Raw genomic sequence first — 72,089 nt, 5'->3', positions numbered from 1 at the left:
TAATTTATCTGCATAGCTATTTCAAAGTTTTGCGCAAATCGTTTTTCACTAACTTTTCAAAAGTAATTGGTGCTCACTCAAGCGGATTTTTTTTTAGATAATCATATCGTCATTTGCTTAAATGGATTTGTACCAAGGTTAAAATGTGGAAAAAAAACCATCAGGATACTACAAATGTAAAATTTTACAGGATTTTTTCAAAGTGTAAACTTTTTTTTGATACGCACTGTATTTTTTTATATGATCGAATTCAGAGAGAAGAGAGACAAAAAATCACGAATGCTCTACAAATATTTTCAATACGTATTGAAAATCAAACAGGGGTCTCCGAAAGAGGAATATAATCTTCAAAAGAAATCCCTTCATGAAATAATATTTAATCAGCCCCTTTCATTTCATATTCAGGTAAAATAAATATAGAATTGACTACGTGTGATTGTAAAAAGGTTTGTAGTATACAAATATGACCTAAAAGAGAGCAATCACGAAGTAAGAATTCATCAACCCCTCTCATTTAAGTTTCAGGTAGGTGAAGAAGAGTCAAAGTATCCATCATAGTCCATCAATTTCATTTTTGTTGTTTATTTGTTTTCTCACTGTCCTACCATCTGTTGCTTTCAGAGAAATAAGAATGCATACGTCAGATAACCATGCTGCCAAAATCTTACTGTTTTGATGTTTACTGGCCATGTAAGCACTGTTCAGACGATTGCAATTTGTTCTTGTAAGATCCTCACTTATACTGATTCCACTATCCTTTAGTTTCCTTCTATTTAGAATGAGTGACTGTCGATATGGGAAGGAAGTCAGCTTCATGATGATCGGTCTAGGTTTGACGTCTTTTGATGCATCTTGGTTGGTAGATGTTAATCGACGTCTTACCCCATGACATCTGTCGATTTGCCCAGATTTCAAATCATAGCCCAATCTATCCCTTGCTAACTGACGAACGGAAGCCGAACACATAGCTGTAGTTTCACTTGGGGGTTCTTTAACCCCCAAAATCCTGTCACAGTTGCTTCTCGAGTACTTTTCCTGGTCATTTAGGGCCATTTGCAACTTTTTTTTTACCACAAGCTTGTTGATGCGGATGGAGAGGTCAAATGTCATTTAGGGGACCAAATTGAAAAAAAAATGCCCGCTCTGCGTGACACTATGCTGCCTCGTACAGTTGCAATTATTTTAGAATATTTTTTAAAATGTTGGGAGGTCTGGACTATCACTAAATTTCAGTTTCTTAGCTAATGGTGAAGATTTTTTTCATTCCATCTTGAGGTTAACTGTCTGGTGAGGTAATTATTAGATGAAAGTAATCTACAGCAAATGAAAAGTCCATGTTAGTCCACCTATAAACAGTCACCTTGCCAGAAGGGCGATTATTAAACCCAAAGCACCGAAAATACACGTTTTCACAGCAACATCACGTGAACCGCCCTCTGGCATTCTTGAAAATCTAAACGAAAATTGCTTTATTTTATGACCATTATCGTGCTTGCGTTTTCGTCATTTCAGAAAACAACGTTCATCGTATATCTATGGAAATTGATAAGCCGTTGGTTTTGGATCCAGTGGCTTACACGGGGTTCTCGTTCCCATATCATACCGCGTCTTGGTACATACAGAGCGTGGACGGATACGATATTGGTGTAAATTTTCCTAAGAATCTTGATCCTCTCCGAGATTGCCACCTAGCTTTGAAAGTCGAGCCCACCGAGGGGACCTTTCGATATTCATGGAGATACAGTCAGTTTGTGTTAGTCCAGCATCCATCTTTATGGCTGTTCACTGATACCGTCTACCAGCGTTCTTTGACTGCTGAGATAAGCATACAGCCCTCTCAAGGTATGATTATATATGACATGCTCTGTCAACCCAATGTTATACCCTAATGCACATGCTCTGTATATACGTTATTCTGTCTCAAAATTTGTGTTCTTAATACTTATCAGTCGCTGATGATCCTTCGGGTGAAACTGTCTGTACGACCAGCTTAGTTAAGCAATCCAACCAATAACAATTATATATATATATATATATATATATATATATATATATATATATATATATATATATATATATATATATATATTTATATATATATATATATATATATACATATATATATGTATATTTACATGTATATAATATATATATATATACATAATATATTTAAATGTTGCAGTCACGCCAACTACATATCTACCGATATTTAGACATTGGGCATTAGGTATAAGCTTTAGTCGAACTTGAGCGGTCTCGTTGGTGTCACTGGAGCATAAATATTCAGTTTGATTTGTTGAGTTTATTTCTGCATTCACACCAGAGATAAGTATCGAAATAACATATAAAAAAGGAATTTTAACATATCAGTTATCAATACTAGTATTATTAATCAATGAAAATTGATATAACTAAAATCATATTTTAAAGGAAAGCAGGTGACCGCCATCGTGAGCAATAAGGCTTAATAATGATGGCGAACTCATTGTGTAATAAATGATTACCAAAATCACAGGTGGATTTTGGGGTAGGAGCATGCTTTTACTCGTGGTGCACTAAGGTTATTATAACGACCCATTTTCTGATGATGTATTTTATGATATTAAATGCCCCTCCCCGTCATCAATAGGAACTCTTTTTGATCGACCTTGAATTCTATAAGACCACTTCCTTAGACAACTAACCTTTATCCTGTTCATTTAGAGCAAAATTATCAGATATCCGAGCGCCCTCTATTTCGATGAATCTCGAAGTACCCCGGATGATGAGAATGATGTTCGCATTGTTTATTTGCTCCTGGGAAGATTTTCAACATTTTCAGCTGATAATAAAATCTATAAAAATTTCTTGTTCGTCGAATCCACTATCAGGTCGACTCATTGCTTAAAGGTTTAATATTTGGTCTATGCCCTTGCGAATGGATGCCAATTATGAGCTGAAAGCCATACTTTGTCTTTTTTTTATTATGAACATCAAAATTGGACGTTTCCGTAATTTAATCATCTTATGCCATATAAATTTATCAATCAAAATTCTTTTAAAAATGTTGGACTATGATTGAAATGTCTGTCATTCTTATAATGTAGCGCTTTTCTCACATTTTTAATACATTGTTTATCACAGAATACTCTGACATAATTTGGGTCAAATCTGGGGAGTGATTGAAAGGATTTGTCCTGTTTTATCCAATAGTTACTATAGTAACGGCAAAGCGAAACCAAGGAAAGATGTCAGATCTGAGTTCTCGCATAGCTTTTTTTTGTCTGAAACACTCCCCAGGTCAGGTCGGGGCTTACGGATTAAAATATGAGTAGATTTGGAGGTAATTGTCAAGAAGCATATCAATGTTCTCTTACGTGTTGAATGCTGGTATTTTGCATTAGTTCTTGATATTAATGACAATAAAGGATATGAATGCAGATATAAATTTTTGACCAAAAACATAGAACTTTGGCATAAATTCTAATACATTTTAAACAATATTTACCGGGCTGTCCAGAAAAAGAATGCAATCAATTTATTTATCTAAATCGTTGTGAAATGCGTATTTATTTAATATTTTCCCATTGTCTGTGCAAAAATATGAAAATACTTATTTTCATGAAAAATCCAAGATGGCCGACAAAAATGTGGTCCTCTGGGCCTTCGGTACAAGATATGACCCGGCAGCAACACATTTTCTTGACGTCTGATATCATGCTAACATGATGGAACCATCAAACTTTATGAACCCGTTCAGCTGAATAAACTCTCCCGGCCCCCGGTCTTAACGAACAGCTTCCCCGCGTCTCTATTGACATAATCTTTGCTACATTGTCATGGTCTTGAACTGAAGAACATGCTATACTCACGGAATTGTTGGACTTCGCGTGATAACATTTATTTAAGCCATGTTTTTTTTCTCGGAATCGGGGTACACACACCTCTTGGTTAGACACGTCGTGCAAATTAGACATTTAATTTTATTAATTTTCTTTCAATCATTTCTTTACAGAACTTTCCCTAGATGATCCGTGCAGCAAAGTAGATTGTGGGTTTAGCGATTGTACATCACTTGATATACACCTTGGTTATGTTTGTAGCTGTAAGCCTGGATTCCAAGGGGTCAACTGTAAAAATGGTTAGAAAACAGTTCAATGTTAATACTTCATAATTTACATTATTACTTGTTATCTTAAATAGATGCCCAAGGCGCTTCAGAACAGGTTAGTAAAGGAAAAAAAAACATTTAAGGTTCGATTGGTTCGATCATAGGACTACTATTTACATTGTATGGTTCTCTGCAAAAAAAATCGTCATTATATAAATTATGTATTTCGGTTAGTGAAGATGGTCACTGATGTCTGCATTTTATTATTATTATTATTATTTGTTTGGCGTTACCTGTGCTTGGGAGGCGAAAAAGCGAACTGAATCACTATGACCCGCAGGTCTCTCCTCCCGATATAACTGATTGGGGGGAATGCAGGTGGACCACTACGCCGGGGTTACCCCCTACTCTTATACGAATAGTACTATGTGGAAAAGAAAATTCCAAGTGGTCGACCTTACACGAGCAAAGGCCCATTTCATAAAGATTCCTTTCGAACCGGAACTTGGAATGTAAAAGTTTATACTTTGTAAGAGATTAAAAGCTGTAGACCTTGATTTCGCTAGGAGAAGTTCCATTTACAATATGGAATAACAAAATAAGTATTTTTAAGACAATGCATTGCCTCAGGGGCTACCACTGATGACTTTATGTCTTTTTTTTATTAAATGACAATGTTTGACCGAACAAAAAAAATGTAAAAATCAATCAAATCCCTTCATTAATTAGAATTTACCAGAATTCTGGTTGACATTAACAATCAGTCCCCTATTTTCGCTTTGCAACGTTGACGGACTTCGCGACGGTATATTGATTTTGGAAGAGACTTTTAGGCCCGTCGCAAAACACTGTCCTGCAATGTAAGTTGTGTGACAGAAATTCGTTTACGTTTCGCAACTGCAACGGAAACATTCAGTTTACGTTTCGTGTGCAAGATTCTGGTTCTTACTATGGTAACAGCGATATATCCGATCTAGGACAAGCTTCCAGAGCCAAATTTGGTTCCTCCAAGAGCTCGAGGGGCCGCCTGCGAATTTTTTTTCCCACCGCAGTTGTGGACATCAATATAAATGTTAACAATTTCGTCTTCAGAATGAGACTACACATGCGCGTGAACTTTCTTTTTAAAATTGTGGCCGTTGCGTTCGCGTTGCATGCATGCATGCCATGAATCAGCACCATCAATTTGCCGGTACCCAACGGCCTATAGGCCTTCGGCTTAGATCTATCTCTACAAACAATGTTTAAACACTTGCCATAAATGAAAGAAAAAATGCTAGGCTATGGCTATAGCATATGCTTAGGGAATTGCTACATGTACTATTGTTTGCTTTTATCGTTTGATGGATATTTATGCCACATAAACTTTCACAACTGAAAGAATGGCCGATCGTTTTCTTGCAATTTTCGTTTACTGACATTACTATTGTTTAATGCCTGTAACCAGCCATGCACTGACTGGTCCATCTCTTGCAATTTTTTTTTACTGACATTGCTATTGTTTAAAGCATTTAACCACCCATGCATGACTGTTCACATGAACATTTTATGTCATACTGGAAGAGGAATATTGTCTGGTCATGTTGACATACAATAATTTGCCTTTAATCAAATATCTATATGGAATATTTTAACTTTTATAAGTGTCCAAGAACTTTTTATATGAAGTCTTTGCTTACTCCCTAAGACCATGACTTTTGTTTTCTCTGTATTCAGATATAATCTTTTATCTGAAATCCATTTGCATACAGATTAAATTCAAGTTGTAATTTATATTGAATTTTTTGAATGGAACTACCGGTGACATACAGAGTGGTATCATCTGCGTACATGATTACATTACCATCTTTATGGACACGGACCACATCGTCAATGAATATCAACGAAAGAAGGGGTCCTAGGATCGAGCCTTGGGGAACTCTAATGGAAATGGAAAGTTTTGAGCGGTTTAGATTTTCCTGTACAAAAACGCCATAGGGAATACAACACCCCTGACCATGATTTCAACGCGCGTGGTCAGTCAAAACGTCGTATCACTTTCTACGTGCAAATTTAGTGCAGTTCCCAGTGCCGATACGACGGTTTGGCTGACTGTGCGCATTGAAATCGCGGTCAGTCAAAATGTCGTATCGCTCTGTTAAGTACACGTTGTCAATGGGATTTGCGCGTTTTATTAAAAACAAAATGTATGGCATCGCCGTGAAAATCCTCTCATATCCCAGAAAATAAAAAAAATTCTGCCTAGAAATTGAGTTTTGAATAGAGTAGGACTTATCCTTTCATTTTATGAAAACATCTCACTTTTTTTTACCGAAATTGACTGATACGACGGTTCTGATGACCGCCGACGATATGTACTCAATTTTTTTTTAAAACACTTTCTTAGCCATGTCAAAATTTACCATGTAGGCCTAGCGTTTCGCGTATCTCCAGCCAGCTGCCACAGTAGAGGCTCGCCGCAAACTCAGGCGGGCATACGCTGATGACCAGTCATACATACATGAATGCGGGATTTAATCTCACATGTTGGAAAGGCATACATGGTGTCGCATGAAATAATTTTGCCTATGAAAAGCAGATCTATAGGGCCTGTAACACAAAGCTGAACAATGATTTTAGAACAGTTTTCAACGTTTGATTCTTTTGACTATAATGTATATTCAATCCTAAAAATCGAGTGTATGATTAATCATTAACTTTTGTGTTACCGGACTCTAATGGCGCGTCCCCGAGGTTTGCGAAAAGTCGCTATTATCGATCAGACACCTTTCACCAACAGATTCGTATACGTGTAATTTGACCAATTCTGTTAAGAGTGTAGGCAATATCAAAATAATATCATGTGTTCTAAGGCATTATACACGTTCACCTTAGGCTTACTGTAAGGTTGATGTCACGTTCCACATGATGGAAGAGTATGCAATAATAATAATATGCAACATTTATATAGCGCTTAATACCAATCTTTCTAAGCGCGGCATACTATTACCCGGCTTTAGCACGGCTACCCTGATTGCGTGCTCAAGCATTCAAGTAATTCCTCTCTACTGAGTACCCATTTACTACACCTGGGTGAAGAGTGGCCAATGTAGATAAACATCTTGCTAAAGGACGTGAGTGCTGCGGTGGGATTTGAACCCCGGACCTTTTGGGTGCACAGACCGGAGACTTTGAGCTACAAAATCAAAGATGGGAGGGGGTACAAAAAGAGTTGAATGTGACTTGAGTTGCCTGCGCTAAAATTCATGACTAAACTGATCAAATCAGGATCTTACTCCCACTTCCCTGGTCAATTCATGCCAACACAAAAAATAGCACGTTGTTTGAGCATGTCACTCTAACACCAAGTTGTTTAAACGTTTTTTGTAATTGTTGATAAACCTTTTCAACAACTTGCTTACAAATTTGAAAGAGTTGTTTAAAATGTTTAAACAGTTGTTTACAAATTTAAACAATAGTTATTAGAGTGATGTGTTTAAAAGATGCGCTTAAAATTTTAAACAGCGTTTTAACGGTGCAAAGTGACTCGCGTTAGGCCCTTTATATTGCAAATGAATTCGATAAGATTTTTTGCATTACATATATTATGTGTGCGACAGCATTTAAGCTTGACTCGAAATCATTTTTAACTCTTTGTAAAATGCCACTCCCCTCCCTCGCAAAACCCGTGTCAGTTCCATAGGATCTTACCTCGCATATAACGCTTGGGTATATTTGAATAGTACAGAAAATCAAGTGTACTCAAAAACTTATATTTTTTTCCGATTTTCTACCTTAGATTCAAAAGTCCACAAATTCTTCGTAAATAGTAGCGAATCGGTCGATATTCCCGTCCCTCAGCGGCTATCCTATATAAGAATGGAAGTCACCTTATCAATACAAACCGTGCCTGGGTGTGGAATAGGTATCGTGGAAAAAGTCTCTCTGCCTAGGAAGGGGATACGCCTATTCTATAATGAATTCATGAACGATGTTCTCAGAACTGAATCTTTTGTAGACATTTGGATGTACGAAACTTATTTTTTCCTCGACCATGCGGAGTTGTTTATAGAGATTCACCCGGAAGTAAGCACTTCAGCTGACGAAGGACATTATCTACAAGTGACGTCTCAATGCGATGAAGGTAAGTCTAAGATAGAGGCGTGAATGAAATACTGGATGCTCAGCCTGTTTCTATGCCCTAATGGTAAAGTTATTATAGCTGTTATTGTTCATGGAACTCCCACGATCAAATTTCTAAGTTAACTCTTCAAACCTGATTTAAGTGGGTTTATCCAGCCATCTCACTTTTGATTTTTATTATGTACATACATTTACATTGTATTGTTTTTTAACATTGTGATATGGAAAATAAATACCGATACCAAAAAGTCATATCATATGCGCCTTAAAATTTACGAAATAATTACATTCGATGTGCCTTTTCAAGTATCATTTTGCAGTCTTACCAATACCTGTCACTGTTGGTTGAAAATGGGAATGAAAAAAGGGATATCTTTACCTGAGTCAATTTGTAATTTTGGGGATGACTTTTCAAATTTTCCTGAAAGTTTTTAAGTTCATGATACAACAGACATCAAAGTTCGGGAATTAGTAGTGTTACCAGTGTGTTTTACACGTAACTTTTATAATGAAGAAAACCATAGTGCATAGAGTTCTTAAGTGTTATACAAATTCTCAGTTGAGGACAATGGGCTGCTGCAAAAAATGTAGAAAACCCTAGTGTATCGAGCTCTTAAGTATATAAACAAATTCTCAGTTCAGGACTATGCGCTGCTGCAAATCTCAATGTCACCTTATGGCTTAGAAGCTAAGTCACTTCCGAACTGTATGGAGATTTTTATTCATGTCATAGTAAACATGGAGTCAAATCTGACTTATTACATAGCCCCTAAGGTGACATGACACGTTTTTTTCCCAATAACTTGTTCCCATGACATACTCTTTCCCTCTAATTACTAACTTTGTCCCATGAAGTACTCGTCACCTCAACTTACCATCTCGTTCTCTCGACTTGTTTACTCGTTCCCCTGACTTACCAACCCTTTCACTTACCAGCTCTTTCCCCCTACTTAAAACTCTTTCCCTTGACTTACTAACTCATTCACTCGACTTATCAACTCATCCCTCGACTTAAAAACTTGTTCTCTCGAAATTTTAGCTCATTCCCCAACTTACAATCTCGTTCACTCAACTTACCAACTCGTTCCCTCGACACATTAACTTTTTTCCTTACCAACTTGTTCCCTCGACTTATCAACTCGCTCCCTATCTCACTAACCCGTTCCCTCGACTTACCAACTCGCTCCCTCGGCGTTCCCTCGACTTACCAACTCATTTCCTTGACTTAACTCGCTCAATATCAACTTTTCACCGCGACTTACCAACTCATTCCCTCCATTTAAAACCTGTTCCATCAGCTCGTTTCCTCAAGTTACCAACTCGTTCCCCCGATATAACAACTCATTCCCTCGACACACTAACTCGTTCCCTTGACTTACCAAATCATTCCATCCACTTAAAACTTGTTCCATCAACTTACCAACTCGTTCCCTCGACGTACCAACTCGCTTTCTTAAGTTAACAACTCGTTCCCTCAAGTTACCAACTCGTTCACTCGAATACCAACTCATATCCTAGACTTATTAAATCGCTTAATATCAACTTGTCACCGCGACTTACCAACTCGTTTCCTCGATTTGCCAAATAATTACATCGATAAACTTACTCGTTCCCTTGACTTACCAAATCATTCCATCCACTTAAAACTTGTTTCATCAACTTACCAACTAGTTCCCTCGACGTACCAACTCGCTTTCTTAAGTTAACAACTCGTTCCCTCAAGTTACCAACTCGTTCACTCGAATACCAACTCATATCCTTGACTTATTAACTCGCTTAATATCAACTTGTCACCGCGACTTACCTACTCGTTCCCTCGATTTGCCAACTCATTCCCTTGACACACTTACTCGTTCCCCTGACTTACCAACTCATTCCCTCCACTTAAAACTTGTTCCATCAACTTACCAACTCATTCCCTCGACTTACCAACTCGTTTTCTCAAGTTACCAACTCATTCCCTCGACACACTAACTCGTTCCCTTAACTTACCAACTAATATCCTTGACTTATTAACTTGCTCAATTATAACTTTTCACCGGGACTTACCAACTCGTTTCCTCGATTTGCCAAATAATTACATCGATAAACTTACTCGTTCCCCTGACTTACCAAATCATTCCATCCACTTAAAACTTGTTTCATCAACTTACCAACTAGTTCCCTCGACTTACCAACTCGTTTTCTCAAGATACCAACTCGTTCCCTTGACTAACCAGCTTGTTCTCTTACTAATTCTTTCTTGACTCGATCCCCCGATTTATTAAGTCTTTATATCGGCTTACCGTGCTTAAGTCGAAGGAACGGGTCGGAACGTGGGAACAAGTTTAGAAATAAATACATGCCATGTTCCTTCAGCATACTCAGGAGTCCCATTGCTTATAGTTGATTTGAAATAAAAGATTGTAGCACAGAATAGTAATTAAACAAGGCTGTCATTTTTTCGTCCACGAACCACAATACAACCACTTTAATTTTTGCAAATTATCTTATTTTCTATTTATAGTTTTGGCCAGGTTTGCAGTGTTAGGAAAGCTTCAATGCACTCTCATTTTAAATGAAGGAATAAAATTCGTTAACAAATTCCTTTATTTTGTTGATGTCTGAAATGCAGGAAAGACTCCACACTGTACCAACAATTCATGTAATCATGGCTTGTGTACTGATATGGATGGAGATGGCTATGCATGCCAGTGTCAAGTTGGCTTTCAAGGACTCGACTGTCGAGATGGTAAAAAATAATAAACCTATATCTCTTACTATGCCAGGCCCAATACCCCTCTACTGCCAGGGATATTCGAGGAATCCTAAATTGACCGAAACGTAAGCAGAGACTGATTCTAAAACGGTCACAACTCTTTACCCGTACGTTGTATAATGAAACCTTCTACACATGAAATGATGCATGGTTCATGGACTTAATGATCATGTTATGACCTTTCAGATTTGCGTTTGGAAAAATTGAGGAAAGATGAAATATTTCACATCGTTTTTTTCAATAAGTAAAACCTAGAAAATTATGATTTCATGAACATTTCAAAGAGTAAGTAACCCAGGGAATTGTAGAGATACCAAGAAATTAAGAAAATAAAATGAAAGTTCACTGTTTACCCTTTCAAATGACGTATCTATTGATGTAACTGAACAAACAAAAATGTGAAAAATAATGCTCTTTTCAATGAAATACTATTTTGCTATTCAAGTTATTTCCTCTGAAATACGAGAGGGTTTATACACACACAATTGAAACCGTCCTTTTCCAAAAAAGGGCATTGTCGTCGATCAAGTGACCAATCACAGCACAGCTGCGATCCCCACGCAAACACACACAATAATATATCAAAGCCATGTATCTTCACAGTGCAGCCAACCGTACCCTTACATTCGTGTAGTCTTCAAAACAAGACAATGTAATTTTTTAGAATGCGCGGTATTCCGCAACAAAATTATTAGTGCAAAGTAAAGTTTATGTAATTTCAATTCTTGTCAGTATTGTCGTAATGCAAAACATGCTTTAGAAAAATCGTAACCTGGATAACTATATACTGTTTTGGAGAATGTAGGCGATTTCTATCCAGTGTCGGCAACAAACATTTGCGACCAACTCAATTATCGTTCTATAACATGGATCAGTGTAAAGTTTGGTCATATTTTGTTAGGGTCTATTCGTCGTACATACGGGCTTTCGTACTGTAACAAAGTTATTGCCAGTCACAAGGAGACAAAATATACCAAACAAAATATGATATATTGAAATAAAGATAAAGAGGGACTGGACAGATTCAATGAAATATGAAATAAAGATGATTTGTATAGAGAGGAGATAAAGATCTCTGGAAAAAATATTTTCAAATATGATCATATCTGATCTTTGTAGCCTCATCTATGAAAGGATATTAATCTAAGCCAACTATCGATCTCGTACATGCAAATAGACTGTGGGATGGACAAGGAAAATGCCTCTAGTTTTTCATTTCCGTGGGGCGGCAAATACAACCACGGTTCTTGGACATGATAATATGTAAAATATTATGAGTGAATACATGCAACATGTTGCCATCGGTAAATTCTGCTCCTGACCTCAAAATTAAAATAATAATATGCAAAATCGTACCGTTGACTCGACTGGAAATTCCACCATTCACCCCGTGTGTGGACTTCCGCGAACGCGCGCAAGTGTGTACAATGCATGAAACTTCGTTCGCGTTTATTTTTTTTATTCGCTGTAGATGATATACGTTATATACAGAATATACGATGGCGGATAAGATGTCGTCGTCTTCGTCGTGTTTTGACAACGAAAATAACGATTTGCCACTAGCAAATATATGCTACATGCACGTCTTACCCAAGGAAAGAGGGCCAGTAAATGTCTTTAAGTAAAGAGCTAGAACAAATTAAAGCCTTTGCTGCATTCATTGGTGCATGGTGTAGACTACCTGGGACTTCGGAATAAAAATAGCTATTCGTGCAGCAGAGAAGTTTGCGATTGACTTGCATGCAGCCCGGCCCAGGGAGCAGTGGCTTAACAGTGCAGGGGGGGGGCAAGCTATCCCCCCTGGCGGCGTTCACCGGGAACTTAAAGGGGAAAAAGAAAAGGGGGAGAATGAAAGGGAAAGGGGGGAAAAAGAGGAAAGGGGGAAAAAAGAGGAAAGGGAAGTAAGAAAAACATAAGTGAAAACTGGAAAAGGAAAGAAGAACAGATAGATTGTCATGAAAAGGTGATTTTATTTTTAAAAAATATGCATGCAAAATCATAAACAAAATCTTGTTTACCGTGGCGTACAGACCAAGAAGAAAAAGGAAAGAGAGAAGGGTGAAAAATATGTCATCTTCTTTAACATTATGTCAAAATCTAAATTTGGATTTTTGTAATAAAAATGTATTTTTTTTGCTCACTCGCATTTTTTTTTACCCGATACACCATATCGCCCCTAAAAATGTTGCCTCATGATTCCATTGCCTGCCCCCCCCCCCTTTGAGAAGCAAAAATAATAAAACTTGTAATGTAAATATGCCATTAAAACAAAGGTGTGCCCCCTCTTTTGAAATTGAAGACCCTTTTTTCGTGTACAAAATATACTTCATTTGTGGGTGAAAACCTTAATTTTTTTTTGCTTGTCAATTGGTTGAAAAACTTTTTTTTTTGGGGGGGGGCTGGTCGAAACTTTCCTCTGAAAAATTTGCCCCCTTTTGGAAAATCCTGGATCTGCCCCTGATAAGACCGGAGATTTTTTAAGCTCTTGCCCCTCCTGGCCAACGACCCCTGTTACGCTCCTGCCCAGCCCGACCAGCATTGCAGCAAGATCCGAATGGATCAAACTAACGTTATAGATGTAACGCGTTACATCTTGCTCGGAGCCAGGTCAAACATCGTTCGTATCACCAGCATTCCAGCAATCAAGCTATCGAAGGTGAAAAAGATACAGAGGATGATTTTGAGATGGTGATCCTTGTTTTAGCGATCTTTGTTCATGCCAAAATTGGTTCACTTTGTGCTTTTGCATTTCATTTTCTGCAAAAGTGAAGCAGTACAAGCTTTGATGATTTTTGTATAGGTCTAGATTTCTTAATTGAATCGATACATAATGTGACTCATGTCATGACTTACTTCACCGCCACATTTACAAGCGTATGAATAGAAGACGAAGTAAGTCATGAGTCACATAATTCATCGACTCAATTAAGAAATCTAGATGTAGACCTATACGAAAATCATCAAAGTTTGCACTGCTTCACTTTTGCAGAAAGTGAAATGCAAGAGCACAAAGTGAAAACAAATTACCTTCGATCGCTTGATTGCTGAATGCTGGTAATACGAACGATGTTTAACTTGGCTCTGGGCAAGATGTAAACGCGGTACATCTATATTTATTTTGATCCATTCGGATCTTGCTGAAATGCTGGTCGGGCTGGTTTCCCGGGGCCGGGCTGCGTGCAAGTCAGTCGAAAACTTCTCTGCTGCACGAATAGCTATTTTTATTCTGAAGTCCCAGGTAGTCTACATCAACGAATGCAGCAAAGGCTTAAATTTGTTCTAGCTCTCTACTTGAAAGGAATTTATTGGCCCTCTTTCCTTGGGTAAGACGTGCATGTAGCATCTATTTGCTAGTGATAAATCGTCATTTTCGCTGTCAAAACACGACGAAGACAACAACATCTTATCCACCATCGTATATTCTATATTATAACGTATATCATGTACAACGAATAAAAAATATAAACGCGAACGAGGTTACATGCATTGTACACGCTCGCGCGCGTTCGCGGAAGTCCTTAACACACGGGGTGAATGGCGGAATTTCCAATCGAATCAATGGTACGATTTTGCATATTATTATTTTAATTTTGAGGTCAGGAGCAGAATTTACCGATGGCAACATAGTGCATGTATTCACTCATAATATTTTACATGTTATCATGTCCGAGAACCGTGGTTGTATTTGCTGCCCCACGGAAAGTCACAATTTTAGCGACCATCCCACAGTCTAAAAGGAATGGACAATAGATGCCGGATATTCTTTTTCCTGTGGATAATATAATGCAATATAAATATGAAAATATAGTGACAATCTTAGACAAGAAAAGGGCATCATTGCATATTTTGCCCTTGAATAATTGATTAGTTTCAAACTTTAGGCTTCATTTCATTCAGAGAGCGAGCATACATAGCAAGCGGTTTGAAAAAAAGGCAACGGTCTTCGTCGACATGCCAGGAAGCCCAATGGGATCACTATTTGATATAAAATCGTAGCTGCAGTGAAAGAACGATAAACTAACAGGTAAAATTCACTCTGTGGACATTTCATGATGGGGTGAAATATTCATTATATCTGCTTCGGAATTAAAAAGAATAATGTTCGACCAAAGTAGCCCACTGTCTGATAGCGACTACATTTTATTGTTCATGCCACCAAGTCATGAACAATAGATGCCCAGACTCCCTTTCATGAGGAATGTCTAATCCGTGCTCCCTCCTGACCTATTATCGAGGAAAGCAATTTAGCACAGGATGTTTATAGAAATCGGGCCACGCGCGCGTCTTCTGATTTGACAATTGAATACTTTCAATCGTTCCGATACGAATAATAGCTTTTCTCTCCGTTGAGATCAATATTAAAATTCCTCTGTCTCTTTCCCCAACACCTTCCATTGACTTATTGCCATTAAAATACATAATTTTTACTCAAATATTTGTTTCGACTTTAAGACATTTAGCATCAACAATATGCGTCAAATTTCCTGTAATCCAAATGATGATGATAGGGATGATGGTAAAGATGCCATGGATAATGTCGAGAATCATATATTTTATTTCGCCCTGGCCACATTGACAACATGCATTTTGGTGATGATCAAAATTATATTTAGGTTTCTTTCCGTAACCGGAATTATTTCATACTTGTGTAAATAATATGTTTCCCTAATAATGAAATAAGTTACAGCAATAAATATCTAATGCTTTAAATGAGTTGTCAATTTAATTTTTGTACTGATTGGAGGGAAAAAAATGAATAAACCTAATTTCATACAATAAAATACAAACGAATAATTGGATACGTGACATCATCAGCCCACCTAATGAATATTCATGACGACTGTTTTCAGAAAATATTGCTAAACTTTTAAAATTCAATAACTTTGTTATTTGTTATCCAGTTTTGATGAATTTATCGGTATTTTGCTCAGTGCATCCTGCCCTATTCATAAAACTATAAATACTTTCAGCTCGGACCATCCCTTTAATGATAATAAGAAGAAGGTGAAGGAGAAAAATATTGAAAATGATGATAATAATTAAAATAAGAATAATGATAATAGTCATACTAATAATAATAATAGCAATAATAAATGAATAAATAAATAATGAGTGTGATGATTGCAGCGCGACGAGAGTTGAGAATGACAGCCTTCTTTACTCATATATATGTATAAAGAGAACAATTTTGTGAGAATGCAAAAAACTAAGTATAAACCCCCCCAAAAAAAAAAAAAAAAAATCTCCCCCAAACCGTGCACATTTGCAGGCACAAAAAAGCCTTGACACAAGAATACTACCATACCCGCCTCAGGCCTGTGAAAACTCCGCTATTTAGCGGAAATCCGCTATTTCATTTTAAGACCGATTTCAATTTCCGCTTTTTTCCTGTGTTCCATTTCCGTTTTTTCTTAGTCAAAATTCCGCTATTTTATCCAAAACGGCTGGAAAACAAGTCTAGGTAAATGGATGCGAGCAGAATGTGTGTGTTGTGAATATACACGTTACGGGGCCTTGTATTTTGCCTTCGCGAAGTTTCGAATGAAACTGCTGCGGATCGCACCGTTGCCGTTGTTGGCATACAATTACAAGCGCAAAGCAGCGGCTTAAATCGCGATATTTTGCGACTGGTAAATACGTCTGTAAGGATGATGACGTCATCCAAGATGGCAACTTACGTTGGCCAACGAAAGGATCGAAGATGACGATGTTTGGTTCATTATTTCAAAGGAATTAGCGGTAACTGCGGTCTAAGGTACGATATTTCTGAATTTTAAACATTTTTTCGTAAATATGGATGTGATTTCTTTTTTATAATAAGACATTTTATGTACAAAAAACGATCGGAAAATCGGGTTTCCACTGTTAGATCTAACGTTACTGTTAAAATAAGTTGTCTGTACGTACGGGCATCCAAGCTCTTCAGTATATGTATTGGTGAGTGAGCCAACGCAGTTCAGCGGAACAACCAAAATATGCAGCGGATTGGCGATAGTAAATAGTAGGCCCTAAGGTAAATTTTTAGATTTTTCTGCTATTGTTTTGAAACCCCACTAACAGGCCTGCCGCCTGCAAAAGACCCGATCGATAGCTCATGAACATTCATGTAACAATAGCGAATGAGCGAGTAGTGCTGGGTGAGGAACATCGTACCGCTTTGTCATTGGTCAGTCCCGAGCTGAATGCCTTCGCAATCTCGCCTTTGCTCTGCCCATAGAAGTACGTGTATTGCTACACTCAACCGTTATATCACACGTTTCTATAGGGGAAATCTTGATTCAGATTGCGGCAATATCCAACATCAACTCTTCAAAATAATGATGCAAAAATACAATTTTACTCAAAAATGTCTATGTAAACCACAATTTTTATATGATAAAATGAATTTTGAATTCCTTGCGAGTATAACAATATAAAAACCACAGAATATGGTGTTGATTTTCTGGCTTTAAAATTGGTTAAACAAAAAAAGTTACTTGGGCACGAATAGCTGCCACTGGCAAGAGTGGCCTATGGCACAAATAGCTGCCAATGGTGCTTAAACTGGGTTGTGTTGTAATAACATGGTTTCACGTATAACAGTCCTCACCTTGTCTTCGGTTGGCTTACCAAGTTTACAAAGAAAGACAGGACGTTTACCCAATCATATATGGTGACAACTGTAAAACATGGTTAAATCACTGCCGTTGCCGGAGTCTTTTGAGAAGTTTGCTGGCATAAATCAAGCCGAACCTCGGCCGAAACGGTACCGGAGATTCAAGCGATACAGGACGGGATCGGGCTCGCAACGAAGACAGAGGGTGGAACAGGGCAGTACGTTTTTGTACGCAATGAGTGATTGCGCAGATGATATTATACTGACCAGGGAATAGATGAAATACGGCAACATACGCTATTGTTGTTGCAGCATTTGAAACTCACTTCAACATCAGAAAAAACACAATTGTTGCTCGTGCACATCCGGGAAAAGGCATTGATGCTTTCATCAATGATTTATATCGGTTGGCCCAAGTTTGCGAGTACAATAACCTAAAAATATGAATTGACCCGTGACCGTATTGTTGTGCAGGTACAATATAAAAGCTTGTCAGATCAGCAACGGGCAAGTCAGGTAAGTTAGCGAAATTATGTGGACACGGTGGACAAAAGCGTGATTTTTTCTCCAGACCTTTATTTATGTATAAGAATTAAGAATGGGGTATGCTCCAAAAAATCTGGCTGCAGGAACAGAGAAAAAATTGGTGAAAATGTCAGAATTTATGAGTTAAGATTTGTCTGATATATAGACTAGCGCTAGTGCAAGACTCAATAGCAGTGCATTATTTTGCATTGGATTAGTTCTTGAATTCAGACCCATTTTGAACAGATTTTCTGTTTGTCCTCGCATCTCAATGCACCAAATATCTGAATGAAGATGCTAACCAAGCCGAAGGATGACGGTGGAGGGGGTAGAATGTTGGTGTGTATGTACACATTTTGGTCTTGGGGTAAAGGTGTGCAAGACACATTTTTTGCATGTGTTGGAAATTGTGTTGCCATGGTAACAGTGTATTAGTAAGGTAAAAATCTTGCAGTTAGAACCACTTCCTCTGTTCTTAACCGATTCTCATGAAATTTGGCACACACATTGGTCTTAAGGTGAAGATGTCTCAGACACACTTTTGTGTGTCTTTCAGAAATCTTGTTGCCATGGTAACAACATATTATATGGTCAAAATTGGGAAAAAAAACTTACAATTCAAACTACTTCATCAGTTTTCAATCAATTCTCATGAAATTTGGCACACACATTGGTATTGAAGTAAAGATGTACTAGGCACTTTTTGTGTGTGCTTCAGAAACTGTGTTGTCATGGTAATAAAATATCATATGGCAAAATTTAGGTTAAAAAATTGCAGTTTGAACTACTTCATCGGTTTTGAACCAATTCTCGTGAAATTTGGCTCACACATTGGCCTTGGGGTAAATATGTGCAAGAACCTTTGTTTTTGCATTTGTCAGACAGTGCATTACCAGGGTAGCCACATATGATAGCCAGAAATGTAGGAAAACTTATTGTGGATCAAACTTCTCCCCCTGTTTTTAGTCAGTGCTCATAAAAATTGGAAGAAATATTCATCTTAGGGTAAAGATTCATATTAAATTCTAAATGTCTTCTCTGCATTAAAATGTGGGGGTATTAATCACCTTCATTAATATTTCTGGGTTTGGGGGAAGGGGCAGGATTAGTCCTTTAAATCTGACATGAAAGAAGGTTAAAGGCAGTGGCCATTAGAAACATAAAAATGATAAACACTTTAAAAACACATCCCATTAAGGGCATATAGGCTGTAGGTACACTGGGTGAATATGAAACCTTCAGCTGAAGCAGCGGAGTTTCAACACTGGCAAGCAAATCAAAATGTGTACCCCTCTACTTTCAACAGCTGATTTTAAAAACCTTAGTTCCACCTCCCCAAGATGTGCACCCCTCCACATACCACTTTTAGTTCTACTTCCCCATGCTCAAACCAGTCTGCACCTTTGTCCCTCAGGGGTCAATGCATTTTTAAAGCTAGACATTACTCTTTTTTTTTGGGGGGGGGGGTCTTTAGAAAATGACCTCATAAAAATTAGAGTTAAAGGATTATGACTAGGAACTTAACCCCCCCCCCCCCGAAAAAATAGGGGGCTGATATACTTTTTAGCAGAAAATGCCTCTACCCCCTCAATGGTAAGAAGAGTCCTTTGCACTTCAGACCAATCATTTGAAGTTTAATGCATTCTGATTTGATAACAAAATTGTTTACAGTACCCAATTAACCATTGTTTATTTATATTCTCCTACTCAGTCTTTTATTCATATTCATATTCCGTTCCTACTCTTTCTTTTTAACTTTCACATCACTCTTGATTTTGAGCTTCACCATGCCATCTCATGTTTCCTGTCTCTCTCTCTAAGTATATTTTTTCTCACATATTTTAAAGTGTACCTTTAATCATGCAACTAATTATAGAAATATAAATATATACAAAAATCTCTGCACTTGTTTTAGAAATTCACTTGCAAATCCATGACTCAGTAATATACCATACCAAAAATATACCTATGTGCACAATAGATTTTAGCCTTATATTTTCTTTCATTTAATTTTTTCAGTATATTTCTGTGACAGCCCCTGCTTCATGCTTCAAATTAAACATTGATTAATTGGACACCAGAAACATTTTTTTTCAAAGCAGAATGTTTGAGGCTTTAAATTAATATATGCTGAAGTGTAAAGGATTCCCCCCCCTTTTTTTGGGGGGGGGTAAGTTCCTATTCGTTATAATTTCCTTTTACTCTTTATGTGGCAATTTTCTAAAGCCCCCCCCAAAAAAAAAAAAAAAAAAAAAAATTAAGGGTTTTTTTTAAAGAGTGTTTAAGTTCCTCATGGTCATGGCCTTTAACCTTCTATATTTTTATGTTGTCAGTTTTTAAGGACCTTCTCCGCCCCCCCCCCCAAAAAAAGCTTATAAATATTATTGAAGGTGATTAATACCCTGCGCTATTATATGACGTTATAAAGGGGAATCAAACCCAAATAAACACTTGTTTTTAGAGGAAAATGAAAAATCAGACAAGTTTATAGGTCAAAGTTTGAACAATATTAGACAAACCATAACAAAGTGGTGAAGATATTAAAGTATAAACATTGGTAATCACTATACCCATGAAGACTTCAAATTGACCGCATATGTGATGTCATAGTGATGTAAGAAGGCAACCACCACTCTTCCATGTACTGGAATAACTAATTAGCTAAATTTTCTTTTTTTTTCAAAAGTTTTACTTCAAATTTTTCTTATTATTTCGTAGGCGAGACAATAAAATACAAAAGAACGAGTGGGGATGTGATCAGCCCATCTTATGAATATTCATAAACACTGATTTTACAAAATATTGCTAAACTTTAACAATCAATAAATTTGTTATTTGTTATCCGATTTTGATGAAATTGTCGGCATTTTGCTCAGTGAATTCTACTTTATTAAGACATGAATACTTTCAGCCCGAACTATACTTTTATCTCCCTACTGGATCAAAGCAAAAACATGCATCATTTTTAAAGAAATTATCTCAATTTTTCAGAACTGAGAATTAAAAGTGTCGCAGAGTGTGGCTTTACCATGGAAACCAGCCTTGAATAGGCCACCCCCATTTTTGTGATAAATGCAAAGCAGTGTCTTTTATTTTTATATGTTAATCAATTACAATAATTTATATATAAATATAGACATTACAAGGATAAAGTCAATAAATTACTTAATGGGGTACCTACTAAAATAGGTAAAGCACAATGATCTATCAAAGTTTCTGTCTGCAATGCTGCCAATTTTTTCTTTGTTGTTGCAAGTTTATTTTATACCAATGCATGGACAATGGGGCAGTACGCAATAGTATACTCGCAGACCTTCAAACAGGATTGCTGGTTTATCTGCACAATTTGGTGGGGGAAAAAACTTTTTAATGATCACCTGCCATAATTTAAACACAGATCAAGAGATCCTCAGTGTGGATGTAATAATAACTTTACCCACAAATGTAATAAATTTGAAATCTGAAATCCTATAGTAATACGTTCATATAGCACACAAGTGCAGTCTTTTTTCCAGACCGGTTAATTAAACAATTATGATATGTGTCAAAAGTCTTTTTCCAGATCCAATTATTTTTAAAAAATTATAATGAGTACAAACTGCGATACGATAATGAAATTCCAGTGGAAAAAAAAGATAATCGAGCTTAGTCTTTTCTCCAGACCGAAATAATTAAAACTTGAGGAATTAATGTCTTTGTTGTTGTTTTAACTTATACGGCACGTATTGTGAAGATATGCACCAAGAGTAAATTGAAAACCAAGCGTAGTCTTTTCTCCAGACTCGGCTACTTAAATCTGAAACTAAAACCCTATAGTAATGCATTCATATAGCACAAAAGTGCAAAGTATCCTTTCCAGACCGAGTTAGATAAAGAATAATGAAATAAGTCCAAAGACTTTTTTCCAGACCCGGTTGTTGTTTAAAAAATTTCAAGATATGTCCACAGTCTTTTTTCCAGACCTGGCTGTTTAACAAAATATAATTTGAGTCCAAAGTCTTTTTTCCAGATCTGGTTGTTTAAAAAGATATAATATAAGTCCAAAGTCTTTTTGGAAAAAAGACTATGCTTGATTGTCAATTTACTCTAAGTGCATATATTCGAAAAACGCGCCGCATAAGTTAAAACAACAACCGGGTCTGGAAAAAAGACTTTGGACTTAAATTTTTTTTAACAACCGGGTCTGGAAAAAAAATTGGACTTATGTTATAATATTTTAAACAAACGGGTCTGGAAAAAAGACTTTGGACCTAAATTATAAATTTTGAATTAACCGGTTCTGGAAAAAAGTACTTGTACTATATGAAATTAGTACTATAGGATTTCAGATTAGAACTGGTTCGCCAAAAATCCCTTCAAATTTTTTACATTTGTGGGTCACTCGCTGTAGCATTTATTGCATTTCTTGTTTGTCCCTCCCTGGTTGTCTATATTCTGCAGATGTGTGCAGATCTCATGACATATTACATAATGACACTTGGACATAGAAAACATCTCCCAAGCAGGGGCTTGATTTGAATGGATTTTCATTTCCATTGACACAGACAAAAGAATCATGTTCTGTATGACCCTTTATGACAATTTCTGCTCGTTTTGCAGCTTTTCAATTCAGACCTAATCCAACACTTTTGAATCCTTCTCTTTTCGTGATAACATGATCATAACAGGTATGCTATCATTTTAAAGGGAATTAAATGATCTTTTGAATGGTATCAAATATGCAATGTGTAAAATTGGGAGTTGGGAGAAATTAATTGCCATACTGAGATTTCCAAACTTTTTGCTCGTTTTGCAGCTTTTCAATTCAGACCTCATCCAACACTTTTAAATCCTTCTCTTTTCGTGATAGCATGATCATAACAACATGATCTTTTGAATAGTAGCAAACATGCAATGTGTAAATTAGGAGTTGGGAAAAATTAATGGCCAACTTGAGATTTCCAAACTTTTTGCTCGTTTTCCAGCTTTTCAATTCAGACCTCATCCAACACTTTTGAATCTTGCTCTTTTTGTGATGGCGTGATCATAACAATCATGGTATCATTTTAAAGAAAATTTAATTGCTATTTGAATGATGTCAAATATGCATTGTGTAAAATTGGGAGTGAGGAGAAATTAATGGCCAAACTCAGATTTCCAAACTTTATTTGAGGGGTTTATATATGTATGTGCATGTGTGTATGTGGGCGTGAGTGCTTGTGATGGTGTGTGTGTGTGTGTTAACGGTCCGAATTATATGCTATGAAGGTATTTCCTATGTCTATTTCCCCAAGCAGCTCCTTTTTATCAGTGCCAATAACAAAAAAAAAGCATGACTTTCGATCATGCTTTGTTTTTGCAGTCGGAGATGACCAATGAGGAATCCCTTGCATACAAAATGGCTCGAGCAGTGGGTGGGAATAGCAATACAATGAGCTGAAAATTCTACATTTGGTGGCATAGTGTGATACTAAGTCCTGAAAATGACTGTTTTCATGATGAAATGAAGAGAAGTTGATGAGAAATAAAAGTGTAAAAAGATTGAGCGGATATAGGAATCTTTTCTTCTGTTCATGTTCGTAAGTATCTCACACATCGAAATTGTGCAACTTGTGTAACAATGTCAAACATATTCATACTGATACGCAAATGACAACATTTCAAATTAAATGTACATACCCCATCCCAAATCCTCCTGAAATAAAAATGTCTCCGTCATGTTATTTCGTTCCTTTTGATTTGTTTCGCTTTACATAGTAACTAAAAGCTAAGGTTTTATCGCTTTGCTATTAATTTATACCGGTAGTAGTAGAACATTAATTTGCTTTTTTTTCCTTCCTAGAATATTTTGTACGACATTTACAGGTGAATGCGTCCTTTCCTGCAAGCATTCCGGGCTACACTTCTGTTGATGATCTCAACGAATCTTCCCTTCGAGCGTACAGAGTCAAGGTCACTTCTGGATGCAGTATCGGAATCGAGTTCCGAAGCTACGGAAGTTCCAACAAATTAACCATTAAAGGTAATGATGGAGTGAACTTAATTGTTATTTGCGATGTCTTCGGTTTTCTCTAGCAGAGCCTCTTCACACGTGAATCCTGAATCATCATTGTAATGATGATTAAAGTTCTTCTTTAAAATCATCGGACTTTCACACGCTCGTTCTAAAACTGTGGTTTGAATTCAAATTCCCGATCAAAAGCAATTATGTATCCTTGGAGACTTGTCAATAAAAGCACTACATTGCAAGTACAAACTACGATGAGTGCATGGAAATCGTATTATCTACGGAAGTGATTGAAAGGTCACGTAAGCATTTGTGATTGTAATTAGCGTTCGTGATCTAATCATGTTCTAGTTTGAATAGTTTGAATCACCATTCATATTACGATTTTTATTTGTTACCATGGTAAAGGGCGGTAACTGAATCAAAATTTGATTTCTAGGCAATTTTTGGCAATGATTAAACTTTTACCGCGCTTGGGATAGTATATCTGAATATGATTGTAAGTACTCACGTCAGCGTTACGATTCTGAATGTCAGTATATCATATCATAGTGGGGGTTACCAGGTGGGTGTTTCATAAAGCTGTTCGTAAGTTAAGAGCGACTTTAAGAACGACTGGTGATCCTTTCTTACGCGCTAAACCGTCGCCAATGAATGTACCATGTTCTACAAGAAAGGATCTCCAGTCGTTCTTAAAGTCGCTCTTACGAACAGCTTTATGAAACACCCACCAGGATTGTAGGTTACACTCACTTAATCTTAAATAATTATGGGGAAGTGGGACGTGTTTATCAAATAATAATGAAATTTGCTCCTGCTTTGCGCTCGCATTATCAATGTAGGAAGATACCAACTTATACCCATCTTTTTCATTATTTACAAAACATGAATAGAGTGTCCCATATTTAGGTTTGAAATCTCATTTTTTTCCGCTCGCGCTCGCATTATTTATTCGTTGAAATATGTATCGTCTTGATGGCTAACTGCAAAACGTCTTTAACAGGTCCCTTTTCGACAAGGCCAGAGCGCGTTATGAAAACTTCTGCTCGCGTTTCGCTTGCAGTAATCATCTAGTTACATACGCATCTTGTTCAGGTGTACAATCATTGCACAGACTGTTCACTTTTCAGGACACAATACATGAAATTTCCGCATACATTCGTAATTCCGAAGCTTCGTAATTCCGAAGGTTCGGTTATTCCGAAGGTTCGTTGTTCCGAAGGTTCGTAATTCCGAAGGCTCGTAATTCCGAAGGTTCGTCAATCCGAAAACGAAATAAGGTTCGTTGTTCCGAAGGTTCGTTAATCCGAAAACAAAATAAGGTTCGTAATTCCGAAGGTTCGTTAATCCGAAAACAAAATAAGGTTCGTAATTCCGAAGGTTCGTTAATCCGAAAAAGAAATAAGGTTCGTAATTCCGAAGGTTCGTTAATCCGAAAACGAAATAAGGTTCGTTAATCCGAAAACGAAATAAGGTTCGTTAATCCGAAAACGAAATAAGGTTCGTTAATCCGAAAATTAAATAAGGTTCGTATTTCCGAAAATGAAAATAATTCATTTTGGTAACAAAAACGATGTTGTCATTACAAGATTACACGATATTATGCAATGATAGTAATAACGATCGATGATGTGTGTTGGGGCCAAAGCATGTATTTCATTAAGAATGGCGCCCTGATCAAGCATAGGCTAATTTCGATTTTATCTGAGCAATTGCTGCCTATAAGCAAATAATTTAATTAAAGATGCAGGGGATCAAGTGTGTTGGAAGCGTGCGAGCAACCTCTAGATAATAGGATTTGTATTGGAGGGGATGTCATTTTTAATAACAGCTTCCGCTGGTAATAAAAATAAAAATAATACTAATAATGATCCTTGTGAGATGTTGAAAGCGCGAATCGCAAGCTGAAACTAGTAGACATTTCATGTAACAAGACGTGAAGTGAGCATTCGGAGCATTTTTTGTAATCGTGAGAAAGATGTGTATCTTTCTAAAGAATTAATGCGAGGGCGAGTTGTAATTTGTTTATATACTGACCTGGGGCCCGTTGCATGAAACTTTTTACCTGAGAAAACTCAGGTTGTTTTTACAGGAGTTTTTGCCCTGTGCTAAAGTAATTGGCGGAAATCAGACTAACCTTAGTTTTCAGTTTTTACCAGAGTTTTCTCAGGTAAAAAGTTTTATGCAACAGGCTTCAGAAAGTAATCTTTTAAGGACTGCATTTAGTGACTCATGAATAGAATATATATCTCACGAACTATATAATGAGAGCGCGAACAGCAAGCTTAAAATTTGTGATATTCCAACCTGAAAACTGGACATTTCATACTTCTTTTTTGTAACCAGGAATAGAATGAGTTCCTCAATAAACAATGCGAGCGAGAAACGTGAGCCAAATTTTTCCGATTTTCCAACCTGAAAACTGGACATTCTATAGCATTCTTGTAAAAAAAATAATAATAGCTGGGAGAATAGTTTTCAGAACTGAAGTGGCTTCCCTGGGTAAATGATATCTATATCAATATCATCATTCTAGGCCCACATGAAATTTCCAAAAGTTTGAGCACGTGATTCGCTCGCAACATCTCACAAGGATGCCCTTTTCACAGTATTGACCAAAAAGGTGAATTTTACATCTTCAGATTTGACTTTTTCCCCCAAACCGCTTGCTCTCTACGCTCGCAGAAATGAAACGTAAATATATAACTTTAGCATGTTTAGTGATCACTTAAAAAATTGTGCTCAATTTAGTTACTAGAAAAACACACAACCTCTTTACACAGATGATAATCTAATGGTGAAAATATCCGTTTGCACCAAATTGCCCCTATTGGCCCCTTTTTTTTACTTTGCCCCCCCCCCCCAAAAAAAAAAAATACGTTCCACCGCCATTGGCTAAAACACGCATCGTCTTCATGGCTAACTGCAAAAAGTTCTTAAAATGTCCCCTTTAGATCAGATCAGAGCTTATATATTTAAAAATTCTGTTCGCGCTTCTTGCTAGCAGTTATTATCTAAATTTAGTTACATAGGCATCTCGCTTTGAACATCGCAAACATATTGCCCACCATATTAACAAAAATATAGCTCGCGCTCGCATTATTTAAAAAGGGTTTATCATGTTATTACATATTTACTTTATTTTATAAGGATAAAGATAATTATTGACTGTTAGGACTACCCTTTCAAAGAAACAAACAAAAATCAACTTTAAACTGCCGATCAAGGAAAATATGGCTAAAAAAAAATCCCCCCCCCCCCCTCTATTTGACGAAAGTTGGATCCGCCGGGAGGGAGGCAGGGGGCATCAAAAATGGAATAAAAAACAGGGGAATTAATATTTTCCAAAATGGGAAAGTTCCTTTTTCAAAAATAAATATGCCGTTTTTCATGTTTTTTCGAAATAAAATACTCTTTTTAAAGTATACAAGTTAAGTTAAGTTTTCAGGCTGGAATATTGAAAAATTTCAGCTTGCGCTTCGCACTCTCATTCGATTGGTGAAATATGCATCCTAAAGAGGTCACTAAATGCTTTCTTTAACAGGTTCCTTTTCTGGTCAGTATGTTTAAGCTCGCGTTTTGCGCTCGTGTTAATTCTTTAGTTAGATGCACATCTTTTTTAATGACAGCAGAAATCTGCTCGGATTTTTAAAAACTAATTTTCATTTTTTATTGAAATAACCTAAAGTTTAGCTTGTGATTCCACTCGCAACACCTCGCAATAATGCCATTTTAAGAATAACTGACCACAAAAAACGTTATACAACTTCACCTTTGAATTTGTTTTACCAAGCCGCTCGCTCATTATACTCTCTCCCGAAAAATAAAGCCTAAATATACATTTTGCCATAATAAGAAGTCACTTCAAAAAATTTATTCTCTACTTAATCACTATCAAACAGACAATGACTTTAAGCAGATGATAATCTTAAGGTGAAAATATCACCACAGTCCCAATTTTGACGTATGAGTTTCATTTTTTGGCTTTACCCCCAACGAAATTTCGTTCGGCCGCCCTTGCCTCCCCATCCTCATATGATAATTGAACGGCAACAGTGTCCCCCGCCCCTCCCCTTGCCTCTGCCTCTGCTTTCCCGGTTTTCATTTTTCGGATTAACGAACCTTATTTTGTTTTCGGATTAACGAACCTTATTTTGTTTTCGGATTAACGAACCTTATTTCGTTTTCGGATTAACGAACCTTCGGAAAAACGAACCTTATTTTGTTTTCGGATTAACGAACCTTATTTCGTTTTCGGATTAACGAACCTTCGGAAAAACGAACCTTATTTCGTTTTCGGATCAACGAACCTTCGGAATAACGAACCTTTTTTCGTTTTCGGATTAACGAACCTTCGGAACAACGAACCTTATTTCGTTTTCGGATTAACGAACCTTCGGAACAACGAACCTTATTTCGTTTTCGGATTAACGAACCTTCGGAACAACGAACCTTATTTCGTTTTCGGATTATCGAACCTTCGGAATAACGAATCGTCGGAATTACGCCACAAATGTTCGGATTAACGAACCCTTTTTCGTTTTCGGATTAACGAACATCGAGGTATAGGCAATTTACGTGTTTCGGAATTACGAACCTTCGGAATAAAGAACCTTCGGAATTACGAAGCTTCGGAAATACGAAGTGTAACCGAAATTTCAACACAAAAAAATAGCTCGCATTTCGCGCTCACACTATTTAAATAGGGCTTAGGAGATTATTACACATTTACATGATTTGAATTCATTCAGACAAATAAAATGAAATATTTACATGTCTTGGATTGCCAAACAAGGTCTAAAAACCCATACAAGTAGGCATCCCAAAATATAAAACAATAAAAAAATCGTATTCAGGAAATCAACAAAAAATTCTTTATAGACCAAGTATTAGATCATTCATTACTGATTAATGAGTGCGGCTGTAAGGTGTTGCATTGTATCAAATAAATAAAAAGAAATCAATGGCACGATAGATTCAAAATAAATGCTATACCCAAATATGAACCAAATTATATGAGCCTAGGTTAAGTCAAACTGAAGTTATCGCGTTCACTTACAAGGACTTGAGAAGGGTAAGTTGAAAACATGTCACTGTGACCTTGACCATTGACCTTTTGACCTCACTATCAAGGCTTCCTGGGGAGCGTTTCATGAAAGGACTTGTCAGACGTTTCATCCGACAAGTCCTGTTTTATCCGACAGTTAATATAGTAACAGTGCTTCTCAACCAATCAGAATCCAGGAAAGTTGTCAGATCTGACAACTTGTCGGACGAAAATATTGAGGAAACGCCCTCCTGGAATGCATGCTACAATCATACACACCAAATTGTATGACCCGACATTAAGCTTAACTGAAGATATCGTGCTTACAAGAATTCAGATGGGTGAGATGAAAGCGTATACATTCGTAATTCCGAAGGTTCGGATATTCCGAAGGTTCGTTAATCCGAAAGCGAAATAAGGTTCGTTGTTCATTTCGTTTTCGGACAAACGAACCTTCAGAATTACGACCCTCATTTCGTTTCCGGATTAACGAACCTCATTTCGTTTTCGGACTAACGAACCTTCGGAATTACGACTCTCATTTCCTTTTCGGATAAACGAACCTTCGGAATTACGCCACAAATATTCGGATTAAAGAGCCCTTTTTCGTTTTCGAATTAACGAACATCGAGCTATAGGCAATTTACGTGTTTCGGAATTACGAACCTTCGGATTATAGATCCTTCGGAATTACGAAGTGTAACCAGATGAAAGCATGCCATTGTGACTTTGACCTTTGGACCCCAAAATCAATAGGTTAACTATTACAAGTTCTTATGACACATACTGAGTTATCACATGTTAAATAATGATTGATATACATTATTCAATTTAAGATTTATTGCGATTTTTTTTCTTCCTCTAAATTTATCAAACCAATGAATAAGAAAATAGTGCTTTCTTCTGATAGCTATATATCATTCTCATACTGGCAATGAATTAAGCGCAGGATATGGTTTGTTGAAAAAAAATCAAAGGGCACAAAACACCAAAGCTTTCCATTAGTCACCCGTCAACAATAGGATAATCCCCCACACACAAGTCGGGCCTTCTTTACAATCTCGCCGTTGGAATCGACTTAACCCTGTTCATTGTCAATACATTGCTTTGCTAAGAATGAAATGGAAAACAACAGGGATTTCTCCCCTTCTTTCTTTTGTCGCCATTAGATAGCTCTAGAATGATGAAGACTTCATTGATTTTCATTTCTTTTAAAGAGATTTTACCATGTAAATGCGCATCCGCAATGTGACATTTCCAAAATCGATGCTGATGTGCGTGGGTTGCGTATAATTATCAGGGGTGTCTTGACTGCAGGCTCCATCTCTATACTCATTTCCCTAGAAAAAAATGAACTCCTCGAATTTTTTGTTTTTATTCAATATTACTAAAAGTTTTAAAAATAAATCAATAAATGAAAGAATTGACATAATGTTCATTAGTATCAATTTACTTTATTTCGAGAAAGCTTCTGATAAAAAAGATTGATATTAGGGCCTGTGTATGTCTATTTGTATTGTTATTATCGTCATCTCAATCTCTACTCTTATTATCACCACGTTTCTACAAGAACTAGGGGTTTAAAAACAGGAGAGTTGCGAGCTAGCACAAAAAGTCAACTTTTAAATTTGAGTCAGATTTCGACAGTATTTAGAAAATTACATCAAATTTACACTTTTCCTTTGCTTTTCTTGTTCGTTCTTTGATGTAGAATTTAGGGGGTCATGGCCCAAACCTTTCCTTTTCCGCTCTACGTCGCTGTTATTAGGGTGGGGTCCGAGGGCGGATATTAAAGCCATTTTAGACCTTACTGCTAGCCGCTATTTTTAATCAAATTGCGGGTATAATTAAATTGTAAGGCAGCCTGGATGTGTTTACAGTTCTACTTTGGTTTTTTTTTCTTGTCCGTTTTCTTCGTTTTCTAATCAAACTTTTGACTCATTCTATTCTACTTTAATTTCCCGCTTTTGTTTGCTATTTTGTCATCTTTTTTAAATATTTATTTCACTTTCTTACTAATCACGCTAGCATAGTATTTTGGAATGACTTGTTCTTTATCAAATGTTCTCCTTCCCTTCCTCTCCCGCTTTCCTTCCATTTTCCCTTTTATATATTTTTTCTGACTTTTTTCTTTACTTTTTCATTTCCCTTTTCTTCCATTCCTAACTTTTCGCCAATCACAAGCAAGAGAAATTGTCCGATATATGAATACATTTCAGACGATGAATCTTCGTAAAGCACTACGTGATCCCATAACGTCATAATTATACACGATTTACCGCAAACTTTTTTATTTGAATTGGCTTTTTGTTCTTTAAAGGCATTTTTGCAATTAATTTTACTGCAATTCTTGCCGGAAACCACCCCGTGACCTCCAGGTCCCCGTCTTAGAAAGAATTATGATTCATCCAATCAATCGTAACTCTAATAATAATAACAACGTGCCTCGGAATATAATATTTCTAGATAGATGGCACTATATAAATGCCTATTATTATTGTGGGAATACATCATTGTCATTTTTCTTACAGGAAAACTGCAAAGTGTCCTTTGTAATGAAACGCAAACACACCAAATGTTCAAGAGAACGATGAATGTATGAATACACATCAGATCTAGAAAATACTTTGAACAAACATACATTATATATAATGGGCATTGCTGGCTTTCCATAGTTGAAGTTGGTCATACCAATCTCAACTCTTTGTAAGACGGGACCCAGGATCGATTCATTGCAATCATACCTATACTTTGGCAATAATCCCTAGTTCATATCTCCGCATACCTCTTGATAAACGTTGTTTCATATTACATGCAAATAGAAAGATTAAGCGGCAGAAGGTAGCCTACTCTTTAAATGTTTACTAGATTGTAATAGTTTTTCCACGAAAAGTATTTCTTATTTATTTTTTAGGTACAAGGGTTTGTTTGTTGTACTCACTCGGGTTTTTAGACAGACCCATCTACCGAGGCATATTGTATGGAAGATTATGAGTGCCACCCAGATGTTGAGATAATTCTCTTGGGAAGTCGACATTTTGCAAGCGAAAAGACCAGATGACGAAATCCCGGATCTTATCATGTCCAAATCTTTCAGAAGAGATGACCAGATGTCATGATCTAGTAACTCGTCATGTCTACATCTTTAAGAAAAGATGATCAGATGACATGATCATGGATCGAAGATCTTGTCATCTGATCATCTCTTCTAAAAGATGTCGACATGATGAGATCCGGGATCTCGTCATCTGATCTTTTCTATTAAGATGTCGACTTCCCAAGATAATTATCTCAACATCTCGGTGGCACTTTTAAGCTTCCATAATATTGCGTATTTATTTCTCTTTCGTCTCACTTCCTTCCGCTCCAGACAATCTGGAAGCTCCAACGATATATCGATCATACGAACATGAATCCCCGTCAATTGAAGGCACGTATATCAATTTTCCTATGACATCACTATGGCTGCAGTCGGATATCAGTAAAATGACATCGGTTGTAAAGGTGTACGAGTCGTGTGTGAATGGTAAGTAGAATGGTATTCGATAGGGGAAGGCGGGGTAAGTTGTGACACTTTTTGCATTTTGCATGTTATAATTGATGTGACTTGAAACATTGTAGAAATAAGTACCTTGCCTTTAAATTTGATTCTTGGGAAATATTTTTCACCTATATATAACTTTCTACCCCCACACTGAAGTTCATTGTGACCGTTGAAAAAGACGATGTCAAATGGCTCAACTTGCCCCATATGTGGGGTAAGTTGTGCCATCTTCTGGGGTCAGTTGAGGCACAAAAACTATGTACAAAATGTATGCGGGAAGAAGCAGCATGTCAATTTTGTATTTCAAGTCTTTTCACTTGCTAATTCTCTTTAAATACTAACATCCTCTAAAAGTAAAATAACTGTCGCGTGAATTTACACCTTTCTACCTGCACATCAATGGCTCAACTTGCCCCTATGCTCAATTTACCCCACCTACATAGTTTTCGCAGTCACGGCGCGGCCGCTCTCTACACCGCGCACCCAGCATTCCTATAAAATTCAAGTCATATCACAATGGAGAGCTGAGAGGCTTTTGTCGAAAGTTGGTGGACTGGGACGCGAAATAACTTTCCCCACCGCAGCTTCTCTTTACAAATTGTGGTGCTCTGCGTTGCCATCAACACCCTCAAATCGCCGGTACCCTTATAGGCCTTAGTATAGGCGGATCATGGGGGTCCAAGCCCCCCCCCCCCCATTGGCGGTGCAAAAAAGGGGGGGAAAATAAAAGAGACAAAAGGAAGAAAAAATAGGGAAAATAGAAGAGAAAAAACGAGAAATGTAAGAGGAGGAATACGAGTGAATACAAAGCAAAAGCACGCATCACAATGTATCGAAACTTCATTGTGAAATGACTGGGATAGAATAACACTTGTCATAAGAGCCTTGCTGGTAAACTTTAATGTTGACCTGAAAATGACCTTTGACCTTACCATGTGACCTCCGACTGCGGCAAAACATGCCGGTCTCCTAAGTCCATCGACCATCCAAGTTTAATTGAAAAGTGACTTCTGGTTGTGGAGTTATGTGTCATTAGATTTGTGACGGACGGACGACATTTGGACCCTAAGTCTCGCCTTCACCTCTGGTGGGCGAGACAAAAATGAGGGAAAAGCTTGGAAAATAATGATAAAAATCTTTCATGTAAAACTAGTCAAGCTCGTAATATTAAGTGGCCCGCAGACAAGTGGTTTAAGTCTTTTTACTTGATAATTCTCTATAAATTTTAAATACTCTATAAGGGGTCATACAAATCTGCTCCATTCTGGCTACATATCGATGTTTATTTTTAGGTTTATATATATATATGTGTGTGTGTGAAGCTATACATGTACAACAGCTTTGGCCACTCTTTTATTTTAAATATTGTGTAAAGAAATGGATGAAGAGAACAATGGTAGGCGTAGCTTAAATCAAGGTTCCCCAGAGCTATCTACCCTTTTGGAAAAATTGGTGATGCCGAAAAAATGTCTCTGCCGAGCACATATTGAACCTTTTAAAAATGTGGTTTTTATTTTTCAAACCCAGATACAGCCCGCCAAGAGACTTTTGGTATCCCCTCTTCAAATTGTTTTTGCTCACTCATGCGTGAGTGAGCAAAAACAATTTGAAGAAAAACAATTTGAACAGATGAAAGAGGGGATTCTAAGCTTTACAGTGGTACATGTAGATCACTTGTCCATTGTATTTTATATTTGTCGTACATAAATCCATTATATTGTACAATATTTATATGATATTATGTGCTTTGCCTTCAATGTTTGCCTCAATTACTTAACATTCTGGCATTCGAATCATACTTGTTGTTGTCAGATTGCTGTAACCTAGAGCTCGTCACTTTACAATTTTTCATTTGTAGGGAACTGCCATCGTGGTACGTGTTCGTATGGTGTATGTTCTGACATCACTAACGAGTATTCTTGTCGATGTGAACCGGGCTATGGGGGTGTAAACTGCGTCCAAGGTAAGGTACTTTTGTGAGGATAGATATTATGAATAAAATATGCAAAATAAAGATATGCATTTTCAGTTTGAGACAGCTTTGTAAAGCATTGATCTGCGAGTGCAAATGAATGTATATATATGTACATATACAGTGCGTCCCAGAATAAACGAAACCGAGATTTAGCGATCATTTATCATAACTTAATCATAAATATAATAGACAAATGACCTACCAATCTAAAGCTTAGAATCTCCTCTTTCATCTGATATTACCTAGGTTATTTCTTATTCACGCATGAGTGAGCAAAAACAATTTGAAGAAAGGATACCAAAACCTCATTTGGCGGGGAGTATCTGGGTTTCAAAAGGAAAACCACATTTCCGAAAAGTTCAATATCTGCTCTTTAATTTGGTACCTCAATTACAGAAAATGGTCAAGAAATAAAAAAGTTCTGGTCATTTGAAATAAGGCTTGTATTTCCATAATTTCATGAGATAAACGTGTTTTCACCGGTTTCCCACAGAAGTTTTCGCATGGTGAACAAAAGAATTAATGCATGGCTGATCGTCAACAAAACGGAGTGTCAAGTGAGTTTGAACGCCAGCCTGGAGAACCTCTTCATTTTATGAAATTATTGAAATTCAAGCCTTATTTCAAAGGACCAGAACTTTGTTATTTCTTGACCATTTTCTGTCATTTAGGTATCAAATTAAAGAGGAGATATTGAATTTTTCAGAAATGTGGTTTTCTTTTTGAAACCCAGATACCCCCGCCAAATGAGTTTTTGATATCCTTTCTTCAAATTGTATTTGCTCACTCATGCGTGAATGAGAAACAATCTAAGTAATATCAGATGAAAGAGGAGATTCTAAGCTTTAAATTGGTAGGTCATTTGTCTATTTTATTTATGATTAAGTAATGATAAATGATCGCTAAATCTCGGTTTCGTTTTTTCTGGGACGCACTGTATATATAGGTTATATAATATGTATGCTTGTGACGGTATGTAGTGAGTGTGTATACAGTACGTCCTTCCCTGAAGAAGAGAAAATGTGATTCCCACTTATTCATCAAGGTAAAATGTATCCATGTAATCACTTTGGGGGAAATATTCAATGGCTACGTTCAAATCTTCGAAGTGGACATTGAGCTACTAAATATGGCCAACCGTTATGAGTTCGGCCCATTTCTGTTACAACACAAATTTCTCCCACAAATCGCAGTTTTATTCAATTTATTTTTATTCTTATGTTTTATGTTTGACATCGTATACCCGGAAAAGTATGAATATTCTGAAAATAAATTGTCTGAGGAATTGCAAAAAATGCAAATCAGAACAGGCCTAGGGTAATGACATAAGAGGTTAAAGGTCAAAATATGTGGAAAACTGTGAAAAATACACTTCCTAATAGATCTTAGAATCAGAAAAATGTTTACATCCTATACAAAAATAACATGCATATTTCAACTCCTTAAAATGAGACCTTTCCAATGATATATAACCTGTTAGGGATAACTCTCACTTAAATGGTTTTGGTTAATCATCTTTAAGACGAAATTACACATCATAATTCCCGGATGAATATGTAACAATGTCTGATTTACCCCCAAATATTTTGTAGTCTTGCCTTTAGTACCACGAATGTACTTGGAAACACTTACTATAGAATGGACGAGAAAATCCCTGCAATCTGATTAGTTGAGGGCTATGCAAGAATTTTTACTGGGCTGCATGAACGATACTGATAATCTAAACAATATCCACTGTAAACAAGCTATCGCCCAAAAGGTCATTGTGATGTCATCGCGCATGAACTGTTACGCTTTTTTTACGTCAAAATATTGAATTTTCGATCAAGGCAGAATGAATCAAATAAAGGGTGCAAAATGATCTGTAAGTAAGTACCGTAATTGTCATAGGGATTAAAACTGCCCGCATACTCGTTAGTTGAGAAGTCCAGACATACGATCTAACGTTAGATCTTCTGCCCTGGGCTGGCTGTGCACAGCCAAATCTCCACTGCAGGCCCAGGCAGGTGCTGGTCCCCGGCGCGGCCCGGGCGTACACTTACAGCTATTGGAGGTCGGAGGCTGCCTCAAGATCTTTTCAATGCAAAGCTGTATTTCTGGCATTTTGGGTATAATAATGCCTTTGTGCCAACATATTATTCAGTTAAGCCCATATTTATGTTGTCCAGGGTTATCAAAGTGTCTGCATTAAATTTTGGATTTTTCATGCATCCGGTAAATAAATCATGCGTCTGTTAAAAAAAATCATGCGTCCAGTAAAGTAAATTTACCGGACGCATGAAATTATCATGCATCCGGTATATCATTAATATTTGTGGTTTATTCAACATTTTTTTCCATTCTATAAAAAAATGATGCATGGGTTTCTTTCGTGGGTCAGTGGACCAGTGTGCACAAGGTAACTTTGGCATGGTTGCTACTGATCCACTCTAACCCATGCATCATTTGTATACAAGTACATTATAATATATTTAAAGTGGTTATTATGAATTTAAAAAAAATGATTTCATCTTATAATGGGATATGTCACATCTTCGCTCAAAGACCGGTGAACCAAATAGTGACAACTGAGAGTCCAGAAATTTAGTATAGGAAAAATATAAATACACACTGAAAACTTCCCATACCTGTAGCTACATTTTAAACTTAGGGCCCGTATTCTAAACTCAAGTTAAAATTTGTGGTTTAATAATGGAGAGCCAATTGGGGCACAACAGTTTTTCTTTTGCGTTATGAAAGCAATAAGGAAATAAAATAGTAAACATAAGAAATAAACATTCTAAAAAGTTAGTATTAGTATGTTTAAAAGATCTTGCTCGACATTCTGCAGGACATGCTCATCAGAGTACTGGGTTGAATGCCAATGCCATAATACAAAACGAATTCTTTGGGCACATTGTTGCATCTGTTTTAGTGTCAACTTTGTACCAGTGTTTTCCTCTCGTAGTTTTGTGATAACTGAGAAAAATGTCCTCTGAACACCTTTGTGCCTGCCAAATGACGTTGTGTCCTCTACTTATTTATAGACACAGTGTGATGTACCATAAATGAGAAATGTTATTTTACCAGAATAATGTGAATGTTAACAATGTCAGTCTACACGGTCAGATTGAAACCATGAGGTCATACTTTACAGATTAATCTCTAAGGTCTTTAATTAGTCTTAGTAGTATGTGTTTTTTCTTATTTTTCAGTTCTAAACTGAATTGAATGTGTCAACCAACAACTATATTTTTATTTCCTCATTTTTCAAAATCTGTCAGCCACAATACATTTCAAACCGTATAACATAATGGTCAGTCGCGTGCATTTTAGTGTCTGGAGTCCACACACATAGCTTCAACACAGAGAATGGTCGTTTTCACAAGCGTGATATTGCAAAAATCCGGTTATATCATTACAGTTATTAATAATCTCACACCAGTATCGGCCGCACAGAAACGCTGTTAGCGTAACATTTCACTAACACTGCGCTAACAAAGGGCCCCTGTTACAACCGGTAATCTCGGCGGGATGGCTATAATGCATTATTTACATCTGAGATCAACGCTTGACATCACAATCTGTATAGTATTATCCATTAACAAATCAGCTCTTAACAACATGGGTAGAATTACCGCGAAGAAGACAGAGAAAGCTGTTGTTAAGGCCTGGTAACACCGCCCGAGCGTTGTTGGAGCGGTCGTGGAGCTGTGAATCACAAGATTTTCCTTAATTTTTGGTATTTTATTTGTTACCATGGCAACACAATTTTCTATATAGGCATAAAATATGTTTTGCACATCTTCACATCAAGACCAATGTTTGTGCCACATTTCATGAAAATTGGTTAAAAACTGAGGAAGTAGTTGGAACAGCAAGATTTATACATAATTTTGCCATAATATACCGTTACCATGGCAACACAATTTCCGACACATGCAAAAATGTGTCTTGCACATCTTTTCCTCAAATCCAATGTGTGAGCCAACTTTCAAGAGAATTGGTATAAAACTAATGAAGTATTTTAAACGGCAAAATTTTGGCCATATTATAATGTTACCATGGCAACACAATTTCTGAAAAAGAAAAAAATCTTCCACCTCCTAACCTTAGGACCAATGTGCGTTCCAAATTTCATGAAAATCGGTTAAACAAATGAGGTAGGAGCTCGAAATGCAATATAGGTGTAAATTCTAAAATTTTGTTGGCTGAAATTGCCTCGAATCTAAAATAATTAAGACATTTCACAACTGTCTTAAAGTTAGGGCTAAATTCTTAGCCATGTTGTATTTATGAAATACAGAATCTGCAGTTTTAAGAAAAGTTACTTAGCCATTCATCCTATATCTGTCTTAGTTGCGCAAAACCTCTTAGCTAAATTCTAAGACAAAATTCTTAGCCAATTCTTTATGGAATACGTGTTTTGGCTAAGAATTTTATCTTAGACAGATAATAAGACAAGATGCTTAGATTTTTTACTTAAGCATGCTTATCTTGTTTATGGAATACGGGCCCAGGCCTTTAGGGGATTAGAGTTAGGCAAAATGTGTGTGTGTGTATTTGAGTTTTGTCAGACGTGTATCAATCAGATATGATTATTTACGTCTGGGACCGACCTTTAAAGGGGAATCCAACCCAAATAAAAACTTGTTTTTATAAAAAAAAGAAAAATCAGACAAGTTGATAGGTGAAAGTTTGAACAATATTGGACAAATTACAAGAAAGTTATGAATTTTTAAAAGTTGTAAATTTTGGTATTCACTATACCTATGGAGAATTCAAATTGGCCGCTTATGTGATGTCATAGTGATGTAAGGCAAGGACTACTCTTCTATGTACTTCAATACATATTATGGCTAAAATGTAATTTTCCCCAAAAGCTTTATTTCAAATTGTATTTTTCTTTCATGAGGACATAAAACAATATACTACCTGGGTTATATTTAGATAACTGCCCCAGGGGAATGGGTAATTAGGAGAAAACCACAAATCCCTGATAATAAAGTACATGGCCTATGGGAAAGTTGTCCTTGCCCCTTGTCATGATTTACTTACCCAGTTGCCAATTTGATATCTACATGGTATAAGTGATCTCAATTTTAAAGCAGCTATAATTTTCTTATTGCTTGTCCGATTTCTTTCAAACTTTCACCATTCTGTTTAATTCATTTTTTGTCCTTCGCAACACAACATTCTATGGCCAAGGCTGGATTCCCCTTTAACGTCACCATCCGAAAGACGTGACCAGGGCTTGAACCTCGACCCTCTGCATCAATTTGTAACTTCCCCACAGCTTTGATTACAGGCGCACGCCACAACGCCCAGTGTGGCGTAGTCTTGGTATTATTATTATTTGTACTGCGCTTTTCCCATTAGGCCCAAAGCGCTTACAATTAATTAATAAGATGTAATATATAAAACTACAAAGTATGAAAGAGATGAGTTTTTAATGACTTTTTGAAGATTGCTAATGATGGAGACTGTCTAATTATTAGTGGCAGGTCGTTTCAGGATTTTGAAGCGAAGGTGATCACTGGCCGACCTAGAGCTCTAGTTGGTGTATAAAGATTCAAGCAGTTTTTTAAATACTGTGGAGCCTGTTTATTCAGTGTTTTGTAGACAATCAAGAGTAATTTGAACGTAATTCTCTGTTTAAAAGGAAGCCAGTGAAGAGAATTAAAGAGTAGTTGGGAAGGATAGTCTCGGAAAACCTGTAAAATTAATCGTGCTGCCCAATTTTGTAGTCGTTTGAACACGGACTAATTGATTAGAGGGAATTGTAGAAAGGAGCCCATTGCAATAATCAATACGAGACAGATCCAATGAACGAACAGCATTGTGACAGGCAGACTGGTCAATAAACCTGATGATTCTAGAAATGTTCCTTAAATAAAAAGTGACTGTGCTACAGATATCAGAGATATGGTACGACATTGACATGCGGAAATCATATATGACACCAAGGTTTTTTTTTCTAATGGTCTTATGAGTGTACCATCAACATCGAGTTGAACATTTGGAATATTGTGCAAGTTATAAGTAGAGGCCGCAACAAAATAATCAGTTTTATTATCATTTAATTTTAGTTTATTCACTATCATCCACTGTCTTATATCTGATATACAATTCTGGAGTTTAACCAATGCATTATTGAGGGCTCCAGGAGTCTTCGGATCAAAAGAAACATATAATTGTATGTCATCAGCGTAAAAATGATAATTCATACTGTGATTTCGGATGATATCACCAACTGAAAGAGTATATATTGAGTAACCTATGGGTCCGAATATTGACCCCTGAGGGAGTCCAAATTCTAGAGTTATGGGATATGACAATGTGCCATCAATATCAACTTGCGAAGTCCATCCAGACCAGGCGCATACGCAGGATTTTTGAAAGGGGGGGGTTCGAGCTGATTTTTTTTTTAAATCTCTCGCCCAGTCTCTAAAAAGTGATGAGCGGGGGGGGGGGAATCCGCCCACTTTTTGTCCGTACAATTTCTTGCGTCATACATTATTATGTAGGGGTACCGTGCGTCTACCAGACTGACCTCTGGGGAGACAAGCAAAAAAAAAAAAAAAAAAAAGGAAACGAAAAGGGGGGTTTGAACCCCATAACCCCCCCCCCTGCGTACGCGCCTGATCCAGACAGGTATGATTGGAGCCAGGATAAGACCGTGTACCTAATGCCTATTCTCTTGAGTAACCGGGATATGACAATGTTATGATCTATTGTATCAAAGGCGGCAGAAAAATCTAACTGCACCGTGAAAACTACATTATTAGAGTCGAGAGAAAACATGATGTCATTTTTTACTTTGATCAGAGCAGACTCGGTGCTGTGACCTGGCCTATAGGCAGATTGGAGAGGATCAAGAATATTATTAGACTCAATATGATCAGCTAGTTGAGTGCATGCCGCCTTCTCGATGAGTTTACCTAGAAATGATAGGTTTGAGACCGGTCTATAATTACTGATATCATTAACATCCAACCCTGATTTCTTCAAAAAAGGTTTGATGATTGCTGAATGTGCTTGATCAGGGGAAATACCTGTGGGAAGAGATTGATTGATTACATTTGTGAGCAATGGTAATAAATGAACGATGTTTTCTTTCAAAATCCATGTAGGAATGGGGTCAAGACGAGAGGATTTAGTAGCAGAAGACATAATGATTGTGGATACGTTTGACTGAGAAAGCACCTGAAATTCTGTGAAAAGTGGAATATTTTGGTTTTCAATTTCACTAAACTGAATGTTAACAGGTACAGTACATGAATCAAGTTCAGCTCTTATTCTCCTTATCTTGTTGACAAAAAACGAAGAGAATTGATGAGCTAATCTGGCTGCAGATTCATATAAGGGAAGTTGATTCGACTTCTTGTTCAAAAGTGAATGATCTGATATACCTCCTTGACAGAACACGAACCTAACTTATCTTTCAAGAAATCTTCTATAGCGGTATCAATGATTTGGCATACATTCCTATTAGCTTCTATGAACAATGTGCGATCTGACTCTAGTCGTGTTTTACGCCATTTACGTTCTGCTTTACGTTGGTGCTGGCGAGCAACAAGTAAAGACCAGGGTCTACGTCGCTTCAGACGGCAGGACTTGGTTGAAGATACCAGTCAAAAAGAGAAACATCATCTAAGTCTTCTGGTTGAGATGAAACTAAGTCAAGTAAAGCATTACTGAATTGAGCTTTATCAATCTTGCGGTAATTACGTACGGAATAAGTAACAGAGACTGGGTCTGATTTCTGATGAGCCAGTAAAAAATGAATCATATAGTGATCAGAAATACAAATGTCAAATGTGTGACACTGTAAGATAACTGAATCATCTCTGGTAAAAACTAGATCTAAAGTATGACCAAGATTGTGGGTTGGGCCTTGGACATGCTGGATGAACCCAGCCGAAGAGATGGTGTTCCTCATGTGAAGCACATCATTTTTATTCATGTCTTCCCAATGGACATTGAAATCCCCTAATAACACCAATTTTCCTGGACATAGTGATATTTCACATATGTATTCATCAAATTCCTTCAAGAAGTCAGAACTTGTGAATCTATTTGCTGAAGAAGGGGGTGGTCTATAGACAATGAAAAAATGGATAGAGCTTGACAAGTCGGTAATATGAGCGTGTTCAAATGTGGCAAACCTAAAATATATTTTCTTAATCTTTAATTTGAGCATGCTTTTATACAGTACTCCAATCCCTCCTCCACGATTACTTGCGTCTCTTGGAGAGTTAATGAAAGTAAATCCTATATGAGTGCACTCCCCAATCACTACATTATCCTGATTACTCAACCAGGTTTCTGTAATGCACATAGCATCAATATTATATTCATTAACATATTCAGTAGCATAAGTAGTTTTATTTTTTTAAGATGGCCGACTGTGACGGACGCCACGGTTCCGAATAGCCGTCTTATTTTTTCTTGGAGTTTGGTGATTTTTCTTACATCAGTGATATATTTTTCAAACTATATGGAACTTTAAATCCTGCTTGTCTGGATATCAGCCTTTTGCAGATTTTTAGACTATTTCTATGTTAGAAAAGACACTTAGTGGTGAGTTTGCTGTGAGTTTTAAATTAAACGGGTTCTCTTGATTGATACACCCGGGAGTTCACCGCTGCGATACTCTTCGAACACTGTATCTAGTTAAGCTACCCGGCTTACTTTGGCTAACGTGAACGCCCAACCAACAACCGGGGGTACTACACCTAGAGCTTTGCCTGTTTTCTTTAAAAACAGTGACTTATTAGATGGTGTGAATGAAGTTTCTGTTTATGAAGTGTGTCTTGCTGCAGAGAGAGTTTGTGGTGATTCCACCATTGATGGAGCTCAGAGAATCAAGAATCTATGGCGTATCTATCCACTTGATAAGAAGTTAGACAAAAATTACTTGTCACTGGTTTATCCATCAGAAGTCAGCAGATAGATCTTACGGACACTAACCCATACCTTTACACTAGTGAGAAGCCTACCACTTAAGTACTCATTAGTGATGTACCACTGTCTGTTGCCAACAGTGACATAAAGTCTACTTTCATAAAAAGAGGACTAAAACCAGTAACTGAAGTGAAATATGAGTGTGCGAGAGATTCTGACGGAAAGCTTACTCGTTTCAAAACGGGAAGTTTATCTTCATGGAATTACCGACGGCCCCGTTACCCAATATGGTTAAAATCGTAAGATTTCGTGCAAAAATCTACCATAAATAGCAAAAGGAATCGAGTGACAGAAACAACATGAAAGAAAACATCAGATGTAACAAATGTTTGAAAGAAGGTCATTACGCTCTCGAGTGTCGAGAGAATCAGATTACATGTTACGATTGCTCCCTTCCAGGGCATAAGAGAGGCGACCCCCGGTGCACTGCCTTTACGAAAGGTTCTTCCCAACCAGGCGACAGTGATTATGTGGTCGTGAATGAACGCAATTCGCAGATGGCTCCCGCTTCAAAATATGCCAGCGAAGATGTTTGTGATGTACAGGTAGCAACTCCGCAAAGATCGACAGAAGAATTACCATATACACGCACCAGTAGTCTCGTTGGTGAAAGGTCAGGCACGGTCAAGCAAATAACGCTCGACGAAGTCATCAAACAAGCGCGGGCCCGTAGCAACGAGAATCAACATCGAGTAAAACAGAAGAAAAAGAGAAAAAGAAGGCATTCTAAAAACACGCCAGAGAAGGAAGAATTTATTCCACTGAGTTCCGAAGAAGAATATGAAGATGCATATAACACAGCTTAAGAAACATTAAAACGATGGAATTAAGTATCTTGACAATTAATTGTCAAGGATTAAGAGAAAGGAAAAAGATACTAAAACTTTTTAAATGGGCAAAAGATAATAAAATTCAAATTTTTTTTTCAAGAAACTCATTTTACAAAAGATATCATTCAGGTTCATGATAAATTTGATTGGAAAAGTCAGTCCTACCACTCTGTTGAAACTTTTAACAGTTGAGGTACCAGTATTCTAATAAATTGTCACTCAGTTGAAGTTCTCAATCATATATCCTTCCATGAAGGTCGATCAAATCCTGTTAACATATTATACGGTGGTGAGTCGCTATGGCTACTTAATATTTATGCTCCGAATATGTTGACAAATAGAAGGATTTTTTACAAGTCTTGTTTTGCCTTCTTAGATGCCAATATCCTTCCTAGTGATTGTGTTATTTTTGGTTGCGATTTCAATACTGTTTTAAACTATAGATCTGACAAAAAGGAAGGATTACGAAAGATTTTTTCAGATGCAAAGTACCTAAGAGAACAGTCTGAGTTAAGAGATTTCGTTGATATCTGGAGACTCAAACATCCCAACTCTATTGAATTTACTCATCAATTAATACGACAGTCTCCTATTGAGACTAGAATAGATTTTGTCTTAGTTTCTGATAGACTTAAGAATAATACTATCAGCTGCAATATAATAGGGAGATTTTTATCTGATCATAATCCAGTTTTTATATAAATTGAATTCAACAAATTCAGAAAGGGCAAAGGTCTATGAAAGTCAATAACTCTTTGTTACAAGACTCTGAATACAAAAAAATCATCATTACTCTAATAAAAGACTTTGGGGAAAATATTAATAATCAAGTAGCTGATATAAGATTACTTTGGGATTTATTCAAAAAAGATGTCAAACAAAAATCAATATATTTTTGTATAGATAAATCTAACAATACAAAATGTAAACAAGTATATTTACAACAAAGACTTGATTATCTTACCAAGCAGAAAATTATATCTACTAAATAGAATCAAGAAATTAAAGAAATACGAAGAGAACTTAATAATCTCTATGATTACAAAGTTCATGGAGCTTTAGTAAGATCCCAAATCAATTGGTATGAAGAGGGGGAACGTAATAACAAATTTTGTCTAGGTCTTGAAAAAAGAAATTATCAACAGAAGAATTTGTTTAAAGTGGAACACAATTGTAAAGTTTGTACAAAACAAAACGATATCTTGACTGCTGAGGTAGAATGCTCTCAGAACTTTTTTCAAAATCGGAAAATATAGAAAGTAAGGATATTTATGATTATTTTGAGAATATTCACATAGAAACTTCATTAAACGAAAAACGTTTAATGAATTTTACAAATGTTTTTGGGATCATTTAAAAACTATATTATTAAAATCATTAAACCATTCGTTATCAGTTGGGAATTTATCAGTTAGTCAAAATAGAGCTGTTATTACACTTTTGCATAAAAAGGGACGAAAAGATTTACTATCCAACTGGAGGCCTATCAGTCTTTTAAACACTGATTACAAAATATTGGCATCAGGTTTGGCAGATAGATTGAAACCGGTATTAAGATCATGTATTTCGCTTGATCAAAATGCCTACTTAAAAGGCCGTTTTATTGGAAACAATAAAAGAAAAAAAAGAAAAAAAGAAAAAGACTTACTGATAATGTGATAAATTATATGACAAAACATGAAAAATCGGGGGCTATTTTATTTTTGGACCTAGAAAAGGCCTTTGATAAAGTTAATTGTAATTTTCTTTATAGAGCCCTTGAAAATTTTAATTTTGGTAATAAATTCATAAGTTATATATGCTGATGCAGAAAGTTGTATAATGAATTTAAATTGGCAGTTTATTTCCCTCTAATTAGAGGAGTAAGACAAGGTTGTCCGGTGTCTGCCCTGTTATTTTTAGTAGTCGTAGAATTTTTATCAATTGATTTGAATAAGAATGATTACATTAAAGTTATTATTTTGACGAATAATGTAAATAATTCAGTTGAGATCAAGATAAGTCAATTCGCTGATGACACCACAGTATTTGTAGCGGATGAACTGTCTTTTAAAAAAGTAATGGAAAGAGTCCAAACCTTTTGCAAAGTTGCTGGACCATCGTTAAATGTTTCGAAAAGCTCAGGTTTTAGCTTTGGAAATTTTAATTGCAATTTTTTTTCAAAAGGTTGATTGGAAAAGTGTGTTTATAAAAACTCTAGGGGTATATTTCAGTAAAAATATGTTTGATGCTTATGAAAAACTTGGAAAGAAAAAGTTACAAAAATTGAAAACCAAGTATTATTGTGGAAATGCCGGTATTTAACATTTTTAGGAAACGTTACTGTATTAAAATATTTAATTCTTTCAAATATAACCTATTTAATGACTGTATTTCCCATGCTTGATCACATTAATAAAAAAGTTGAACAAATTATATTTATATTTATTTTGAAAGGGCGAGATAAAATAAAAAGAAAAACAATGATTGGTAGAACTGAAAAAGGAGGAATAAATATGCCTGATTTTGTCTCATGCACAATGTAATGCCCTAAAAACAGTTTGGCTAAACAATCTATTTGAAAACAAGGATCACAAATTTAGATAGAAGTTCCTTCCTGAACTACACCTCAATTACTTTGGACTGAATTCACTTGTTCTTAAAATGTCTTTAGAAAAAGAATGTCAAATGCCTGAAATGAAACAACTTCCAGTATTTTATCGTCAATGTATAATTGCTTGGAAAATGTGTAATAACAAACCTTCTTTTGAGAATACAGGTGAAGATATTAGGCAACAGTTGTTATGGGGTAATAAAAACATTTTGTATAAGAATAAATGTTTGTTTTGGAAGCATTGGGTATGCTCAGACATTCTTGTTATTGGAGATATTATTAACAGCGATGGACTAGTGAATATACTGTGTATTCCAGTTGGTGTATTAATGCAAAATTAAAGAAAAGAGAAAAAAAATTATTTATGTGAATCGAAATTAATTTGGAGTTGTATACCAGAAAAATGGAAAAACATTTTGGTTAAAGATAAACATTGCTCTAATCATTCAATTGTTAGCTACTTTCAATTGAAGGACCACGATCGTATTATACATATTTAAAAACAAAGTAAACATTTATCTGTTAAACTTTCTAAAAGATTATACAATTTTCTTGTGGATAAAAAGTTTATAACCCCAAATGTTGAGCAATATTGGTCACTTTATTTCAAAGAAAATCTGATTTTGAACAATATCTGAAAAGAAAAGGTTACTTTCATTGAAGAATTTCGTTTAGCTGAATTCAACTTTAAATTTTTGTATAAACTTTTGACGCAAATGAATATTTGTTTCGATTTAAATTGGCAGAATATCCATTTTGTCTTAAATGTAAAACTATTGACAACTATTATCACTTATTTTATGATTGCCATTATTCTAGACTCTTGGTTAAAATTCAGTAACTTTTGTGTTACCATTAATCTGAATATTAAAAATGTGGATATAAGTTATAAATTCATTGTGATTGGTAGACATGGTGGTGATGGACATAACGTTATATCTTTCTTTAATGTATTAATCAATTTAGCTTCTTATACAGTTTTTTTAACAAAAAAAAAGAAAATCAAAATTTAAAGAAATATTTGAAATATTCTTAGAAGAACTAAAATGGAGAGCAAATTTAAAAAGAAGTATTTTTTGGAAAAAAATGCAAAACAAAGAGTGAAAAGTCAATTTAGGCATTATGTTTGCTTACTACATGTATTGAACATGTATTTAAAATTCTTTCTTGCTATATTTATAAAATGTTTTTATGTTGAATTCTAATGTATATCATGATGTTGATTTTTTTTTGTTCAATGTTCAGTGACGATGTAAATGAGAAAAAAAAATAGTTTTATTTCTTACAGAATGTGCGTTCCACAAACGGACGTTGCAACTAGATCTTACAGGATTGTTATCAGCCACTGTATTAAGATTGATGTTGTTCCTTCGTCGCTTCTTTCGACTACAGCTGTTCGCAGAATCCCTTTTCTGTCCTCCTCTTTTACCTCGAAAACGTGTCTGGATACCAAGTTCTTTGATCCGAAGCCATAAATTCTCGTGGAGCATGCCCCTGTTCTTCGTTGTTTTGTGAGCAATGTTCGATAGTCCATTTGTAACCACCTCAGGATTGTAATGTTTCCATGCAGGGTTACACTGCAGAAGAAAATCTCTGTCGTAAACAATCCGTCCATTAGTTCCATTGTAAGATGTACTCGCAGATAGCTTACGGGCAAAATACTCTCCAGGAGCGTTTCGGCTGTTGGTCCTGGGTTGGGGTTGATGTCGCCGGACTTCAATAACTGGAACTGGAACGTTGCCGTTGAATTCTGGTAATAAGGCTAGCGGTGTTTCGAGTACTTGCTATGAATCCTGGATACTGAAGTATGAAGATATCCATGTTCATGTACATGATGTGGCACAGCTGCAGTTGAGACTAAAAAGAATGTTAAAGGTGAACCAAAGTCTCAATAGCTCCATTGTAATGCTAGGATCAATGACTTACTTGAACAATACAATAGCCTTTAAAGCTGAATGAACATGAATGGTGAGCACCAAGTACAGTGTATGTGTAGGCAGTAGACATACAATTCACAGTTTACATGTACAAAATGGCTTACCTATACAGAGTAGCTCAAATCAAAACCAATGCAAAATATCTTATGTCAAAGATCACACCAATATTGGAAAAAATGATTCAAAATTTGGCCAAATGAATCCGTGCATATAACAAATTTGCATGACACAACTATAAAACCAAAAAGTACACAATATAACGGTGAAAACACGTAAAACATCAGAGCTTAAACTACCACATGTCAGCCACGCAGGGCGACATCACAATCTAGAGTGATCTTGATTTAACTAAGATTTAGATATGATTATTTGCACATCCTACAAGTTTAAATCTTGTCTAGGAAAGGGTAAAGGAATGTAATTCATTATCACATAGGCCCACAAAGTTGAATTATTATTATATTTTAAACATGAATTGGCAGCAGGTAGTATTGCTGATTTAATTTTAAAAATATCGAATAAGCTTAAAAAGATTTTTTTTTTAATTGCCTATCATGATATTACAAGGAGATTCTGTAAAAAATGCAATCCCACTTTTCATCTGTTTCTTTTGTTTCATCAGCTTTTTTTCTTCTTTCTAATGAAGGGTCTATTAATAAAAAAATGTCTTCAAACATCTAAATAAATGATATATCTTGGAAGAAAAATCTTTGAAAAGGATCATATATCTTAGCACTAATCAACATTCCCCGCTATTCCTGAAGGGGTACTCCCGGCTGAAGAAAATAATACGGTTCGAACAGTAAAGTGAGACAAACAAAACTATGACAAATGAGTAGAAAAAAATATGGTTTCTTAAAATTTTGCATTAGGCCCTATTTCGGTAAAATTTATATTCATGTATCCAGGAATATGCAACGAGGGTATGTTGTATCATAAAAAAATAGGCTTATTCAAATTTTCAGCTATTCGCTCATCTAATTTTACTCGATTTATTTATATATTGCTGGGCCCAGAATACCCCTTTCATTCGGTCGAGTTATATAACAAATTACTTGGTATAAGAAAGGGAGACAGGTTTTAAAGAGAGAAATTATTCACTAACATCATTACTACTGGTGCCCTTGGCACTGTTAGTGATTTGTATTAACATTAGCGCAACCGTTGGCTTCTGCTAAGCCTTTTATTGATAGATTATTAGGAATTCGACTAAGCTTCGGTAAGTTTATCGATACCGGTAGGCCTATTTTAAGTGCTCTGTAAGTAAAAACAACGCGTCTAGCGGTGGTCGACCGTGAAAGTTGTGACTGGCCCTAATGTTAGCGTTCTGGTACGCTAACAACGCTTCTGTGCGTCTATGCGTTCGCCTCAGATTGATAGTATTATGAAAACTTTATCCACTTCCATTAACTTGATGTAAATATTATTACAATTAATTCACTATTTACGCTGTTCATTTGAAATTGTTAATTTTTACAATATGTGTTATGACATATGGTCCGAAACCACCCATATTTTCTAGACACTGGCACATTTGTTTCCCACTGAAATGTCGCAAAGGGTAAAAACGTCGAGACTGATTTGTCATCTCAATGCTAGATAGATTACCTACATATGTAATACTATGTGACTGGTATAATGATTATATCTCGCTTTTCTCCATTACTTCGAGATCGAGCAAGCAAATCATGGCATTGTGTTGTTGTGACTAACGAATGAGTTTCCGTTCCTAGACCCTTTTCATTTCAAACAATTAATACAGTCCAGACAAAATTAATTAACGCATTTAATGTTGAAAGTGATAATTTTCTTGTACTATTAAGCTTTGCCGACTGATATTTATAATATAGCTACAGTTTAAATATGTAAATATTTAGTAGTATCAAGTCCGGAATTTACTTTGATTTGTAATAGGGTCTGCATACGCAGCGTATAAACCAGCAATCTTGCATCGTCTGCTACGTAAACTAAATGAGCGAATATGACCAAAACCATTATGTTTCATGATTTACATGAATTAATTATTAGCTTAATTAGGTATTCTTCCAACTCCAAAGTTCAAATTTGACTCACATTTAATTAAAGAATAAGCCGATGAACCCTTAAAACATTTTTATATTGGGTAATGTTATGTTAAATATTTATTTTCTAAATGAAATGAAAATTCATGCTCCCCTCGTCTACCACCATGCAAAAATAAAATTGTTCTGGTAACTGGTATAAAGATTCCTATCAGATAATGCCAAATATGTCCACGTAACACATACGTGTGTATATTGATTAATTCATTTTAAATCTGAAGGTTATTCTGAGGTCAAAGCAAGTCTTCGTTGGGTCCATTTTGTATGTGTAAGCATGGATTCCACCTTATGACAATGTGCCCCCCCCCCCCCTCGAGATAAAAGATGACCTTGAAATATCAGGGTCCCGGAACATAAAACTTATCAATTGAATGTAGGGGTGGTTTATACGATTGATAGTAAAAATCAGCCTCACGCTCATTGGTAGGGTCCATGGTGCTACTAACGGATCCCAGAACAGCTATTTGGTTGACGAGTTCGTACATCATCGTTGTGGCGTGCGCCTGAAATCTAAGCTGTTGGGAAGTTACAAATTGATGCAGAGGTTCGAACCCTGGTCACGTCTTTCGGATGGTGACGTTAAAGGTCGGTCCTAGACGTAAATAACCATTTCTGATTGATACACGTCTGACAAAACACACACACCCATCATCAGTGTTTCATAAACTCATAATGGGCTTTATCACACATTACTAATTTGTCCCCCTCTATTTGCATTTCTTGTAATTGCCACAGATGTCGATGTAAAGGAATGGATCCTGGATTGGCCCGATGGTAGTCAGCAAGTACCACTGACACACAACATAACTTGCAAAGTGAATGTTCCTATGCCTGACTGTGGGATCGAGTACATCCTGGATAATCGTGAAGTAAATTACGACTCTTATCTATCGCTTGTCATACGGTCCTCGGACATTTCAGATGCAAATTCTACATTTCTGACCGATTCCAGTAGCATTTTCGACGAGTACGGATACTTGAACCGGTCGAACATCTGGTTCCAGCTCTATAGTGCCTCACCTACGAACGGTGTATTAATCATGTCAGCCAAGTGTGACATGTATGAACAAGGTATTTAATTACAATTTATTTTAGAGTAGATTGCTGAAAAAGTTAACTTTTACACTAGGAAATAAGGGTGCAAAACTTTCCGGGAAAAGGTGCTGAGTAAGTATTCGAGAATACTTGCACCTTTCACTCGCCACCGCGCCTGCGCAAGCCCGCAGCGGGTGGCTAGGGTGCAAGATTGAACCTCGCGTATAGTTTAGGCTCCTGTCATACTTTATCAAAATGCTTGCAAAGTTCAACCTGGTCGGCAATGAAAAAATACCTCTTCTCGCTTGTAAGGGAGTGTGTGTGTCTGCATCTTTTAAACGTGTAATGACATTGAAATTATGTTTTACTTGCGAAATTGCTCGTAAATAATATTGTATAGAGTTATAGGGTCTGGGAACAAACTACGCAGAAATCTTACGTTTCGAGTGGTCTGTAGGTTACCAATATAATTGCATAATTTGCATACTTTATGAACTCGCTACGCTTGTCTGATTGTTTTGGGAAGAGTACTTGTAAAAAAAATGGTTTCAGCATGATTCTTAGTTTTATTTGGGGAATTACGTCGTTTGGCAAAGATAGTCGTTTTAGTTACTCATTCAGTAAGATTTTTGGAAATCGTTATATACGGAGAACCAAACATTGCAGTTATATGTGTGTGTCTTGAGCTTTCAGTACCCCATACTTACGATCCACCATTTTGTCCTGTTTGTGCCAATTAATCATTGCGGAAGAATTCCGTAACCACCTGAAAATTGGGCCAAAAAGACGAAGCAGACGGCCAGGCACAGTGGCATCCTGATATGGGGTGACATTATCACCTTATAGGTGCTAATTTTGGGAGGAGCTCCATATGTACCCCCCCCCCACTAAAATTGAAAATGAAAATATGGAGAAGGTGAAAAATTATATAGGCCTATCTGGCCCTATAGATTATATAGAATATACATACATGTATATGACGGGAGAGTGAAAATAAATGGATTTATTCCGTCAAATTTTAAGGAAGGCTTGAGTGCGTTTAATTGTATATATAGGCATCGGTCTATTTAGAAAGTAAAGTCTTACTATAGTCTAGACTATAGTCAAGCTAAAAAAACCTCGGCTTTTCTGGTATCAGCTATTCTAACTAGCATAACAGGAAGAGATCTTGACTACAGTTACAACGAGGTGAGTTGGAGTCCAAAGCAAGTTAAGCAAAACTTACAAATCCATAGAAAAATCTAAGTAAACGCACCGGTAGGCTCGACAATCTTTTGTTATTTTTGGTAGGGATTCTTTCCCTAATTTGCATCAGAGAGGTGCAAAGTTTCACCTTTCTAAAAAGATACAAAATTGCACCCTGAAGGTGCGCTGAGTGTGACATCTTGTCTGCACCTTAAAGTGCCACGTCGAACCCTTTTTTCTAAGTGTTTTCCCTGTTTTAGATTTTTTTTCTTACAATTCCTTAAATCTTCTGTGATGAAAAATAAATTTGAACCTCGATCTGGCTGTGTGTTTTCGCGTTACCTTATTTAACGCATGGTCGAATATCTTATCAATATCTTGAAAAACTACCACAAAAAAGCGACCAAAATGCTCAGTATTGAAACTTGCTTAAAAACGATTCTGCATTTGTGAAATTATTGCCCAAACATCTGCCAATTTTCTTACCTTTTGCTTCAGTTCCGAGATGATCCAAACTTTTGGCAAGCATCTAAAAATCGCCATATTGCGAGCAGAGATCTCAAAAAAAAAACACCAGCCAATTTTCTTGCATTTTGTCCTCCATATGATACAATTATTTTACGTTTGTCTGCCTGACGTTTTTTGAAAGATTTGAAAAACTTTCGTGCGCAAATTCATTTCACACTTTTTTTATGACAACAACTACCAAAGGCTACCTGGTTGGGTGAGAAAGGGTCTAAAAAACTATTTGTATTTTTGTACTATTTCTCAATCTTGCATTGTACATGCTGTCTTCTTTTCGATTAAGTGCCGAGTAAAATAATAATAATAATAACTAAAAACATCTAAAAATCGCCATTTTGCGAGCAAAGGTCTCAAACAAAAATGTAAAATGTGACAACAGCGGTTGTCTGGAATCTCGTGTGCTAATTTAGTTCACACCGTTTTGTGACACTTTTTCATCCATAGAATATTCCCATCGTGATACCAGCGAAACACTTAAACTATTTTATCATTATCTCGAGCGATTGTGATTATAGGATATTACCTTCCGTTTTGTATTTATGATTTTATTTAGAAAGTTTCGATCAAATATCAACTTAATGATAATTGGCTGTTCAATCATTAATACAGGACAAGAGAGTCTTACACTCTAAAACACTGAGTAAAATTTTACGCAATATTGGGTGGGAAGGGAACATGCCTGTTTCCTGGGTATTTTTTACCCCATACTGCGCTGATTTAACGCAACATTTTACCCAACCAACATGCATGTTCCCGTTTTACCCTGTATTGGGTCATACACGTTAGCGTTTAAACCCCAACGAAAAAAATCATTTGAATAAAAAGAGAAAAATCCAACTAACATAACACTGAAAATTTCATAGAATTCGGATGTACAATATTAAACACTGTTAGCAAATTTATCCTTAAACTAAAAGAAGTTCCTGCAGCAGAGTCTCGAGAACACCTGTAATCTTACCAGATTGCGTAATCTTACAGGAAATTGGTATTTGGTGTGTGTAATCTTACAAATTTTCTTAAATAAAACACTCTTTTCCCCTTTTTCTAACAGACCTGTTCTGTTAAATTGCAGAAAAATTCCTGTTTCATGAATTTAAAGAATGATTCTGGTATTGCTTTCTGCAAAATCTTTTATTTTTCTGTAAAATCAGGGTTTTTTAACAGTGAAGAAAGTTATGACATTTTAAAGTTTTGCTTAATTTCACAAAGCAGTTACATGCACATCCTGGTCGGTATGCAAATGAGGAGACTGATGACATCATCCACTAACTATTTTTTTTTATTATATGAAATATTGTGATTTTTTCCTCATTATCAAGTGAAACAGTGATTAATTCCTCCCTATACATGTGGAATTAGCATGTTTAATACTATATGAATCATTCAAGTAGGTCCCTAATGTCAAATCTCTGGAAAATGAAATATTGTATAATTATAACAATAAAAAACTAAAAAATAGTGAGTGATGGACAACATCGACTGATTCATTTGCATGTCACTGAGTTGTGCATTTCACTGTTTAGTAAAAATTAAGCGAAACTTTAAAATGCCATAGGCCTAACTTTCTTATTTTTATTATTTATGAAAGTTTAATTTTTCTCTATTTATTCAAATCAACATTTTTGCTAGGGGTAGACTTGACCTTTAACGTTGACCTCAAGATGACAATTGACCTTGTCAAGTGACCTGCGACTGCACCATAGCATGCAAGACCCCTAAATACGTCTAAAATCCAAGTATGGTTGAAAACTGACTTATTGTTGCAAAGTGATGTTTCATAATCTTTGTGACGTCATTTGGATCACTTAGTCTTGCTATCACCTCTAGTGGGCGAGACAAAAATGTATTAGCATCGATAGCAATAAAAACAACAATCAAAGCAATTAACCTACTGGAATCAGTGGCGTAACTACGAGGGGGGGCATGGGGGGCACGTACCCCCCCCCCCCCCCAATAGGCTGACCAAAAAAAAAACGAGGAAAAGGAGAAAAAGAGGGAGAAAGGAAGAGAAACTTAGTGGGGAAAGAAGAAATTATCATGCATTATAATGGTATATTATATTATAATTATGTTATGTTATATTACATGGGAAACATTTTTTTCTTAACTTAATGAAACATAATTTGCTCAGGGCCTATGTCTTCATTGTTCCTGGTGCTCGCATTGTCTGTTTAACGAGATTGCACGAAAACCTCCCGTTTTCAAGTCAATGTACACCAAATATATTATTGTTTTATGTAGTGACATATGCTTCTTTTTCATGACTACTTAAAGTGATTGCCTCATGTTAAGGTCTTAATACAAAACATTTCCTGTCCATGATTACGTTCGCATCAGTGGATTGGTGAGATATGTCTGCTCTCCATGAATTCCTAAAATCTGTCCTTACAATGTCCCTTTTTCTGATCTGATTATCAAAAATTTTCAGCTCGCGCTTCGCGCTCGAATAATTCGGTTAGTGAAACACGTATGGTTTCGTGAATTCCTACAAACAAGCCTTAAAATGCCCCTCTCCAGGTCTGAATTTCCTAAATTTTCAGCTCGGGCTTCACGCTCGCAATATTTGATTAGTGAGATGCGTATATTATTCATGATTACAAGAATTATAAGTGCTTCAAATGTAATTCTAACAAAATCAGCAAGCGCTTGGCACTAGCATTAGATGACTATGGTGAGATATGAATATTATTAAGGGATTCCTTAAATATAGTCCTTAAGATCTCCCTGTTTGAAGTCAATATGTACAAAAATTTCCGCTCGCTTCGCGCTCGCATTGGTTAGCGAGACAGGTACATATCATGATTTTAAAAAATCGATTATTTTTTTAGGTCTGAATATCAAAAATTTTCAGCTCGCGCTTCGCGCTCGCATTATTTAATTACTGAGATGTGTATGTTATTCATGATTACAATTACTGTACAAGTGCTTCCTTAAAATTTCTCTGTTAGGTCAGTATAACTGAACGCGCTTCGCGCGCTCACTAAGTGACTCCAAATTTTTGCTGGTGCCCCCCCCCCCCACAATGCCGTGACCCACGATACGCCACTGACTGGAATGTATGCATTTTTCGGTCATACCGTTGCTGCGAGGGGGGGGGGCTGTCGGCACTCAAATTTTTTTTTGATGGGGGTGTGCTTCTCGAAACTCTGAAATGGGGCTCTATGGAACTGATTTAAAAGGGTAAAGTGGGGGCCATTTCCATTGACGAGTGGATACCATGCGTGACCATCGGGTTTCGAAAACACCTTTTAACAAGTATTTTCCATGTTCTGAAAATGCACCCCTGTATAATTGGCGTGTGAATCCCCCCCCCCCCTCCCACTCCTTTAACAAGTATTGGAAACAAAACGGTACCCTTGACAAGTAGTCCCAGAATTGACCCCCTAAACAAGCAAAACAAGATCTTAATTACGAACGTTAGTCGATTTGACATTTTCCAAACCTAGAAATGTTCTTTCCGATGAAGTTTTTTTTTTATTCGTGTTCCTATGGGGTCCTAGAACAAATTCAGCTTGGTTGCCAAAAGTTGCCGTTTGGGCAATTTGCTAATTTGCATATATCCAAAATGGCCGCCAGATGCCATCTTGAAAACCTAACTTTTGAACCCCTGTCCACAAAATGATGGGTAATGACTCGTTTTAGGGGTTTAGAGATGTGTAGAACCGATAACTGTAATCATTTTTGCAATATAAGGTCATCTTCAGGTCAAATCCAAGATGGCCGCCAAATGCCATCTTGAAGAATTGACTTTTGTTCCCCTTGCCCCAAAATGACGAGTAATACTTCTAGTTAGGGGTTTTGGGGTGTGTAGAATCCATTTATGCTTTCTATTTTGCAATATAATGTCATCTTCAGGTCAAATCCAAGATGGCCGCCATCTTGAAATATCAATTGTTGAACCCTTTGCCCCAAAATCATGAATAATAACTCTATTCATGAGTCATTCGGTATGTTGATTCAATTCATGCAGTTATTTTGCACAAAGGATAATCTTCAGATCAAATCCAAGATGGCCGCCGACCGCCAACTTGAAAAATTACTGTCCGAGGCTTATACGTGTTAGAACTAATGTAAAGGGATTTCAGTAAGAATACTAAATCTTTTATCAATTCTCAAGTTCAAGGTCAAGGTGAAGTTACATCATAGATGTCAGATTTCAACATTTATTGCTCAACTTAGAATGAATCCTCTTTAGGTTTGGGCTATGATCCATTTCGAGAGTATTTTTATTTTTTAAGGTCCATCCATACCCTTGTACTGAAGAGGCTTTTAGGGTCTTATTTGAATTTGAAAGTGTTTTATGAATATTTCTTCGAAATCAATGTGTCCAATGACTGGTAGGCATCAGTTCGCCTTAAAAGACGATGGTGTAGCGCTAGACCTTGCATTTTCGAGAGTGACTACAGAGCTACAGAGACCACAGAGTCTCTAGAGCAAATTTTTACAGATGAAGGAGGATGGCGCTGAGACACGTTTATATAGAGATGCTGTCCTAGCCTTCCTAGTAGGCCTTTGGTCTGCCAATTTAGCATTCCGATTATTTTCTGACGTCTTGACCCCTGTACTTAGTAGCTCTCCATAGAATGGCGACTATCATCTACACCTTCATAAGTGTTAGTGTCTATGCCGGCAAGTTTTATGTCACGTTTGCAGGGGTATTTATAACGGAGGTGTGATCTACCAATGGGGTGAGACCAATCACACAGCTCACCTTACCTTGGCGAATCCAAGAAGGGATTCGCCAACGTTTCATTCGGCAAACATGCCCCAACCACCTGAGGAGACTTTGGCTAAGGAGCGAGAATAAGCTTTTCAGCAGGTACGCTGAAGGGCCTCTGTATCTTTCACTTTGTCCTGCCATTTAACCTGCATGATACGTCTGAGGCAGCTGACATGGAAGGTGTTTAGCCACTTTTCTTGGTCGGCGTACGTTTTCCAGGACTTCCGTGCAGGAGCTTGGCCATGACCATGATGACTGTGACAGATTTTACAATCCTGATGCTTATATGCTGGTCCTGTGAAATGGGGCAAGAGACATATAGTCGGTCCAAGGTAGGTGAGGAGTCCACAACAACCAGACAAATGTGTGCTGTTGATATACACATCTGGAAGACAGTCGGTGTCTTGAGTCTATCAGGATTTCTGACTGTCTCAAAGGCTGATGGATGATCCAAACCCCTTACATGCACAGGACAGGCAGCTTTTATGTATATTCCTCTTGGGAGGCAGGGGCGACATCGTTTCCGTAAAACATTTCACAAATGAGAACAATCCTGACCGTGGAACAGTCTTGGGGGAGCCTATCTTCTGCAGGAGGCTAGAGAATGCACTCCTGCTGACCAAGTCAATGGCTCTTGTCAGGAGGAAAAGTCCAATAATAATTATAAAGGAAGTTAATAAGTTAACTAATTTTTTTGGAAAAAAAATTAAGGAGAAATCACTTTTCAATTCAAATAATAAGTCATTTCACTGGAAAAGTATGGTTGCACAGAAATAAAAAAAGGATCAAAACTCCCGAAATCATAGCCCAAACCTTGAATGGTTTCATTCTAATGTAAGCGGTTGATGACGAAATCTATCAACCATCTGACCATCTTAGACATGACCTGACCTCGAACTAAAAATGGAGTGATTAAAAGAAATGAATCATCTCACTGAAATCCCCTTACATGAGCTCCAATACATAACAACCTTATTAGGGAGAGCACTTCTTCAAGGTTCAATAGTCTCGGAAGTAGTTTTTTTTTTCTTAATATGGCGTTTAGTTGGCATGTTGCATTATTTTGACCTGGAGATGATCCTATATTGCAAAATTATTAACAGAAATGGAATCAACATACCAAATAACTCACGAAAAGAGGGATTATTCATGATTCTGGGACAAAAACTTGAGAATTAATAAAAGAAATGAGTATTCTTACTGATATCCCTTTACATTAGTTCTAACACGTATAAGCCTCCGAAAGTAATTTTTCAAGATGGCGGTTGGCGGCCATCTTGGATTTGATCTGAAGATTATCCATTATTCAAAATTACAGCATGAATTGAATCAACATACCAAATGACTTACGAATAGAGTTATTATTCATGATTATGGGGCAAAGGGTTCAAAAGTTGATATTTCAAGATGGCGTCATATGGCGGCCATGTTGGATTTGACCTGAAGATAACATTATATTGCAAAATAGAAAGCAGAAAGAGATTCTGCACACCCCAAAACCCCTAAACAGAGGTATTACTCGTCATTCTGGGGCAAGGGGATCAAAAGTCAATTTTTCAAGATGGCATCTGGCGGCCATCTTGGATTTGACTTGAAGATGACCTTATATTGCAAAAATGATTACAGAAATCGATTCTACACATCTCTAAACCCCTTAAACGAGTTATTACTCATCATTTTGTGGACAGGGGTTCAAAAATTAGGTTTTCAAGATGTCATCTGGCGGCCATTTTGGATTTATGCAAATTAGCAAAATTGCCCAAACGGCAACTTTTGGCAACCAAGCTGAATTTGTTCTAGGACCCCATAGGAACACGAATCAGGAAAAAAACTTCATCGGAAAGAACATTTCTAGGTTGGTGTATTGAGCCTATGAGACTGTCAAATCGACTACGTCGAGTTTACCTTGTCTGAGTACCATCCTACACACCTCGCTCAAATCGGACTCAACACGTAGTGTTCGGGCAAAACGTACATCATCTATGAATTATATTTGAGTCATATCCCTCGCAAATTGGACCGTGAACAAGTAGTTTTCCTAGCGAAATAAATACCCCTTTTCATTACTTTAGTGTTTTTGACACCCTTATTATGGTACGTACCTAACGTGTTCTTGAAAAAGAGATCCTTTTAAAGTGTTTTTTTTTATGGGGGGGTGTTGCACCCACAAATGTAATAACGCCCACAAATGTAATAATACTTTACCCACAAATGTAATAACACTTTACCCACAAATGTAATAATTTTTGATCGCCCACAATTGTAATAATGACTTTACCCACAAATGTAATAAATTTGAAGGGATTATTGGCGAATCCGTTCTAAACTAAAATCCTATATGCGTTCATATAGCACACAAGTGCAAATTCTTTTTTCCAGACCCGGTTGTTTCAAAAATTATAAAATAAATCCAAAGTCTTTTTTCCAGACCCGGTTGTTTAAAAAAATATAATAAAAGTCCAAAGTCTTTTTTTTCCAGACCCGGTTGTTTAAAAAATTGTGATATAAGTCCAAAGTCTTTTTTCCAGACCCGGTTGTTTCAAGAATTTTAATAAGTCCAGTCTTTTTCCAGACCCAGTTATTTCAAAATTTATAATATAAGTCCAAACTAAGATACGATAATGACATTCCTGTGGAAAAAATGGGAATCGAGCGTAGTCTTTTCTCCAGACCCAGTTAATTAAAACTGGTGGAATTAATGTCTTTGTTGTTGTTTCAACTTATACGGTGTATATTGTGAATATATGCACTAAGAGTAAATTGAGAATCAAGCGTAGTCTTTTCTCCAGACCCGGTTACCTGTTATTTAAACATTATGAATAACAGTTTAAAAACAGTATAAAGACCCCATAATCTTATTAATGCTGGATATAGCGTAGTCTTTCAGCCCGACCATTTTTCTCAAAAAAAAAAACGCTAATAGTAAGAATTAAAAAAATCAAAGTCTAAGACCAAACAAACCTTCAACCTAAGAACCTGTTTTAAAAGAGGTTTAGAGTGTTGTCTTTATTCCAGGACTAAAACAGTTACGAAAAAAATCTTCTAACATAAGACCTTATATTCTTATTCTCGTGGAATAACACGAGTTTTAAAACGTACTCTTTCCTCCAGACCCGGCTATTAAAAAAGTAACTGAAAAACTTCAAATCCAAGACCAAATTTCCAAAGTTTCACCCAGTAAAAATATGTCCTTTTTTTAAATAATGCTACTATCCCTACAAAACATTGCAATAACACGTGGGTAAAGCAGACATCCTTTCTCCAGACTTGGTTACTATTTGAAAAATAAAATAGTTTTTACAAATATTCTAAAACAAATACCCAATCTAATTACTATGGAACAACATGAAGACCGATTGTCGAAGATCGACTTTCCTCCAGACACAATTATTTCAGGAATAAAAAAATCAATAAAACTCAATCCCCAACAACGAATCTAAGAACCAACAATCCTCCAAATTAAGACCATGCATGTAGAAAAGCACATGTTTAGAGCGTTGTCTTTATTCCAGACCCGGTGATTTAAAAAAATGATTTAAACAATCCTAAAAACAAAACACTCATATTCTTATTCTTGTGGAATAACACGAGTATTATGCTTAGTCTTTCGTCTGGACCCGGTTATTTAAAAGATAAAGAAATATTGAAAAAATGACAGCTGAGACCAATCTTCAAAATTAAACCCGCTTAAAATGCTTGGGCTTAGAGTGTTGTCTTTACCCCTCACCGACGTATATTATAATTTTTGAAACGACCGGGTCTGAAAAAGACTTTGGACTTGCATTATAATTTTTGAATTAACCGGGTCTGGAAAAAAGACATTGGACGTATATTATAATTTTGAAACAACCGGGTCTGGTAAAAAGACTTTGGACGTATATTATAATTTTGAAAAACCGGGTCTGCAAAAAGCATTGGACTTGTACTGTAATATTTCATTAACCGGGTCTGGAAAAAAGACTTTGAACTTTTGTGCTATATGAACGCATTACTATAGGATATTAGTTTAGAACGAATTCACCAAAAATCACTTCAAATTTATTACATTTGTGGTAAAAGTCATTATTACATTTGTGGGTAAAGTGCATTATTACATTTGTGGGTAAAGTGATATTACATTTGTGGGCGTTATTACATTTGTGGGTAAAGTTTTATTACATTTGTGGGCGATCAAAAATTATTACATTTGTGGTTAAAGTGTTATTACATTTGTGGGTAAAGTGTTATTACATTTGTGGGCGTTATTACATTTGTGGGCGATTATTACATTTGTGGGTGTAACAGGGGGTCACGCATGGTATCCACTCGTAAATGGGAAAAAAATACTGCGCAGTGTGAAAAACATTGTCTGCAGAATTTTTGAGATTGCCTTTCGAGTTATTTTGTTTGGCAATAACTTGGCAAATCGGGAAGTGTTATATCTCTACCCCCCCCCCCCCGAAAAAAAATATAATAATAATAACTAAATCTTAATAATGATACAGCGTGTTGATGTTTTATATGATACCTAAATCACACTGAGCCATAGATGACATACAATTTGCATAGATGCTCTTTTGGTGTAAAATCTGTTGATAAAATTCAGATTTCTAGACAATGAATTCAAAGAGTTTCAAAGAAGATACACAAACTTTTAGATCACTAAGCATGACATGAGATAGATTGAATCAACTTACCACAGATCAGGCTGTTCTCGAAGACCTCTATTGGTTGCCCATAAACGATCGCATAGTTTTCAAAATTCTACTTCTGGGGAGCGTTTCATGAAAGGACTTGTCAAACGTTTTATCCGACAAGTCCCATTTTATTCGGACAGCTACTATAGTAACAGTGCCTCTCAGCAATCAGAATCAAGGAAAGATGTCAGATCTGACAACTTGTCAGACAAAAAGGTTCATGAAACCCCCCCCCCCCCCCCCCCCTGGTTATTCATAATTATCCTTGGACCCGCACCCGATTAAAACAAGTATCTAAGATGCCAGTATCAACCTGTACGCACCTTGTGATCATCCCAAGCAATTCTTATCCTCTGCACCATCCTTTAAGAGCAACTTAAAATTGCATTTGTTACTCAGTAGGTACTATAGGTTTCAAGACGGAAATTTCCCTCAATTATCATGTGCATTTTTTGTACTTATCCTTACTTTTTGCTTTGTTGTTTTCTAAGTGCCTTGAGCATTTAATCAAAATAAAAAAGACCCTTTATAAATTCTACGTATCATTACTTATTATCATTATCTAAACTACGTATTTTGCTTGATGGGTAGCTTTTGGACAAGTTTGTATATTGCCAGGATCACTTTAACTTGGCATCTACACTTCAGATTTAGAGCTGTTATCAAAAGTGTTACGATACATATTGATATCAATCCACATTGTCTTAACCCGAGTGTAGTTGACAAAGAATCCATTTTAATGTCTTTACAGGGATCAACTGTGCATCGAATCCATGCAGCGAAAATAGCGATTGCTTTGATCACGATGCTGGCTATAAATGTGTTTGCTATGTAGCATACACTGGTGTAAATTGCAGTGAAGGTGAGTTTACCATCGTCAAATCAATTGTCAAATTATTATTCTTTTAAAGGACAAGTCCACCCCAACAAAAACTTAATTTGAATAAAAAGAGAAAAATTCAACAAGCATAACACTGAAATTTCATCAAAATCGGATGTAATATAATTTCGGTCGGTATGCAAATGAGGGAACTGATGACATCACTCACTCACTATTTCTTTTTTATTTTATCATATGAAATATGAAATATTTTGATTTTCTCGTCATTGTCATGTGAATTCAAGTTTCATTCCTACCTGAACACGTGGAATTCCATTATTTTGATATTTTGTGCTTCAGGCAAGGAGGTCCTAATCATCAAATTCGTAAAATTGAAACATTGTATAATTCAAACAATAAAAAAAAGAAATAGAGAGTGAGTGACATCATCGAATCTCTCATTTGCATGTCATTTGCTCTTTCATATAACTATTTTGTTAAAAATAAGCAAAACTTTGAAATGTCATAACTTTCTTATTTTACATCCGATTTTGATGAAATTTTTAGCATCGTGCTTGACTGATTTTTCTCTATTGATTCAAATCAATATTTTTCTGAGATGGATTTGACCTTTAAAGAAAATTGACTTGTAATTGCTGTTGCATATTGGAATGCATATGTAGAAGCCATATATTGAATGCATGAATCATTTCAAAATGTCAGATGAAAAAGTGAATAGTCATATTGATTGAGAAAAAGAAATCGAGATCACTAGAAAACAATTGAAGATATGGACCACTAGAAATTATCAGACGAAACAGTTCAAGTCTCTACTCAGCACAATAAGAATTAAAGTGCAGTTCAAGGTCAAATTTTGTCCTTTTTACCCCTATCTCGACGAGGGTTTAATATTATATCCATACGGGTTCACTTTGTACGGACTGGGGTTCAATTTGTAAGGTTAAATCACGAACCTTCATTAGTCTTGTAAAGAAAACTACAGAAAAGTGATTATCATAATTATATTCACATGTTACAGCCATATCTTTTATGAAAGTGAATTGATTCAAAGGTTATAGAAAAATTATTTATAAAAAAATTAACCCAAATTATCAAATGATCAATACTAATTAATTTGCTGCGTAAATCCATGTAAACATACAAGTTACAAGTCTTTGCAAAGAAACTAACCGTACACAGACTAATGTCAACGCAGCTAGAATGCGTGGGTAAACCAATTACGTCAAGGCAGGCAAGACATCAGATCGGTACTTCAGCCTTCTTTATATTTTTTCTTTTACAAATTTACAATAAAAAGGGGGAGGGGTTCCTTTGCGGCAGTCACTCAAAATTGAAAAAAATAAATATGGAGAAGGTTCAAAATAATATATCTCGCTCTAATATGGAACATAGATGATGGGAGAGTGGAAATACATACCAAAATATGGCTTTATTCTGTCAAATTTTGCGTGTAATTGTCCATAGACATCGGTTTAATTAATCAGTAAGGATGTGAAAGCCTAGACTATTTAAAGTATTGGCTCAAAATCGCTAGAAAACCTCTTCCGGTATCAGTACTACTGGCTGACAAAGTGGGAAGAATCTTATCTGCAGATACATCAAAACGGGTTCGACCCCTAACTAAGGTAAGAAACACCAAAAAAATCGATAGAGAAACAGCAACTGAAGAAGTGTCGACAGTCTTGTTATTTAGGGTGGCTGTCGCAAAACGAACTCTTTGGTTTAATATGGTGGGAAATGCACCCTGAAAGTTGCAAAAATAAACCTTTAAGGGTGCAAATTTTAAAGCCTGTGTATAGCTTTGGTAAAGGGTCAATGTGATTGATAATCGAATATCATCTAATATGACAGTCTTACTGAAGCGTAGAGACCGTTAGATATTTTTCCAACTGCACTTCTCTGAGAAAATTTCAAATATTCAAATCTTGGATATATAGCGCCCTCTCTCGGCGATGCTTGTTTTAAATTAAAAAAATTGGCATTCAAGCACTTATCTTATAAATTTAGTGATTAGATATCCAAAAGTTACAGACAAAGAACATATCTTGAAAGTTTCAGCCCATTCCATGATTTAGAATAGGATTTAATTGAAAGACAAAAACACACAGATATTTTAATTTGATCGGGTGACCCGATCAAGTTAAATTTCCATGTAAAATCGCAAAATTTATCCTGTAAAACACATTTTCATTTCATATCCTCCACATCTTAACTGTTATAGGGCATATCCATTCATATTAGCTAGCAATGAATTGGAATAGTGATAGGTGCATTTTGGTGGATTTACCAAAACTACACACAAATTTTAAGCGTAGGGATGTTGAAGGCTCTTGTTATTTTTCACAATTTTTCTTCAAACTCTAACGTATCTGCCACTTACACTTTGTTTTAACTTAGGTTTCTATGAAGCAAATGCGTTTGTTATCATAAGGTGAAGTGTACAACCAGAACTACAGCACAGATTGCAATTTAAACTGTATATTCTGTTTATTTTTTCATGACTGGAATATCTACTGGATTTTATTGAAATGAATTTTAGGTCCATATTGAAAAGAATAAGGCCAAGTAAAATAAGAAAGTATCTGATCGTCCTCGCGCGCATCAATTTTGGCCGCCGCATGAAATTTTTTGCTATTTACTATTTTCTTCCCTTTTTGATTGCAGCATCAATTTTCTTGTTATTAACTATTTTTATGGCTGCTGAATAGCGAAAAAATCACAGGATTACTCTGGGATCTCTCTCGCAACTTCAAAAACAACTGCAAAGTCCGATAACGCCGCAATTGCAAGAAAGAAAAAAAAATCTGATTTGGTTTTATTGGAATTTTGAAGATACCGTCATAAATTATCGAGGAAATAAAGTTTGCAAACTCGGATAAGATCACGGATTTCTTCATTTTTAGTGCATTTTCGGGGACCCCGCTTACTGAATATGAACTAATCCGTCGCGTGCTTTGGAAATATGGCACAGATAAATCAATTTTAATGACGTAATTTGTATTTCATCGGGGGTTTTTTGGGTGAGTGATAGCGCCTGTACCTAGATGTGTGTTACGGTGATTGTGTGCTTGTGACTCTGTTGGATGAACTTCATGTGTGCTTGGATGATGTGATTGACTGTGCTGGCGTGACATGTGAATTTGTGAAATGCATTGAATTTTTTGGCGAGTTTTCTAATGTCAGCAGGCAATGCATCGAATATTCAATGAGGGATTTAATATTCAATATCAATTTTGAAAATGAATGAAAATTGAACAGTATTAAACATTATGTGAACGAACAAGCAGCTGGAAACTGTAATGCGAAAACATACCCAGAGCTAAAAAAGAGATTGGCTCTGGAAAACTGAACAAAACTCCATGGTAATAAAATGACCCCCATGCATTTTTTACCCGTACATATATATAATATAAAATGTTTAATTATTCACTTGACATGAACATTCTGTTTTACAACAATACAGTAGGCCTACCAGTATACATGAGTAATACATCAATATATTTTATCGTAAAATACATTTTCCATAGATTTTCAATCAATCGTAGATATTTATACATAAATAATATATATATATTTCTACTCATTTGTTATTAATATTGAGCATACATCGATCACATATTTTGAGCTTGACATGGACTGACAATCATTTGAATAAAAAATAACCAAAAATAGTAAATAGTAAGGACCTCCCTCATCACTGATGTCAAAAACGGGCCGAGAAAATGCCTCCTTCTTTAAAAAAAAGTAAGATAGCAAATCCTTCTTTTAAAAAAAAAGTAAGATAGCAAATAGGCAAGGACCTCATCACCGCTCTCAAAAAACCCGGACGATAAACTTTCTTTTTTTACTTGGCCTGATGAATCGATTGACATTACCGTCTGAACCGGGCAAAGATGAATATGTTCTTTAGGAAATTATTCTATGTTGACCTGCAACTCAATATTTAATCAGCTTTGTCATGTTGTGTTTTTTCCAGTTGAAAATAGGTTACTAGGTGCTATGGAATACATTCAAGCCAACAATACAAACATGACGATCGGAATCTGTAACGAATACCATTCATGTTCGAATCTTGGTTGTAATTATGTCGCCTTTTACTTCAGCTGCAGCTGCGACAACTCATGCGAGCATTTTGAAGATTGTTGTTGGGACTACCAATTACTGTGCAAAAACAAGGACACTGGAGGGTTCAGCTTTGGATTTGGAGTTGGTTTGGGAATGTCTGGCTTTGTTGGTGATGATAACATGGAAACCATAGAAGTGCCTGATTCGGTTCGCCCCAACATGCTTTCATGCGTTAAGGCAAATACTGCGAGTTATTGGTTTGTCACACGTTGCCCATTAAAGTGGAATAGTTCAGACACACAGGCAAGGTGTGAAGACACTGCTTCTTTCACCGATGACCTACTGACAATTGTGCCAGTGTCTCTTGAGTACAGGGTGACTTTCAGAAATGTCTATTGTGCCATCTGCCATGGTTTTCAACCTGCCAACATCACACCTTGGCCTGTTCTTTTCAACTGCAGTGATGGCTCTGTTTCACCTACAGATACTGATGAAATGCTGGATAGAATCAAGAGAGGGGTGTGCAATTATACATTCGATAATGAATCTTCGTTCAAGAGAACCCCTGCATATCGAGAATGCTTCAACGAAGTCCGAAGTTGTCCAGAAGATTTTGCAGATGATACGATTGCTGATGCTTGTGTGGGTTTAGGGTTGCGGGCACCGTTGACACTTTCCTTGAAAATGCCATATTTTTTCAATGAATACTGTCTCAAGTGTAATCTTCCGGATCGTCACTATTCAGAGTTCACTTCTTGTTTCCATTATATCATAGGGGAGGGGACGACACCTAAAGGGTTCCCAATCACACTTTTGGTAGATTTTAAAGGTAATGACGGTATCCATTTCAAAGTTGATAAGACTTTTGTCCAGCAGGAAACAGTGGAATGCGAAGAAGGAGCTGTCTTTGACATTCTGTCGGGGATATGCCGTTCTCTTTCGTGCAGAAACGGCTTGTCTCTTCTTAACGGTGAGTGTACCTGGGCTGTCGAGTGTAATGGGAATCGTGTTGTAATTGAATTTGGTGGCTTGAACAATTCAATCAGAGAATGTGAATTATTTCAAGAAAATCAAGGTGTGATGAAGTGCCTCACAGAATTCCTTGGGATATCCTTGGATGAACTTTCTTTAGTCCGTGTTTACCCCGATGTGGATCAGTGTATCGCACAGGATGTGAATACAAAAATGACGGTTGAGGTGCAAGTCGACATGTCATATTCCACCTTGGTTAAAATAATTAATAATTCATCAAGAGGTAATTTATGTGGAGCATCGGTTTTGCAGTTCCAGCTGTATTGCAGTGATGAAGATATGCCTTGTCAATTTGGATGGATGGATGTGAAATACGGCCAAGATGTCTCCGAGGTCACCTTGAATAAAAAACCTCATCTGACATTCAGAGGACATCATGCAGCACAGAAATATAAATCTGTTGAAGTGAGAAGAACGGCGCAGTTGCAACGTTGGCATGTCAATGCGACGGTTTCTATAAGAGAAGTAGTCCAGTTTTGTGTTGACCGCATGGAAAATGCTTCCGATCCAGTATCAGTGATTCTTTCTTGTCCAATTATCACAATGAATGCTTCGGAATTCCGTCAGCTTCAAACTGAGAATCAAACAATCCTGGTCCATTTGGTGTCTGGCATGCAATTCAATGAATCTGAATTTGGGATAAGTAAAACTGGAAACATTCAAGTGTGTTCATTTTCATTAGAGAATAGCGGTGTTATAAATATCACCTCTTCCGTGGAGTTTCTACAGTACTCCGACTCTCAGAGCATTCTAAGTACTGTTTGCGTGACTGTCTCCCTCATTTCTTTGATAGTGACCCTCTCCACTCACATCATGTTTCCATCTCTTCGGAAATTGACCAATAACAAACTCATGATGTTCCTTTGTGTGTTCCTGTTCCTTGCTCAACTTCTGACAGTTGTTGGTTCATATGCATACCGCTTTCCCATCCTCTGTAAGGTTGTCTCTGCAACTACCCATTTTTGCTGGTTAGCTGTATTCGCCACTACCAATTGCCTTGCCTTCGATTTACACCACACGTTTGGTTACAACAGGAGCTTCAACTTTGCGCAGACGAGTGTAAAGTCACTCATTAGGTACCTAGTGTACATCCCGGGTGTGTCGTTTTGTGTGGTCATCCCTTGTATCTGCATTGACGCTATCACCCATTCGGAAGTGCTGGATTATTCATATGGTGGTCTTTGTTGGGTTGGTGATGATTTCATGAGGTTCATGGCATTCGGTATCCCAATGGCAATACTTTTGGCAATTAATGTGATCCTCTTCTTTCACACCGCCCTTGGTATCTGGAAGGGACATCAGAATGCTAAGAAGGTCGGGAGGAAAAACATGCGACCAAGCTTCCAGGAGAGATTTAACCTACTGAAAATTTATATCAAGGTACGCATAACGTATATCTTGGCATGCTTAATCAGGCCCTGATCACTTTTGTACACTTTACAAAAAAACTCAGTAAGAAACTCACAGGCGTCTTCATTTCTGCCCAAGAATATTTGAAAATAAAAAGGGAATTTCAAACGAAAAACATACCTGATTGTTTTCAGTTGGCTCTTCACATCACTCATGTAATTGAAGTAAAATCGGCTTAACATATCATACCAAATACCACATGTATGTCCACATGACTGTCTAGACAAGGAGGGGGCACTTACATTGACGAGTGGTTACCATGCGCGACCAAAAACATATAAAATGGATGTCTTTTTCAAGATAGAGCACGTTACGTACGTAACGTAATAAGGGTGTAAAAAACGCTAAAATAAAGAAAAAGGGGCATCTATTTTGTTAGAAAAGCACTACGTGTTTAGGGTCAAATTTGAGGGGGTATACAATTTAAGACTAAAAGTTTTAAAAAGGATTTACTTTTTGCCCAAACACTACGTGTTTAGAGTCCGATTTTAGCGAGGTGGGGTCGTATAATGAACCCGATGTAGGTAAAAATAAAACCGGTGAGCGACGTCCGTGATATAACATTTAAAATATCACTGTACTTGTTTAGGGTGTCGATTCAGCGAATACTGGCCAAGGGTACCGTTTTGTTTCCAATACTTTCTAACAGTAGGGTTTCACACGCCGATACTTGGTAAGGGGTGAATTTTCAGAATATTGAAATACGCTTTTAGGGTGCTTTTTGAGACCCCATGGTCGCGCATGGTATCCACTCGTCAAAAAAGTGCACCCCCCCCCCCGTAACTGTGTTCATCTTTTCATGGAAAAAAAATGAAGTGAAATGAAGAATTTCCCACAACGTTCAAAATAATAACATTCTTTGAAATTTAGTTCCAAAGCCAGAAACCTTTTTTCCCTCCTTCTTGGGTCAATTATAAAACATTAATCACTTCATAGACTCCAATCACATAGTCTCTATTAATTAAGCTGGAATCTGTAGATCTGTCTATCGAGTATAAATTCATATTACGTATTTGATACCTAGGTTTCAACTTTGATGGGGTTTACATGGATCACTGCATTCATTATTCCTTTATCTGGGATTACCGCTCTTTGGTATCTCTTCATTGTGTTCAACGGACTCCAAGGTAAGGTTAATGTTATTTCTGCTTGATCTTCTTTATTCTTCTCCATCTTCCTCATCGTCCCCCTCTTCCTCTTCTTATTTAAACTTCTTCTTCACCATTGTAGTTTTTTAATTCTTCTTTAAATTCTCTTCTTCATCGTCTACTTCTTCTTCTTTGCTTCTTCTACTGTCTCCTACATTCCTCCATTAGGTGAAGTGTAGTGTGTCAGAAGGGTACAGTGCATGTTCAAGCGAGAGAAGTGGAAGATGGCGAGTTGACCTTTGACCTTCTGACCTCAAAATCAATATGATTCCTTGGATCCATGCGTAGACACCAATCTGGTTAAGTTAAACTGTAGTTACCGCGTTTACAAGGACTGCAGAAGGGTAATATGAAAACATGTCACTGTGACCTTGACCTTTGTCATTTTGACCTCAAAATGGATAAGCTTCCTGGGATCCATGC

The 72,089-nt window shown here is 36.5% G+C and overlaps 2 protein-coding genes across 2 annotated transcripts; both read left to right on the top strand.

Annotated features, from left to right (window-relative positions):
- Nucleotides 1–1,518: 1,518 nt before the first annotated feature.
- LOC121416729 lies at nt 1,519–4,125 on the top strand. Its single transcript, XM_041610189.1, has 2 exons — nt 1,519–1,842; nt 3,995–4,125. Exons 1-2 carry the CDS (start codon nt 1,536–1,538, stop codon nt 4,123–4,125), a joined length of 438 nt encoding a protein of 145 aa, XP_041466123.1. The 5' UTR covers nt 1,519–1,535.
- A 19,807-nt stretch (nt 4,126–23,932) lies between these two features.
- Nucleotides 23,933–70,530, top strand: LOC121416728. Its single transcript, XM_041610187.1, has 6 exons — nt 23,933–24,091; nt 32,494–32,649; nt 34,526–34,630; nt 51,765–52,100; nt 63,922–64,032; nt 67,988–70,530. Exons 2-6 carry the CDS (start codon nt 32,574–32,576, stop codon nt 70,528–70,530), a joined length of 3,171 nt encoding a protein of 1,056 aa, XP_041466121.1. The 5' UTR covers nt 23,933–24,091; nt 32,494–32,573.
- The last annotated feature ends 1,559 nt before the right edge of the window (nt 70,531–72,089 follow it).

Source organism: Lytechinus variegatus, chromosome 6, assembly GCF_018143015.1.
Source record: "Lytechinus variegatus isolate NC3 chromosome 6, Lvar_3.0, whole genome shotgun sequence".
NCBI classification, from domain to species: domain Eukaryota; kingdom Metazoa; phylum Echinodermata; class Echinoidea; order Temnopleuroida; family Toxopneustidae; genus Lytechinus; species Lytechinus variegatus.
The sequence above is the reverse complement of the archived record's forward strand: the minus strand, read 5'-3'. Positions and strand labels throughout refer to the sequence as shown.

Excerpts from the sequence above, each read along its gene's own strand:
- LOC121416729 (XM_041610189.1), top strand. The coding sequence starts at position 1,536 with ATGGAAATTGATAAGCCGTTGGTTTTGGATCCAGTGGCTTACACGGGG. Across the intron at positions 1,843-3,994 it reads AAGCATACAGCCCTCTCAAG|AACTTTCCCTAGATGATCCG; the intron begins GTATGATTATAT and ends ATTTCTTTACAG.
- LOC121416728 (XM_041610187.1), top strand. The coding sequence starts at position 32,574 with ATGACATCACTATGGCTGCAGTCGGATATCAGTAAAATGACATCGGTT. Across the intron at positions 34,631-51,764 it reads GGGTGTAAACTGCGTCCAAG|ATGTCGATGTAAAGGAATGG; the intron begins GTAAGGTACTTT and ends TAATTGCCACAG. Across the intron at positions 64,033-67,987 it reads TGGTGTAAATTGCAGTGAAG|TTGAAAATAGGTTACTAGGT; the intron begins GTGAGTTTACCA and ends TGTTTTTTCCAG.